General features: G+C 37.0%; 1 protein-coding gene across 1 annotated transcript; it reads right to left on the bottom strand.

Moving 5' to 3' along the window:
• Positions 1-26,373: 26,373 nt before the first annotated feature.
• Positions 26,374-64,274, bottom strand: LOC140151074 (melatonin receptor type 1B-B-like). The gene is made up of 4 exons (XM_072173274.1): positions 64,113-64,274; positions 42,178-42,303; positions 27,981-28,160; positions 26,374-27,283 (listed from the first exon to the last, which is right to left on the bottom strand). Exons 1-4 carry the CDS (start codon positions 64,240-64,242, stop codon positions 26,670-26,672), a joined length of 1,050 nt encoding a protein of 349 aa, XP_072029375.1. The 5' UTR covers positions 64,243-64,274; the 3' UTR covers positions 26,374-26,669.
• Positions 64,275-72,089: the final 7,815 nt, after the last annotated feature.

Genomic DNA, 72,089 nt, shown 5'->3' with positions numbered 1-72,089 from the left:
TTCATTCATTCATTTTTAGCTTCCTTCTTTCCTCTCGTATCCTCACGATTTTTATCATCTTGGCGGGTAATCTCTTAACCGAATCCAGTACCATGCATATAATCCACAACCCGACCCATCCATAGGCCTACCTTTTCAGTTTTGTCTTCCTTTCTTTTCTTTTCTATTTCTCTGGCACGGAAAGTTGGTCTGTGCATATTATGCACCCGTACGTGCGCGTCACATTGCTCAGTACGCCGACGTACTAACGCCAACCCCCTGCTGCCAGTTAGTTACGGTACGCGCTACCACTGAGTTTTGACAACAAAAAATCCCGGTTTAACCATATTTTTACTGATTTTGAGGCCAATTCTTGGTCTTGACCGTTTTCAACCAAATAAAGTGCAATGCGTTCCCCGTATATTCCGCAATCTCCCGTATGAATGTGGCTGTAAAACTAAACGACGATTCATTATAGGCCTAGAATAAATAATAAAATTCACGCGACATAGCCTTAATCTCTTGGCTGCCAACTTCGGTGCAGTGGCGGAAAATGGGGTGCGTAGCTCTGCGTAGGGGCGAAAATCTCGTAAGATCATTCTTAAAGTACGCGATGTTGTGCATCTAGATAGCCTGAATCATTTCTTGGCCACCTCGCAGTTGGCAGAAAACAGGGCAATGTTGCTCTGCGTATGGTTTTTTAATGGAAATACTTAGCTTAAATACGCGGTTCACACTGTCCTTATTACCCACAATGCCACTGCATGCGATTTTGCATAGCAACACGACAGTTTTTTATGTTATTCTCTTAGTTACCATCAATTTTGCAAAATGAACCTCAAATGGTTTAATGGCAATATGTACCCGATCAATGTACGAATAAATCAGAGCTGAAAGTGAAATCATCTCTGAGTCTATTCGCGCACAAGATTTAGCGACTTCCTTTTATTTATATAGATATGACGTGAAATTCTCGTCTACAGTTTGTCCACTCCGAAGTACAAAGTGACAACACGCGTGTATACAGCGCGTAAACAGCGCGCAGTGCTGCGTCTCTGCTGCAGGTATGCGTGCCTTCAAATTCGGCACGATTTTGCGTCCGCGTCGGTACTTCAGACTAGACTGATTGTATTGTGTTTTGTTTTATTTTATCATATAAACAGAATATTATACCGATGCAACTACAATTCCAATATTTGGAAATTTTGCTGTTCCGGACAGCACGACGGATTTTGAGATTGTACCATCCTTTGAGCCTGGCCAAGTGTCGATTCCCAATGGTCTACTGCGTGAGACTTTGCTCCTTACAATAAATGATGATGACGTATGTGAACCAACTGAAATGTTCAGAGTCTATCTAACCAATATAGTGGGCGGTGATATTGGAGAACAGTTTTGTACCACTGTTCATATTATTGACAATGATAGTAAGTAATTTTTTTAAGAATATTTTTAGGAGAAAATTAGGCAGTGTCAGGCATTAATCATTTCAATAAAACTCCAGAACCAAAAAGTACGTGCCCGTCGGGACCGGGTCCACAAGTACGCGCATTCACGTCGCCAATGTCCGGACTTACTTTGGAAATAGACTAAATCCTTTGTCGTCTACACTGTAGTGACGACTGAAAAAATATTTTCTCGACATCTCAGGTGTACTCGCAAAGGCTTATGGGATTGACTGTAAATGGTCAATTCTATTTGCCCTGCAATTGCATTGTGGTAGACTTCTCAGTCCCATCGTAGATTTGTCCTGATTTAATTTAATTCTGAGCCGATATTACCCATCAAGGTTTTATTTCATAATTTAGTTTTGAGTTTTTTACGTCATAATTAATTTAATATCATTTAAACAGGTGCTTATTTTGAGTTTGAAGAGGAGGAATATGTAGTTAATGAAGAGAGTGAATCGTTATCAATCAACGCTGTACGCTCCGGACGAGGAATCATGCAAGAAGCAATGGCTGGTAGGTTTTTTTAATAATTGTTAAAGGTGTTTAACGAGGTGCAAGTCGACTTTAAAAGTCGTATATAATATTCAATTTAGCACAGGTGATAACGGCATTGAATCAAGTGTTCCAACGGCGACCTCTATAGATTCCGAGAGACTGTTTGTTTATCCTCACCTATGCAAGATGTGCCAGTAATCTTGCGTGTACAGTACAATAGTATACATGTATTCCTACGTCTCAAGGTTGTGGCCAACAACTCTTCCTATACCTTTGTACAGGAGCAAACCGTTGTTAATCGGTGATGAAGCCACACTTTTATAGTAGCGTATAAACGAGCCCTACTTAACTGAAGCTCGAATACGCGTTACTCGTGAGCGGGTAAAATTCTCCATGCGCGCCTGCAACTTATTTTTTTATTTTGGAAGGGGCTACAAATTGCCGTTTATTAAGTATTTTCATTTCTGATATCAACAGAGAAATCGATTTTCTTGTTATAGTGAGTGCGCATTAGCGTCAATCCGACATGATTGTTATTGGTGTGGGGGGACACCCGGCCAAAATTGTTAAAAAGTGGCAGAAAAGAACAAAAATGTGCCTTTTGACGAAAGGTGGGGAGACACGTACCCCTTTTGACCGCCCCCCCCCCCGGATTGACGCCTATGGTGAGTGGAAATGACTAAATGACATTCCTCATGAAATACTCTTGTGAATTCAGACGATCTTTTTTCACTTGTTTTCGTTGTTGAATCATGCTTCGCCGTTTTTCATCACCGTTTAACAACTCGCTTCCGGCGCGGGCTAGTTGCTAGTTGCTACTCGTGAAGTAAACCACGCAGACGATGTTAAACGATAATGAACAACGATGAAACATGATTGAATCCCAAATTGAATAGCATAATAGCACTTAAAGTGTAAAGAAGGAATAACGATTTGAATAATAACGGCTACGACTACGAGTGCATTTGAGAAGTGAATTTGTCAAGGCATTCAAATTTTCAATCATATATTTTAATGATCTCATGTTCCTATGTAGACCCAACCAAAATGTGCAATTCTTCATCCGTGATGCAATCAAGCAGTGACCACACGACATCAATTTTAAAGTTATATGTACATTCTACCGCTGATGAATGAGTGACTTTTGCCCAATCACTTTCAAACACGGCAAAACGGTACTCTACCTCACTGAACAAAAACAACGCGTACGCCCTGCTTCTATCAAATAATATGTTCTTGTCCATAAAACAGGTTAGACATATCTTACTTTAGGGACAGCCAATTCTATAATATAATATATAATTCTAAACCAAATATTCCAACACCTTAACCAGACTTGTCCCATTAATAGGGGATGCTAAAACAGTTAATAAGCAATTTGGAATTTCTATTTACAGTTCTAGAAGTTCTCGACATTACAGCAACATCACTGGACTACGCCCATGATAAGATAACCCTTGTATTTTCACCTGAAAATACGACGACCAACGGCACCATTCAAATAAAGGAAGATTACATATACGAGGAGGATGAGACATTTCAGATCCTGTTTGAATCCATTCAACCGTCCATGTGCAGTTTTCCCGGCACACGCTCATCAGCAACAGTCATTGTAATTGACAACGATTGTAAGTGTTTCATCTCTTCTTTTTTCGCTATGTTGATAACAAGGTTCGAATATGAAATATGGATCGCTATGTCGAGTTTTACCCTAACCTAATCCTAACCACAAGCCTTATCGTAACCTTTTGTCTTCAATTATAGTCCTAATCCTAAACTTATCCCTAAACCGAACACTAGCTGACCTTATCTCATATTCAACTATTCGACATATTCATATTCGAGATAGCGAACCTGTTTATATTCGACAGAGTGAGCTTTTCTCGACATAACAAACCTTCAACATTGCTGGCGGACATTTTGCTAGCAGTTCATTGACCAGTAGCAAAATCAGTTGCCGTATTTTAAATGGTTTGCTTATTATTATCAATTTTGAGCTATAAAATAAAATGTTATTAATTCTTCAGGTGCTTGTGTTAGGAACACTTTTCTATTTTGTTTGAAATAAATTGAAAATGTTACCTTATACCATAATTCTAAAGCACGATGATGACCAAAATGGAATGATTTAAATGGAATTGTTGATATTCATCTTTTAGCGTACAAAAGTACAATAAGATTCTGAATCAGCAATTTGCAGAAGATCAGCCTTGTCATAATACTCCCTTGGTCGGAGAAGAACCTCTTGAAGAAAAGAAAATTACGATCGCATTCATGACCTCAGAAAGAGACTTAGAGCCGGGATATTTTTGTTTTACTTACAGCACGGTTTCGATGGGACGTCGATCGAGAGGAAAACGTAATCAGAGTTTCAGAAGGCCATGGTACCTACTCTGTTGACATTCTACGTGAAGGGTTTGTCCAACTCCGTGAAGTGAGTAAGTATTCACCTGGTATCTAAATCAAAGGATTATTGAACCAAAACCGTGCATCGCTGACAGAATTGCCAGTGGGCGTGTGTTTCGCTTTTATATGCAAAAACAAGCGAAAAGGGTGGTGATATTTAGATGTGGGGATGTTGGTAGGTGCGGTATGCTCCTGGCCAAGGGTGTGCATTGGTGCAGAGCTAATCAGTTTTGGTTTTGAAACCCATAGACCTACCGAATAACCTACCCAATGAACTTCAAGTTCAAAAAAATGTTTTCCTCTTTTATAAATACCAATAATTTTGTATAATCAAGTTGAATTTCGGTCTTTCAAATGACAAATTCTGTTGCAATGCCCGCGAAGCGCGCGAAATTTTTTTGTTGGAGTGGGCACCCAAATAAAGAGTAATTCTATGCACGGTGGGTAAAGGTTTCCACTTCTTTCCTATACAAAGTATTATCGTGTCGAAAGGGTATCCAGGCCTGGGTGCCCCCTTAGCCCGGGTGCGCATAGGAGTTACGCCACTGGTATGCTCAAGTATGTGTGGGGTGTGTGCGTGTGGTGTTGGGGTGGTAATGGGTGGAGTGGAGTGTTAAGTGTTATTGTGTGGTGGGATGCGCTTGTTGGGGTGTGTGGATGTAAGGGGGAGTGGTGTGTGTGTGCATTGACAGCGCATTTGTTTACCAATTTTATTCAGAATTTCTCTTTCGGTATACCCTCAGTTTGCCGATAGAATCACACAAATGGATTTTTTCTCGCTCACAGATATACTTGTTGGAGACGTCACTGCAGCGAATGGAATTGATTTCGCAATATCAGACGCATCGAAGCAGTTTGGTGTATCTGAGGATCGTAAAAGCATTACCGTCCAACTATTGGATGACAGTCTTGAAGAGGATGATGAGATCTTTACCCTCACCTTGGAAGATCCCCTTTATCCCAGTGGGAACAGAGCACATCCGTACATTTTAACATTCATAATCGAAGATAATGACGGTGAGATATAAATAAATAAATAGCTCACAAAAAGAAAGTTCGCACTTATTTAAATGATCAAACTTTATAACAACTGCTACAAGGATTAGTTTTTTGGTAAGTATTAGTGTTAAGGCTAGGTTATAGGTTTAGGTTGCTGTCATGATTAGGTTTAAGATTTAGAAATTGGGGTTATGGTTATGGTTAGGTTAGGATACATTACATTACATTACATTACATTAACCAACACTTAAGAAGCAAAAAACAAGAAAAACTAAACAAAGGAAATCTGAAACAGATGAGTTTTGAGAGCAGATTTTAAGGTTTCAACTGTTGGAGAATTGCGAATGTGATTTGGGAGAATATTCCAAGCTCTGGGGCCAGCCACTGAGAAGACCCTGTCGCCAGCACATTTATGTGTCTTAGGGACCTCAAGGTTCATGTTGTGACAAGAACGGGTGGTTACTGACCCAAGACGAGGTTTTTCACCACCAGACAGTCTTTCATGTACTGGGGACAGAGTCCATTCAGTGACTTATACACACACAGGAGAAGTTTGAACTTGATGCGGTCTTCAATACGGAGCCAATGCAAGTCAGTGAGCAAGGGTGTGATATGGCAAGATTTTGGTTGTTGGTAAATCAGCCGGGCACATTTGTTTTGGAGACGATCTGCAAACGATTCAAATCTTTTTGTTTGATACCATTTAACAGAAGATTGCAGTAGTCTAGACGGGAGATGATGAGAGATCTAACAATATTAGCACAAGTATCAAAATCTATGAATCTGCGAATCCTGTAAATATTGCGAATTTGCCAGTTAATGGATTGATATGCTGAGACAAGGTCAAATTTTGATCAAAAATGACACCCAGGTTGCGCACAGTAGACGATACAGATATAACAGTATCATCAAGGTTGAGGCTGAGATCTTGTAAGCGTTTAGCATGGTTTGGAGATGACATAACAAAGAACTCTGTCTTGTCAGGGTTGAGTTTCAATTTGTTATACACCATCCATTTGTTGATGTCTTTGACGCACTGAGAGAGCTTAAAGATGGCACAAGCTGTATCTCCAGGGATGCATGGGTCAACAGTGATATAAACCTGTATGTCATCTGCATAAAGGTGATACTGCAGATTATGTTGGCGAAGTATACGAACGACAACATGAGTATAGAAAACAAATCCTAAGGGACCTATAACTGAGCCCTGGGGTAGGCCGTACTTGAGAGCGATGTTGTCTGAAAACACCCCTGAAACAAATACACGGAAAGATATGTTGTCAAGGTATGTTCTGAACCAAGTTTGAATTGAACCAGCAATGCTAAATTCTTGATCTAATCTGTGCAGTAATATTTCAGAGTCCACGGTATCAAATGCCGCACTGAGATCTAACATAATAAGAAAGACAGCTTTCTGGTTATCTAGAGCACACAAGAAGTTGTTATGAACACATGCAAGCGCAGTTTCAGTGCTATGTTGGGCCTTATAGGCAGACTGCATAGGCTCAGCTAGCTGGTGATGATTCACATGATCCAGAACCTGGGTAGCAACGCACTTTTCAATTATTTTTGAAATGAAAGGCAGGTTGGCTACTGGCCTATAGTGTTTCAACTCATTCTTATTGAGGGAAGGTTTCTTCAACACAGGTGTTATGATGGCATTACAGAGATCAGATGGAAAGGTCCCAGATGACAGGGACATGTTAACAATTCTTCCAAGAACAGGAAGTAGCTCAGTGGAATGTTGTTTAACCAACCAAGTAGGTAACACATCTAAGGCATACGACTTGTTGGTACACTTAATTATAAGTACAGGGATTAGGCTTGATTATATTTTTTTGGGTTGGTCGTAAACATGGTAAATACACAAAAAAGATCACGATCACAGAAAGCCGTGTATCGTTAATTTTCCACAGGCCCGTTTAGGTGGAACACTGTCGATGAGATCATAGAGATTCCAGAGGATAGGACATTATTGGAATTTGAGGTCGGTTATAACGGAGTCGTAATTCTGCGTCAGCTAAGTAAGTACGGTACTAATAGGAAAATGCAAACGTTTCTCTTTGCCTTGATTTTTTACTCATGCATTTGTTTGAATAAGACAAACTCAACGGTCTTAAAAAGTACACTAAAGCTTGTGGTGCTCTATAAATTAGCACACGACATTGACCGTGTACCTACCCATCGTCTCGTCTTCCAAAACCCAATTATTTGGCGTATCTCGCATGTGGAATTCAAACAATCACGATAACTTAATGCCACTGGATAACCGAATTTTAAAATTGCAGTCAATTGTATTTGAATTCAGCGCGAAGATAATGGCGAGTTTTGTAATAGACATTGATCGCTGTAAAATGGAACGTTTGAATTCGGGTATTTTGCTTTCAAAACACTACTGTGTTGCTAATATTGAACGACATTAGACAAATTGGGTATCAAAATGCGCGTAAATAAACCATCGGTCTTTCTATATACGATGAATAATTCTGAAGCCATAGGCGTATTTAACGGCTGCATTACTTTTGGTGGAGACTTAATGAAGAGCTCATGCATAGCATTGAAGGTGATGATAGCTCAAGGATGCTTTCTTTAATTTGATATATAAGTGAGGCAAATAATGCAAAAATCAGCGTCTATCCGTAGCATACCGCGGAATCATGGCATGTTGCCTATGAGGATCGACGCTAATTCAGGTACCACGGGAGCAAACTCAAGAATAGCGCAAATAGCGCGAGCGTACACAAAAGAAACTTCGCGCGTAAGATGAGCGATGTCGCCAGGTCTGAACACTGTACCGAATTCGAGTACGCTTAGAGGGCATAGGTATGGAAAATTCCAATCTGTGTATTTATTAATCTAAGATCCGTAGCTGGTGCCATTGTCCGCCCATGGTGCCAGGGCGGACATGTGCATTGCACGTGTTCTTTTTTAGTAAGGCGTATTGTTGTACGCCCAATGTGTGCCCTCATTGTGTTGATATTTATGGGGTCTGCTATGGAAACGTTGAAAGGAGCGAAATAGAATTGCACTTGAATCTGTAGTTTCCATGCTTTGTATAATTACATAATTTGCTGATCACTTATATCTCAAATTAAAGAAAACATTCTTGCGCACATTATGTTCACCTTTTATTTATTATGCCGATTGCAGCTATTATACATTGATTTGCCTCAAGTTCAGTAGTGACGTGTGCTTATTTTGCTGGACGCAGTATCGAATGTTAATCGCGCAGAGCGTACACTCACGCATACAAGGGCGGCTTGTAAGCACACTTGCTGGCGCAGCCGCGAAAAGGCATTCACGTCACTACCGAACCAGAGGTGAACCAAAGTATATTATTTTAGAGAATAAACGATAGGAATTTTTGTTTTTACTATCCTCTACCGTGTGATAGACGACAGGCAGGTCCAATATTTTGAGGATAGTAAAAACAAAAGATTCCTTTCGTTTATTCTCATTCTTAGCCAGGTAGATATTATTTTGATAACTGGAAACTATTTGTAAAGCAAAAACTAAGTTACCGTCGTAAAAACTCCCCTTGTTATCAAATGAACGAAACTTGTTTATAACTTCACCTATTCTGTTGCGCGTATTGTTAGCGCGTGTGTGTATTCCGCACTAGTCTACGCATACAACGCGATACACACGCGCACCTCTACAAGCGTGTTACGCGTTATCAACGCTCATGATGACGTGGGGTCGTCTACGGCCTGATAGACGGCACCTGAAATCGTGCGATTGTCCAATCAGATTATGTGTCTACGAACTAGACCACTCCCACTGACTGAGAATGACATATTTCTTACACTTTGTTGCTTTGACAATATGTTTCACATATGTTTTCTCTTAATCCTCATTTATACACCAGCTGTCACATTTAACGGAATCACTGCTAAAGAAAATGATGATGCGGATCTCTCTTCCGCAAGCCGCTCATTTACCGCTCAGTCGAACACGGAGATTGTGACAGTGAATGTGGTTGACGATCCCATTGTAGAAGCTCCGGAGGTTTTTAGCTTGACGTTACAAGATTCGAATGGAGTTGGAGATAGGAGACCTGATCCGTATCGCCTATTGGTTGTAATCACGGATAATGACGGTATAATATTTGGTTCTTAACCTGTATTTTAAGCTTGATTTTCCGCTGAAAGCGATTAGAGTTTAATATCAAATAAACTTGGCCGTACATTTCTGTTTATTTTGGCTTAAGAAGTATTTATCCCCAAACGTGAGAGGATACATTTCAGGAACATTATTTCTACACGTAAATATTCAAATTCACCTAATATCTGAAGTAGGTCCTCGTATTCCTCTTTTCCTCATGCTTGCATTTAATATTTGCATTGTTTTGGCTGGACCGCAATGGTCTCAAAGACATGTCTTGTCTTAATTACATGCCCTAAAACCCCATCCACTACGAGTTGCAGCATTTTCCCTCTTGTATTACATGTTCACCCTGTTTCCCGCTTTCTTGAATGAGGAAAGTTGATTACGCTATACTGGTTATATACCGTTGAAATTAGTTTGTTTTTTAACGACAAATTGAATATTCGTCATCATCAATTTCGTTTGCATTATTCTTTTTTCTCTCAGCTGAATACGAGTGGGCTGTTCCAAATTACACTGTTTCTGAAGGTGCGGAGACAATCAACGTGTGTATGATCAGAGCAGGCAACACAACTACTACGAAAGTTGTCCGTAAGCATAAATTACTCGATATCATTCTCCATTCTTTTATGTTAACTTTTTATCTATTTTAAACATAGAACAAATTCATCAGACCTCATGAAATGCAGTTGCAGAGAAGATTGCCGCTCGGAAAATGAAAATGTGAAATGAAGGTTAATAAAATTGCTTTCACAGTCCCTCTACTGCTAGGATTGTAATATTAAATACATGGTCGTGGTCTTGAACCTCTTGTACTCCTTTACCGTCTCTTCTTCAATTTAAGTGAAAGGTAACTTAAATAGTATTTTTAACTTAAACTTTAATTTGTCAATTTATCTGAATCTTGTCATAGCAAATTATGATGTCACTTCCGCCATCTTGATGATGATTTCTTCAGATGGTGTCATTCATATGACACTCGTTAATTCTTTATATTATTGATAATATAAATGTGTTATAGATGTAGCAAAATATTCATATTAATAAGAAATTACACCCAGGCCCCAGCAGATCAATATACGTATATTGCGCACAAAAAGTATCCTAGCACTTCAAACAAAAGCAATGTCTTAAAGACGCTAAAACTAAATTGCCAAATAAAGTAGTTGATAGATGGAGCATTGTGTTCTGTGTACTTTGATACCTCATTCTGTACAATACGATTTTATTCCATTCAGCTATTACGCATTTGAATGACAAATAGTCGAGTTTCAAAAGTGACAAATTTAGATATTTCCCACTTCAAGGCGATTTCTGTTACCTTTTGTTACGGGTTCAATTATAGCCTAACGGGTAAACGCTCACTCCGCTGTGGTCAAGGGGGAAGCCCATGCAAATTTTATCACTTTTTTATTCAAATTGCTATAAGTTAGAAAAATAAGGTCATGTTGTATCGAATTAGGTATCAAAATACACAAAACAAAATTCTCCATCTATCGAATATTTTGTAATTTAGTTTTAGTGTCTTTAAGAAATGGTTTGTGGTTTAAGTGTTCGGATACCTTTTGTATGATGTGCAAGTTTTCGGAACGACATTGAATACTATTTGGGCAAGTCATCGTATCGTGCGCATATCTCCTAGATATCTTACGTGACTTAGGGCCTACACCATAATACTTCCAAATGATCCTGCTGTTTGTGGCTATTGTGTCCAGATGTATTCTTACTGCCTCACTTTGTTTTAGCCTGTTGTACGACACTCCAATAATAGTGCGTAACAATTGGTTACTGTCTTCTCTATTGTTCGGCTACGCTACAGAACTTAATATTCTTGCCAGTGCGGCAATCTACACGGCCAAAACCAAGATGATTTCCTACCTTTGACTGAATTTACTTTTCGTGGAACCACTGAACAATGTGTACCAATTACTATTGTCGATGATGATGAAGCTGAAGGAGATGAGACCTTTGCTTTAGTCATCAGTGAGTTACAACCTTTGCAGATTGGAGATACAAACACGGTGACCATAACAATTCAAGATGACGACAGTAAGTTGCTCCTTATTTTGTCTTATAGAACATTATAGCCTAGGATTTGTTTTAATCTTATGACCTTTGTTGGCATATGACTCCATGGAGTTCATTTTAGTAGTAGTCCAATGAGTTAATTGTAGTAGTAGTAGTAGTAGTAGTAGTAGTAGTAGTAGTAGTAGTAGTAGTAGTAGTAGTAGTAGTAGTGGTAGTGGTAGTGGTAGTGGTAGTGGTAGCGGTAGCAGTAGCAGTAGCAGTAGCAGTAGTAGTAGTAGTAGTAGTAGCATCAGCAGCAGTATCATGTTATTATTATAGATTTCTTGTCGAAACAATATTAAAATGTTCTGTTGATATTGTTTACATTGCTATAATATTTTTAAATCACTGACCATTTTAAACGTCAAACTGAACAGCTTTTTTAAAGCTGTTGAATCAATACAACTATTCATATGTTGTTAGTGACCACAGGTTTAATTTATTCCATGTTTTGAATGATTCAGACAAAGTGCAATGGGGAACTCCAAACTATATCATCTCCGAGTCGGACGACACACTTAACGTACAGGTTGTCAAGATTGGAGGCACTGATGTTACCATTGGTAAGTCTGAAGTGTTTCTATTTTCCATTGTTTTCATTTATCACATTCATGCTGGTTCATCAGAATGAAGGTAATCGCGCAGAGGTCAGTCTTCAACGGAACAAATATTGGTTTTAATCCCATTTCGTCCAATGTTGTTCTTTTTCGTCACCATGTGGCAGCATTGGCTTTCTGTCTCTGATGCTACTCCTCCAAAATTCAGATTTTTAGTCCTTCGCATCGCATTTTGAAAGTATCGACGCGCTTGCTATAACGTTAGTTATTGGCAAGGCAATGGCTAAACCTGTAGTTATAGGAAGTGTAATTTAAACGCGATCAGTGAACAGACCTATAAGCACTGTTCTCACAGCTAATTCTTGGCATTCATATAATTTTCAGACCAGATCAATGATGAATTTCGGAAAAACTCCTCCTCAGCACGACTTCCCACATTTCCTTGTAGTTTCACTGTTTATAGGCTTAAGAATAGTTAATAAAGCAAAGCACAGATACAGGGGTAGCTGTGTGCTCAACAATTTTCAATGATATTCCTTATAAATTATTAACCATTGTGATTCCTTGTTCCGTTATAATCTCTATAAGCTTTATTAATATTAACCCTAACTGAACACAAGGGATTTTTGCTATTGGAAGGGAAAGAAGAAACCAAAAAGGAGGAAAGATGAAGAAAGAAGTCACTTTGCACCCCCGGGATTCGAACCACGGACCCCTCACATGCCACGCAGGAGATCCCCAGCATGTAGCCACACAGGTGACGTTGGGCCGGCCAACGATTCCCTGGGCATGTGCAATGCGTGCTCGAGCAGCGATTTTCATAGTGAGATTCAGTGAGATCTAGTTCAGTAAGGGTTATTTTGGCCTATATCTAGGAAAAACGCGCTACATAAGTCAATACAATATTATTACCCAAATATAACATGCGTCATAATTCCAGGCGTAACCTCTACACCTGGCACTGCTACCAACAGTGACTTTGAACCAATTATTGACTTGACGGAAACCATACCTGCAGCGGAGTCTACTTATAGTATCTCGATAAAGATTACAGATGACGACATCGACGAAGAGGATGAGACCTTTACGCTATCACTGTCTCTTGTTGTTGGCTCGTCAGTCGCTACCATTGATGTAGCAACCGTTACGATTGTTGATAATGATGATAAGAGTTTTATTAGCGAGCCTATAACGGGTATGGAAAATATATATCTTTTATTCGATTATTTCTTGTATATATAGATATCATTTAAATCAATAAACTCATCTTTAGTTAAAAGGAGGAAGGTCTGATTCATCACATGATATTTCATGTGTAGTTAAACGACATTGACTCCCACTTCTCACCTATATTTAATCGCGGTCCCCTTTATTATACACAGAAGGCTTTGGATCAGACGCAATACGCAAGCGAACTGATGTAATAAATCGGATTAACTACCATAGCAATAGGTGAAAAATATTTTGAATATACCGCGCTGCACTACAAGCAGATTGAATTCATCACCTGTGTATGTCTGCAATCATAGATACTGGTCTTTTAAAAGATACCAATCTTACAAGTGCGAGTGATCAGCATGATATGGTTCAATGCAGAGGTATCACGTGACCGTACCAGTGGAGCGCGGTATATTCAAAAATTGTTTTCACCTATTGCTATGGTAGTTAATTACATCACTTCGTCAGCGTATGATGGTCAAAATGTCATTGCCATCCTATTCGCCGCATATTCCTACTGCCATAAAAAAATAAATATCACCCCATTCCCACCTAACCACACCCGGAAAAAACGCCATGTTTTTAAAAGTTTCCTGTAAGCGTATGTTGTAAATTGCATTTTTTTTTTTGTTGCTTAAAATAGGATTGAGTGCCACGGAAATAGCGGCTACTGTTATTGTAACCGTCGTTGTTGCAGCCATGATAGCCACCATCACAGCGTGTCTCCGTTTCAGACGTCGCCTGTTGCAACGCGCTCAGACACTGAAGGGCAGCAATGCGCAAACACCATCACAACTTCCGGTCCTCTATAGACCACCGGATAACTTCAACGACAACTTTAGTTTAGGAACAGCTTCTGATGCTTTGAATCTTTATGTAAGTCTATAAATCAGTACTATTATGAAATCTTATATTCCGGTCTAAACTATCATAGATGATTTGATCATGTTCTGATTATATATGTTATATCTTAAAAAGTATGAAATAAAGTTCATCAAAATATTAGCAGGCGCTCAACTTAATAGCGGGAATGTGCGACATGTAAATCAAATATTGCGACTTATTTAGTACGGCATCCAAAACTAGGGTTGTTATGGTTACTCACCAACGTCAGCCCCATTCAGTAAGTGTCATATATATTCAGTTATAGCCTTCTTTCGTCTATCCGTCCTTAATTGTAAGTTCAGGTAATTTTTGAGGGGGGGTTAGCAAAGATAAAAAATAGATTTTAAAAATGAATTGAATTGTTACACAGAAGCCGGTTTCTTAAGATTTATTGTATTTCTCCGCATCCTTATAGTAAAGGGACTTATGTTCACCTATTTTTTATGAGAAAAGCAAGGTTGCCAGAAAACAATTGCCTAATTTCATAAGATTGGTTGGATTTCAATAGTTTTGACAAGTGAAGACGTCTTTTAAATTATATAAGTCAACCTGGTTTCCCACCTAAACTGCCGTATATCTTAAACTGATCATAATACGGTAGTTTATACCTAAATAGTGATAGTGCTCTCTGTTGTTATTAATTAACTTTCGTGCGAATATGCAACGTTTTGAAGATATTTTGACACCCTAGAATATAGTAATTTAATTTAGAATTTAACTAGATAAGTTAATGTCCTCTATTACGTTTGGGGAGGTATCTGCAGTAAAAATAATAGTGCTCGATTCAAGGTTGCCCCGCAGTGCTACAAATAAACAATTAGCGCTCACAAAAATAGCGATCAAGCTTAAACTAATTAGCTCCCGATAGAGGAGAGTGTCTGAAGAATGAAGGAAATTAAGGGGTAAAAATAAAATAAAGTATGAACGTAAACGGGCTGTCTATATCGGAATATAACGTTCATTAGAAAAGGTTTTCGGACATCTCCCATTCACCGTGTGTAGTGAATTGACTACGTAAAAATTAGACACTCATCGGTATATCGGTGCACGTATCCACTACTTTCGAAAGTCGTATCAAAATATCACAATTACTATTGATTTGAATATGTTATCTTCATATTACGTGCAAAAAAATTAAAAAACTTACAAAACCGACATACGTACCTGATTTCAGTGTTTCGTTGTGATTCTAGGCCCGATGATGCCATTGACAATACATGGTACCGTGCGTTCAGCGCTGATATGTACTGAAAGCTGTGTGCTACCATTAATACTAAAGTCTATTCATTCAAATATCAAACTCACTCGATAATATGAACCTTAACGTATATTTGATCCAAATTTTCGGAAACCACCACTTTAAGCAAATTGATCATGCATGACTCATGGTCACTTGACGCAATTTATCTTCTGCTTGGCTGATCGATATTGCATAGCATGTACACATTCCAACAAAGGATTTGAACCGGTGTCCTTCACCGTAATCAGTAGCGCAGTACAGTCCATTCAATCAGATGTTGCCATTAACCTATTTGATGGTAGTGTCAGGCGGCTGACACTGAAAAATTTGCATGGAAAAATGACCCGTCTCCTCCGCAGCCAATCTGGTTCCACTCCATCGAAATCAAGCTGGTCACGGAGGAGACTACCCTCCTTTGTGTTTGTTCATTTGTGTATGGAGAGCCCTTTTTGGAGTCCGGAATGACTTAGGCTACGCTCTCAGCTAGAGTCCGACGCTGCATTGCACTAGAAATACCTTTTCTGTGAAATCGCTATAGAGCCAACCGGGAGCACGTATTCGTTTTGAAAATATAGCATTAAAATTAGTATCACCCTTGTGGCGCTCGTGCAGTGGAAAACCTTAAGTCTTTCATTAAAAGGAAATGAAAATTAAAAAAAACACGGATCTACTTGTGCACCAATAAAATTGGCACAGCAATTTGTCTCAAATATGAATGAATTTTAAGAAACATACGGGGTATGATGAACATTGACCTGACGCCATGATAGTAGGATCTATTAGTCGTTTTATATACAATGTATATACCGTATTGTCATAATACCAATATTTGTCATTATATATAATGAGTAATATCTAGCAACGTAAATGTGCAGTTCATATGCACAAACGAATACTGATCTTTATGATATTCAGGTTTTTGTACATCACATATAACATGTCACATAGGAGGTCATACGTGTTGACCTTCATCTATTGTATTTGTTCATCTGTGTATGGAGAGGATTAGCGCCATTAAACGCCATTAAAACGCCATCAGTATTAGGGCGTAGTTCAGTGAACTCACCGGATTGCTATTCCAAGTACTTTGATAATACAGATAATATGTATTAATGGGTCGAGGCGATTGCATTGAAAAACCTAATAAATTATTCATAACAGTTACGTAATCAATCGATAGTGCGGACACTTTTCATTTGCAAACCACCAAAATTCGTGATCTTTTAGCGTTGGAAAAGAAACCACGTGAATAGAGTGCCCTCTCAAGAATATCAACTCTCTGGTAGTGTATTGTTATGTGTGTGAGAGACGAACTGTCGCGGTAGATTGAAATCATGCTTTTGTTGAATGCATATTTGAGTAGTCCTCCATATTTACGGTATGATACGTCATATGCACAACCTCTATAGCCGTGCATGCACAGGTCATTGTGTACATTCTCATTTACATGATCATCCTCTCGTGGCAGTGTATGCGGTTATTCATGAATATTTGGCAAACAGGTGCTCCAATTGTATTGGCTGTGGACGGCGATATGTAAATTGGGTGATGATGTCACAGCTCATTATAGTTTGTCACTCGGTCTGTGGTAACTTGTTGTAATGTACTAAACTGCCGTATTATGATCAGTTTAAGATACTGTGCAAAGTTGGGTGACCGACCCCTTAGCTGTGTGTTCTATGGGGATTTAAAGTCATAATTATGACTTCAAACTTGCTCTGTTGTCTTACAACACAATGAATTTAGCTGAATCGAATTAGTTGTAAGTTGGGACATGTGTAAATCTTTTCTGAATCGTTATGACCAGAGGAATAGTTTGGCGTGGTTTGTGACCAAATCTGAGCAATTTTAAAATTTCAACCCTGTTATGAAATTTGATCCCTGCTTTTACCCGGAATTGACTGAATGGACAAACAATGATTGCTTTTCTCACATATGCTACCAAAGTACTTCAACCACCCAAGGTATTAGGACAACTCTTCTGACCTTTGCCAACCCTACACAAAAATTACCTGAGCGTACAACGTTGAGAGGGATGCGCATTAATTCAATAGACGGGGCCGTTTTAATCTTAGTTTACAGTAGAATCTTTACAATCTCTCCATGTGTTCTATCCATCTTCTTTCAGAACGACTGGTACCAAACGCAACAAGGGTCTGCCTTTCCTTGAAAGAACCGATGTCCACTGCAAGCAGCCGATATATTTACCTTAGCCAAATGGCATTTGGCTAAGGGTCTCTTTTTCTTAGATTCTGATTCTTTCTTTCTTTCTTTCTTCTACCAATCATATAATGAGCCATCGTAGCAATATGCATTTGTCAATTTTGACGAAATTTGGTTATCATGACCATTGGGGGGTGCCACAAATGTCACGTGAAAATGTCGGGCGCAAATGTCATGTCAAGGTCATTATAGCCCAAAACGTGTTTTTCACTTAAAATGCTACCCCTTCCCCATACTTCATAGCACCGTGACATCACTTGCACAGGTCATTTAGGGGTCATTTCCGGCATGTAACCAAATACCTTAAATCGGACATCGTAGCCATATGTTTTTTGCCATGTTGACCATAGTTGAGCACTAGGACCATTGGGTGGTGCCACAAATGTCACGTGATCATTTGCGGTCAAAGTTCTTCCACTTACAGTCAATGACCAAAACGTAATTTTCACTATAATTGACTAGGGGGGCCATATGACCACCCATGAATAGTCTACTGTAGTAGACCATTTACATTTATTATCCCTCTAATCCCACCATGGAAAATCCACCAATCCTGTTCTGATGCAACAGCTATCTATCCTTTTTTCTCTGGGCAGGGCAGTCACTGGGGATGCGGATGTGTTGTGTTTTAATGCATGGAATGGTATGAATTGTTTAAAAAAGGAATGCAAAGCAGTCTACCCCATGATAGATTTGCACACAAATATATCCTCCTACAACTCTAGGTCAAAAGTCATAAAAAGATCAACAACACTGGCTAAGGGCCGTGCTCTGTGAGCACAATGTCTAGTTTTCTTTTCTTTTTTGTAAAGAGATGATCATTAGAGTTTAATACACCCAATTCTATGCTATAGTACAATTTTTCCTGGCTAAATTAAAAACTTTATTATAGCGAAATTAAAAGTTCCCAAACATTTCATTATAGCATAGTTAGCATTTACTACAGACGAAATGGAAATCGGCTATGTCAGTAGTCATTTGATTTTAAAATCGAAAAATTTAATGCTACTTTTGACTCCGCGTTCCATTTTTTACAAAGAACCCGTTCTAGCTGAGCAAGATTGATTTCCCATTTACTTTGTTGTGACACTCTTTGTTCGCGTTCTACGATTTCTAATAGCTCATAATGTAGTGAATTACCCTAAAATGGCGGATTTAAGGAAACTGGATTTGATTTTTGTGGGGTAAAATTTCTGAATTTGAGCAACATTATTCTGATATTATCAAATTTATTGAAGTTTGAGGTAATATTTACTGAACCTAAATACCAATAAGTGTTCGTCAGAACTGAAATACACTTGTTATCTACCAGTGGGGGCGCTTTAAACAAAATATGGCTCTTAAAAGTGGTACGCAGTCAGAATGGCCCCCTGGGGCCAAATGTTATAAGCTGTACACAAAGAAACAGCGCGAGATCATTGGACAACCAGGAATCCCCGTAGTCGATTTTGTGTCGTAAGTTCATAACATTTGACCCCAGTGGGGCCATTAAAACTTTCTGAGTACGTACCACTTTTAAGAGCCATATTTTAAGCTCCTACCATGTTCAACAAATCGGTTTATTGCAAGTGTATTTCAGCTGTAATGAAAGCCAATTGCTGACATAGTTTAGGAAATATCACCTGAAACCTCTATAAATTTTATAATATGTTGCATAAACTCCGAAATTGTGTCCCACAGAAAGCTCAAAATGCAGCTTCCCTAAATCCGCCATTTTAGGCAAATTCGCTACATTATGAGCACGATAATGTAAACTTATGGAAAGCACATAATTCTCTGAAACAATTATTTTACACCATCTCCCGATACACCCCAATTAATATTTAGCCCGTGCGGTGTTCGCAGACTCCGTCCAGACCAGTCGTGGAATTTTGTGAAAAAATATTCCATACTTCATGTCAAGTCTGTATTATTGTGTAGGATATATAGGGTTGTTGAACTCGGGCCCATGATTCTAGAATAAGATGACTTCTTGGATATAGCAAACTATATATTTTGTGTCTCATTTTGTCAAGACGGATAATTTGAGATCATTTTCATTGCGATTGGAGCATTTTGAAAATGTTACCCATGTACAATTTTGTTTTTACCTTTGACCTATTTTGACCTATATCTGATTAATTAGGCATTCTAGAGATATATAACATTGACTTTTTTACTCCTTAGGACACAAAGAAAAATAATGTCTGTTGTTGTTGTTTTTAGGGGGTTTATGTCTGTTATTTTATACTTGCAGCATTTTAAAATTTTATCCCCTTGTGTGACATTTGACCTTTATAACTCAATTTGCTAAAAGGAGCCGTTTTGGCTCCCAGCTGATTCTGAATCTACACACCCCTGATTGTAGTACACAATTTCACGCATATACGGCAATTTGCCTCGACTTTAGTGACATTTTGTGGGTGAATCTACAAGCCCTTTGTTACTACATGTATTATATATTATACGTTGTGTAAAATCTTTCCTCTTGTCAAAATGAAGTATATTAAAGCAGTGTATATTTTTCTATCAATACTTTAAATGTACATATTTTACTTTAGGGTCAAAACGGTTTTTTATGATTAAAAAAAGGAAACGGTCAAATACTTGGTTTAATGGAAACGGGCAATTTATTTTTACTTGAAGCTCTTTTGGTTTGTTTTTATACACTTTGTTGCACTGTATATCCTTTTGAAGATATAAGTACAATTTTTTAAGCAATGTAACTCTTCATATAATTTCTTGCTTTATATCATATTTGATAATTTAGTTATAACGAAAAACATATTTAGCATTTATCTAACATGTACAAACAAAACGGAATCGACCATGTCACAGTTAGAGACTGGAATCTCTTCTTTTTGCAATTTTGCAAAGAGTAGCCATACGATGACTCCGAATTTAAGTTTGATCAAAAATCGGAAAGTTTAATGCTACTTTTTCACTAAGAAACCGTTCTAGCTGATCAATATTGATTTCCCATTTATTTGTTGCGAAACTTTCTGTTTGCTTCCTATATAAGATTTTAATAGTTCAGTCAACTATTACACTCAGTACGCCACTGACCAGCTTCTATTGTTATGCATAGTCGCGCTAAAAGTCGATCAATATATGTGATGCGATCAAGCAAAATCAGTCGGAACTCGCAAATATTGATTTTGAGATATAGCCAAACAAAGGAAATATTTCCATTTGTTTCCTATATCTTTGGAACTGGTTGTTCAATTTCAATGGGGCTTTCTGCAAATTCCAGCTTTGTGAATGCTTTTTTCTATCCTATAAAAAACTGAAAATTAAATTTTTGCGAGTTCCGACTGATTTTGCTTGATCGCATCACATATGTTGAAATCAGCACAATTCAGAGATTTTTGCTACGAAATTCATTTTTCTCGATCAAATATTAAGCAATAATTTTTCTTCAGTACTCTCTTAATGTAAAAGAGTGAAAATTCACTCTTTTAGAGTGAATTTTCACTCTTACAAAGAGTGACTCTAGGGACCAGTCCTTGAAGAGTGAAAATCACTCTTTGTAAAAAGTGAAACTATTTCACTATCAAAAGAGTGCTCTCTCACTCTTAAAAATACTGAAACCCACTCTCAAAAGAGTGGAAATGAAATGACTCTCACTCGAAAAAAGTGGCAATGTACGAGCTGTTGCACTTCTAGCTGAAAAACGGGCCTCTATTGTTTTTTGTCGAAACCTCAAGTGTTCTCTTCATCCAATTTCTATCAATACTTTAAGGGGTACTACACCCCTTGATAAATCTGTGACTATTTTTGCATTTTTCTCAAAAAATAATAACACACTGGTAACAAAAGTTATGTATATTATAGGGGCAAGAAATCCAGTTACTACACTGGAATTTCAGTGACTCAAGCGGTACGTTATTTATGATAAGAAAAGAGGTACCGCTAGAATGTACCTCATTTCAGTAACATATATAATAATGAACCACTTGTCTTGAATCACTGAAATTTCAGTGAAGTAATTGGATTCCTTGCCCTAAAATAGAATAGAAATAAAGGGTGCAGCATTATCCTTTACACGCAAATAATGTGTCCTCGGCAGTAAAAACGTTTAAATGATGAGTTCGGCTGCGCCTCGCCCTTTACGTTTTTACTGCCACCGACACATTATTTGCGTGAAAAGGATAATGCATTACCCGTTACTTCTTATCTGAAATAAAGAATATGAAATTACAGAGCAGCAAGGTAGCAGTATTGACTTGTTTGACTCGTGAGAAATAAATAAATTGAAAAAAAGAGTAAATGTTTTTCATTTTTGTGTGTTAAACTAACAACAATCCACAATTCCGCCGAGCAGAATTTAATACCAATATAGGCCATTATTTTTAAATACAAAGTTAGTTAGACTGTAATACACATGGGCAGAAATGCATGTAGAGAGGAATGGCTACCTACCTATTCAGCTTTGGAATTAATTATTACAAGAGTCAGGACGATGTCGTGATCAGATTATTGCGTCAATTACTGCTTTCGACTAGATTTAATAATTCAGAGGGAGAGGGATACTATTGATGGCTTCTATTTATGATAGCATAAGGAGGGTTTGGACATGCATAGCATGTTTGAGTATCAGTTATTTGTAGGCAAGTCAAATTAGGGAAAACGCGGAATAACCTAATGCATTTTACATGCATCCACACAAAAACTCCCCAAAAATCCAAGCAGTAGAACAGTGCCTAATTTGCATAAATCCAAAATGACCGCATATCCACGGATGAAATTTTAAAGGTATCTAAATTTGGTAAAATTGGATGTTATTCATTTCATAATTTTATTTTCCTATTAGTATGGTTTGAATAGTTGAATTTTGACTGCATGTACTTTGTGATTATAGATGTGTATTAGAGGTTGCGCAATAAGTTTAACCCTGGGGGGAATTTCTAAACGGCGTGCCAAATATGATAACTCCCCCGGCCTGCCAAAAATCGCTAATCCAATACCCCCACCCCATTACCTCTCGGCCTGACAAAAAAAATCTTTGCTCACTCCCCCCCCCTCCCGTTTTGCACGTGCCAAATTTTTGGCATCCCAATTTGCCAACCTTTATAGTTTAGATGTATATTGCGAGCGCAGCGTGCAGGAAAATGTGTATATGTAGCCAAAATTTGTTTGCCAAAAATTTCTTGCGCCCTAAATTAAAAACTTTTACCTCCCCCCCCACGGCTCAAAATTATTACACAGCCTACTTCCTAATTGATGTCTTAACTTTTTGACTTATGTAGATCCAAACAAAACGGGCGAAAACAAAATATCAGGCGCATTGATGCCTTATGTCAAGGCTATTGACCATACTGACTGATTTATAAAATAACTAGAAATAAGAGCATATATTTGATATAATATACATATAGCAATAGCATGTCCAGCGTGCATTTATTACTATCCATAATATTACATTTACATGTTATTAAGTGCGTTATTCTATTCACTTATTTAATTTTATCATTTTTTAGGCTATTGGAATCATGGTTACGAACGTACATTTACTTTGGATTACTTGTCAATTAATTCAAGCTTTCTGATATTCGGTTTACCTAGGAAGTTCATTTTCATGGGACGTGATAAGCAATTACAAATTAGCCTTACACAAGGTCTAGTCGAAAACTGACTAATTTCACTAACATGTGTATCTAATATATTGAACCTGTCTATGTTTTCTTCTCATTATAAAAGACGTTTTATTTTGTTTTGAAATCCCAAGGCATTTCAGGGAGCTCAAATAAGAACAAAATATTAATCCTGAGTAAGCAGTTGCACAACCGTATCTTCAAAACATTTTTCTGGAGATTATCTAAAGCTACAATATGATACTTACTCAACTTTTGGCTTCAGTTTTTAACCGTGTCCGATGTACCAAATCTATATCCGTTAAAACCAACATATCTAAACAACCAAAAATCACATTTTCATCAAATAACCTTTATTTTGTAGCCTAGTTTTAAGAGTATAATTATGGCACATTTCCATATCCTAGCACGTAATATATATAACAGAGATGGAGGTAGAACTTTTTGAATGACCCTCGTAGATATAAACTGAGCTCAAAAAGAAACTTATAATTATTCACAAGATCAACAGGTTTACTCCAAAACTCTACTCTAAACACATGTCAATCAAAATTAACCAAAATTACACACAGGATTGCTTCAATACTCTATACTCAAAACACATGTCAATAACCAAGCAGTTATCCAACCGACATAACAGCAAAATGCACTGACATAGAACAGCTTCCTGGACCACATTCACAGCCCAATGACTGGCACCAAACACAAGAAATCTGTGAGAATGAGTACAAGATCGTTACACAGGTGATAAGTCCCAAAAGGTAAGTGCAATATTGTGGAACAAGACCTGTTTCTTGACGAAAGGGCATGAAAAGCAGAAAGCAGCACCCTTTCATCATCTGTGCCAAGATCTTGTATGCATACTCATATATTTCTTGTGATGGGTGCCAAATATTGGGCTGTGAAAGTGGTCCAGGAAGCTGTTCCGTATCAGTGCTTTTTGCTGTTGTGTCAGTTGGGCAACTGCTTGGTTATTGACATGTGTTTTGAGTGGAGTATTGAAGCGATCCTATGTGTAATTTTGGTTCATTTTGATTGACAGGTTTTAAGATATAACCTTGTGATTCACAAGTTATGAAAAATTATAAGTTTCTTTTTGAGCTCAGTTTATGTCGTCGGTTACAACACATAGTGGCGTAGAGCGATGTTTCCAAATTTTCCGTTTCACATAGTGACGTATGAGTTTAGAGCTAGCTACTACAGCTGTAGCTACATCCTATAAAAGCATAACATGCTCAATCTGATGCTATTGACAGACGTGTTGATACTACGCTTTATTCCATACAGTACACGTATTGTATGGCCATACTACGGGCTGTGTGTATTGTAACGTACAAAAAGTAGCCTGGGTTCGGAACAGTAATCTCAGATCGTGCACTGTCTATATTAATGTTATTCCTTTTTACACAGCCGTGACGTTAGTCACGGCTGTGTCTTTTTTCTTACAGGTTCTTTCTTTCTTTCTGCCGACCACTACATTTGCTCTAGCACTCACATGCTTTCACCGATTAGGACCTAACTTGGTCACAATCATCATTGACCATGCCCCTACATGTCACATGAAACTCGCGGGGTCAAAGGTCACGCTGGGGTCATAGGGGTCAAAAACGTGATTTCAACTCAAAATGCTTCTTCTCCTACAGATTACGTATGACGGTGACCCCACTTGCACACATGCATTACTATTACCCAGTGTCTATGGGGTCCTCACAGATTTGGGGTCAAAGGTCATTAAGGGGTCACTTACGGTATAAAACGAAAAACCTTCAAAAAATTTTATTTGCTAAGAAAAACATAGGACAGTAACGGTATGTTCACACATAAATTGTAATTACCCTGTGTATATGTGGTATTTTTGTATTTAGGGTCAAAGGTCATTAAGGGCCACTTCCGGTACAAAACGAAATACCTTTAAAATGCTTCTTCTCCCACAAATTACGTAGGACAGTAACACCACTTGCATACATGCATTGTTATTATCCAGTGTCTATGGGGTCCTCACAGATTTGGGGTCAAAGGTCATTAAGGGTCACTTCCGGTATAAAACGAAAAACCGTCAAAAATGTTATTTGCTAAGAAAAACATAGGACAGTAACGGTATGTTCACACATGAATTGTGGATACCCAATTCATATGTGGTATTTTTTTATTTGGGGTCAAACGTCATTAAGGGGTCACTTCCGGTATAAAACGAAAAACCGTCAAAATTTTTTATTTGCTAAGAAAAACATAGGACAGTAACGGTATGTTCACACATGAATTGTGGGTACTCAATTCATATGTGGTATTTTTTTATTTGGGGTCAAATGTCATTAAGGGGTCACTTCCGGTCTGAGACGAAAAACCTTCAAAATGCCCTTCTGCCACAAGTAACATAGCAAAGTGGTGCCACATGCACCCATGCATTGACATTAGCCTATGTCTATGGCCGTTTTCATATATTTTGGGGTCATAAGGTCATTAGGGGTAACAACACGGCTGTGTTCGTGGGTTAGACCACAGCTTAGTCTAGTTAATTCTATTTTTCTATTGATGCAGTTTAATAGTTTGAACCCAGCAAACACAAAACGTTTTCGACATCATTCGCAAAAGGTTATAAAAGGTTGTCAGAAAACATTTAAATGTCGGGTTATATAAAGGGTACATTAATGGTATAAAACGTTTTCATAACATTAAATAACATTTGTTGGTAATTTACTGCACAGCAAACACAAATGTTTTATAGAAAACATTTAAATGTCGGGTTATATAAAGGGTATAAAAACGTTTTAATATCATTCCAAAAACATTTTTGAAAACTTGGTACAAATCATTCTAAACAGAATGTTATTTTGGGGTTGAAAAATATTTTGCAAAAAATGTTTGCCCAAAATATTTACAATAACGTTTTTAAAATGTTTTCACGACCTTTATATAACCCGACATTTAAATGTTATTAAAACGTTTTGTAAAAAACATTATAAGAACATTTCTATGTTTGCAAAAATAGTTTACAATGAAATTTTTCGAAAACATTTTTAAAATATTGTTGTAGTGTGTTTTCATACAAAACGTTTAAAACGATTTCATGACCTTTATATAACCCGACATTTTAATGTTATTAAAACGTTTTTACCTAAACCAAAACCCAAAATATAGCTTATTTAAAACGTTTTAAAAACGTTTTTGTGTTTGCTGGGAACCTTTTACGTCAATTTTAAATAGAATCGGGCCACTGATAGATAACAGTGGAGGAATATCGACTCTGTTATAAGTAACACATCCATCAAACACCTTTTTCTCGGAAACGTATTTTGTCCTTGGGTTGCGACCGACGATGTGTATTTTACAGTTATCTATTTCCACATTTGTGGGTCATTTACGAAGGGCACTGTTACCAAAAAAGGTGTTGCAACCCGGATCTGAAAACCGGTACATTAGAGGTATTTACGCATAACTTTGTACTCGTAAGTTTAAAGTGTCAAGCACTTTAACGCTGATTCAAAGCAACGTTACTAACTGAAGTTTCAATAGTTGCCAACGAATCCGATTTACTTTTATAATCCCCTGTTTGCCTGGTGCGACAAATTCTACAGCAAGAACAAAAGAACATCGACAAAAGGTGCCAGTAACCTTCACGAAAATTCTTATTGGTCGCCGCATACAGAATGCTGTTGATGGAACTATTTAAATGTGCAAGAATCACTGCAACTACATAGACACCTCGTGACCAGGTAGCATTCTTATCAAAGACTACAATAATAGCGTAAGGAGACCACATTATCAGGAATACCACCAAAATGGTCAGGATCGATTTCAGCAAGCGCAAATCTGACGAATCGATTACACGCGTCTTCTTGTCATCATCTTTGTTGGTGATATTTCTCAACTCTCGCTTGGTTGCCATGGCAAACTTTAAAATGTTGGTATAACTGAAGGTTATTGCAGCCAGAGGTATACCAAAGCCGGTGACGATGAAGAAGAACGTATAACTGTAAGCTTTTGTGTAGTCGTAGGTGCAAAGCATGATCTTAGGATCGAACCCGTGATCACCCCATCCCAAAAGATTTGGAAGATCTATCAGGAAACATGTCGTCCAAAGACCTAAAAAGGAAAGTAAAGTAAACAGGATACTATTAATACATTGCGGATCCGAACTACCACCAATGGATCAAGATCGATCTCGAACTTTTTGGTCGAAAGTATGAGCAGATCCATGTTACGTTCTTGTTCTGTATAACAAACAACGAGTTGTACAGGTTTTCCATATCATAGGCGTCAATCCTGGTGCCCCTCCCTCCCCTACTTTGGGGGAACTTAGTATTTTTTTTCTGCCACTTTTTGACAATTTAGGCCAAATGACCCCCCCATATTCGCTGTGTACTGGGGCTTTCTGACAGTGTTGGTCTATGACATTTTTCATAAAAATAATTTCCTCTAACTTGTATCAATAAGATTCAAAATTACATGATGTACCATTCTGACAGCAGTGGAGTGGAAATCTCATAATGGGCTACTATGCCAGTTGAAATCCATACACCTCTTAAGATATCGACGGAATCAGAAGCAAACCTAAATCTTCCAAACAGGGAGTATGAATTTTAAAATGGGGTTACCTGAATGGGTACGGTGACTCCAATATTGAAATCTTAACCCTCTGTGTGAACAATTAAGGTCATGTATTCCATAGGGGGTGTATGGATTTCAACTGGAATAACCCAATATTACTAACCCTCTTCGTTAACATTTTTTGCAATGTTGGTGTCATTTTGAATCGTTCGTAAAGAATCAGCAAAATTACCTGCAATCATGAAAATCACAGTTTTCTTGTTGTAGACACTCGGATAGAAGAATCGATGACAGATACAGATGTATCGATTAACGCTGATTGATGCAATAGACCACATTGAGCAGGAACAACTGGTTATACAAATCACCCCTATTGCTGTACATAGTGCTGAGTGGTAATAGAAATACCAACCTAAGGCAATAAATGACAAAAAACAACATGTCTGACCCGCTACCACAAAATGAGCGCAAAGTCGCAAGTTGGTAGTTTCGAAACGTCCTGGCTGCTGTGTTGGTGTTCTTTATGTCACACGCACCTGTTTAAGCCATAAGTATGCTTATATCTCCATTCACGAAGGACATACAGGTACGCGGCAAACAAAGAACATCAACTCAGTAAGTCAGGATGTCTCGAAACTACTAACTTGCGACTTTATATTAATTTCGTTGTAGCAGGTCACATATATATATCTTCCTGTTAAGGTATGGTGGTCTTTTTTTCTCTTTTTCTTGAAATAATGTTGTAGTGTTTCACATGCCACGTCCATTCAAAGATTTTATCACTCAATATCAGTTCGGAGGCACTCGTAATTCACGGACGTCTCTGATTTCAAAGACGGGTCAGTGATTTCACATACGGGGGTCTGTGACATCATATACGTCGAGCGTTGTTGACAGCTGGGCACTCGATGCAGCACATCGGAACGAAACTGAGTGTATTATAATAAGCTTTCCTATGTTTAGCAAATATCTACTGTGCAAACATTATATCTATCTGTGCAAATTCTGACAAATGGTCCCAGAACACACTTAGATTGCAATGGCCAAAATCAAATGTTTTGAAGTAAAAAAATCCCAAGAGTACCCGAGCCTGCGCTCTAATTCATCAATTGGATAGTAAATTTAGCAGGTACTCAACTTGGTCTAGCTACAACCCTGATAGCCTACTCACAAAATTATTCCCACTGCGCGGGCATGTTCTCCAAAATTACTAACATCGTTTGCGACTGGGTTTTGAAACTAGAGAGTATGTGATTTATGAGACGTCTATGAAATATGATACTGTTATGTGACATGACGCTTCAAGAGTATTTGATATCAGAGACGTCCGTGAATTATGAGTGCCCCCGAACTGATATAAGCAAACAATACAAGACGCTGGTTGTTCTTCCTCGTGTGTACATCATCCCGTGAAGATATTCTCGCATGAACAGATTTTGACTAAAATTACTTTCTTTGTGATTACACAGACAAAAAATACCTTTCCCTCACACACATATCAAAAGCAAAATTTTACAATTTATCTTTTCATATGGAAATTTATCTTTTCATACTTCAATTTACCTTCATATGGAAAGGTTTTTATACAAAAACGATTCTCTTATAAACCATCATGCTCACAGTTTCCACCTCGATACACCTCGATACACCTGAGCACACATTTTCGACGAAGAGCTTCCAAGCAGAGAACAACAAGCAGTGAATATCTCCACCACAGTCTTTGATTACACTGCACTGTTGAGTGCATAGCAATGTGAGAGTTGTGGAGCTTCTAGCTGAAAACTGGGCCTCTTTGATTGGTTTTTGTCGAAACCTCAAGTGTTCCCTTCATCCAATCAGAATGTTTTTTATATCAAACGAAAGCTAACACTTCCCCTAATAAAATTCCTTTAAAAAAGGAATGGGGCACCCAATGTGAGTCGTGATGTGGTAAATTTCATGGTGTTTAGATTTGGTATTATTATCTCTTGCAAACCCGGTGACACCTCATTATAGATTTATGACCTGTCGATAGGTTGTAAGAGGGGATAGCTTTTTCCAGGCACGAATTGGGCCATATATAAAGAAATAACGCAATAAAAACCTAAATGCAAAATGAGATCCTGTAGGTTTTTAAAAAATATTGTTTTCCAGAGTCAAGACGCAGGTATCATTATTAAGTCTCATATCACTTATTTATTGTCAAATAAGTGCAGAGTAGGTTAGATATGAATATTAAATGTTAGATCAAAGTAGCTCAAAGTACATGTACTATACACCTGATCCGTGAACTTGCCTTTTTTAAAGACAAATTCTTGTTTCTAGTATTGGTGGTATTAACCAATAATACCGATATTTCCCACCCGGTAGTTGTGCCACACACAAAAATTGCATTCAAAGAACTTGTCATTACAAAATTATGTAACATGATCTTCATCCATGGTGTTGTCTTTTTTAAATGTAGTTCTTGTTTCTGTTGAAAAGACAATATTGATGTCTAAGATCTTAATTATATCATTCATAAGCATTTAAATTCAGGATATAATATTATCTATAAGACTTCCCCTATGGACAATGGATCTATTCCTGATCAAACATATCCCATGCTGTGCTGGTATCCAGCAGGTCTGCAAATGTATATCATTGGAATTAACACCTGATAACGACTATTGACTATTAATATTATTTAAAACTTCGAACAGTGCGGTGATGATTTCATTGCCGTCTTGTTGTTAGTAAGAAGAAAATTTGGCCCAGCATTAATTCAAAGAAAATATCACATTTTCATCAAAATGTACCAACTTTTAATGTGTTTGGTATCAATCTGGACTGGAATTGAATCATTTGCCAGATTCCGTTGATTACAGCAAAATTCATCCACAAATAAAAATCATATTATTGGGTCACCTGTAGTTTGACAATAACCACTATATGGATTTTATGGTAATTAACAAACAAAGGCCATTGGTTTAACCCCAATACATTATTCATTTTTTTGCCATTTTGCATAAAGAATCAGGAAATTACCTGCAAATGAAAAAGCATACTTATATTGTCCATACACTAGCGTCACTAGACTGAGCAATGGCCAATTCTCTTTAAATTGCAAATCTTGTGCAAAAAGTTACTATTTTCGTCTGTTTTGTCATACGGTTGTAAATTCAATTAACTATGACTTTGCTAAAAGAGCGCTTACAAATTGATATGTAATCCAATTCTAAGTTCCAAAACGGTAAACAATTACAGGTGATACAGAACATGATCAAAATAAGAAAAATTGTCTAATGTGACATGCGAGCATCACTTGACTTGAGATGCTTAATTGTTTGGTTTGGTTTGTTTTTGTTTGTTTGTATTATTTGTGTGTATATGTGTTTGCCGGCAAACATGGACGTTTTTTATGAAACTTTACTTTCTAACCGTAGACGTCACTGCAACCGAGCACCGTCCCTGTTTTGTTTAGTTTAGTTTCCCTTTTGTGAATATAAAAATCAGGTTGATATGTTAAAATTAGATTAAAATTATAAAAAAAATGTGTATAATTAGTTTATGATTTGTCGGTAAATACCTGTAGCGATGTGTGTGGTGTGGAACGTGTTTGTTTGTCTCAGAAACCTTTTATTTAACCAATTTGACAGTTTGAAAAACTATTATATATACAACAATCGTGTTTTTAATTAAAAAATCTCACTTTATTATTGCATTAACCTTGATTTTGATAACCAATTAAAATGAATGTAAGTTTGGATGAATGCATTTCAAAGACGCAGCTTTATTTTAATTACCCATCATGAAATAGCATTATTAATTTGACTCTTATTTAGCAATTAGGAGGCAAACGTGCAGCCGTCAAGTCATTGACTGTAATCTTAGTTTAATAAACTATTACTTTTTTAAGCTCTTTGAGATACTATGTGTGTGTGTGTGTGAAACAAAATACCAAGGATACAACTTCTGCAAAATTGAATGATTGTCTTTTCTAAAGGTTGATATAAAACATTTGATTATAGCTGATTAAACCTCGAAACGTTGACGTTCAACTACCTAGCAATATTGTCAATGTCATTTGATGTTCAAATAGTCATTGAATACTTATTTTGTGTAGTTGAGTTTACATCACTAACGATTGTCTATTGATGGCATTTTATACCACTAATTGAGTAAATGTAGCGATCACTAAAACGAGAAAAATCACTGAATAGGGGACATAATAGTAATATAGCGATTAATACCATACCAAATTGCTATTTTTTACAATTCCTCTCACACACCCAGCCCCACACACCCCGACACATGCCCCAACACACCAATAATAAAATGAGTTATGACCAGGAAGAATATGAAAGTCGAAAGTGAACATACAACTGTCAAAATAAAAAAGTTTAATGCAAAATGAAAGTCTTCCATACGTCGTTAATTCTTTCTGTATGCCTTTCTCCTTTTCTTCTGTCAATTTCTTCAGCTAGTCATTTAAAACTGATTAGCTTTCTACGTTGTTTACTTCTTCCTCCACTTTTGTATTGTACATGCATTGTTATCCTTCGGTTTCTTCTCCTCCTCCTCCTTTTCCTCCATCACCTCTATCAACACATCATTTGGTCAAGGCTAACGCTAAAACTATAAAGGCCCCAGGGTCCAAATGTTGCATACTTATGGGTCCTACGCTGTGGATATGCCTTTTTCCACCTTGGCCCCAGAGGTCAAATGTCGCGGGCCTCAGTGGCCCAAATGTAAAAATACAAAGCATGCCGTTTCTAATCAAATAAAGCAGCCTCAGGTCCCTGAGTTGGTACACTGGGGTATTCTATATTAGCCAGTATACATGAGCCCCGTATATCATATATTATGGGCTCTTGGTCCCAAATAAAGGGCAATAGATTGACAAGGCTAGCTCTGAAACTTCAAAGGCTCTATGACTCATATGTAAATATAAAATTTCGGGGGCACAGATTTAAAAAAATTGCAGTTACATCATACAATGCGTAGCGCGCAAAAAATTGGTATTTTACACTATTTTCGCCCATTATCGGGATAGAACGGGCTTTATCTTTGCAATATGGGCGCATAGCGCGCAAAAAAATTGTATTTTACACTGTTTTGGCCCATGATCGGGATGAATTTTGGTAGAAAAGGGGCTCCTTGCCCACTTTTCTTTTCCTTTGCCCTCATGATTTTCTCTTTCATTTTTCGTCAGAGGGGTACTTTTTTCTTTCATTTTTTGTCAGGGGGCACTCTACCCACCTGCCCCCATACCCCCCTGCGCTGGCTACGCTACTGGTATCGCTGTCACCTAAAGACCCCATATTTTGCTATGAGCTTATGGTATGTGACCCAAAGATCCCTTAATTTTCCTTTCGACCCTTATTTGTCCATTTGAACAACAACGAGTCATCTATCACTTTTTTTACCTCTTTTGAAATCATTTGAGCCATTTGAAGCCATTTAGAACAAACACCAAAGAGAAGATCAGGCAAACTGAGTGTTAAGATACTGAATGACTGAATGACCCACCATCAAGCCATGTTTAGCCCCGTTTACCATGAAAGCGAACAACAGTTCAGAAATGATGCGATGAACCGAAATGCCTCAAGTGATACCACATCTGAATCCTTGTGAGTAACATACAAAATAGATGAAATAAGATCGTTCAACTTGTTCAACCCGCACCTTCCGAGATTCTGTTGAGCTTGTTATTTTATTATTTGTAAATGAATCGTAGTTTATTACGAAACATACGAATCACATACATGTTCCTTTCATCAAATTCAAAAGTAATTTTCATAAAATGAAAGCAAACGGAAAGGTAGATTCCTTGATGTGACTACACTACAAGATTCGTATTGCGGTGATCTGCACAGGTATACCGTCGCTTAGGTACCTGAATGGTGCCCACAAACTTTCCTACATAGTACCGATGCTGTTCCTGCACAGGACCCAGCAGCAGTGTAACTGGTACTACACTGGTAGTCCCTGGTATTACAGCCAAGTACCTTGGCGACGGGGTACCTGTGCAGGCGGTCCCAATAGGAATCTTGTAATGTACATTTCTACCCAAAATCTGTATTCTACACCAGAAACATGTTGATATACAGCATATTGACAGGCATCGTCGCCTGTTACTCTTTAGCATGCTATGCTTATTATCCTGGTTCGAAAGCTTGGGTGAACTATTTTTCATTATTTTTACTTAGGTCTTCGACGGCGCTGTACCGTCTTTCAAACACACCCCTCAACATTAGAACGATAAATATTCACTCATTGATTTTAAATTTCGGTAATGTATTTATATCTTTTCCCATGTCTTGATGTACTATTTTATAAGAGTCAAATAAAAACCCTGTTTGGGGCATGGGAAACAAAAAAAGATAAATATTGTAGCCATTAGAGAGTCCAATTCGCGCAATTAACCTGTGTCGTGCACATGTCAACTGTGAGATCGTTTGTCATAACGTTCTTGTGTGTATTTTTGAGAAAATCAATTTCAAATTATTGCATAATTCGGTAATGTAATTTGTGTCAATGCATATTAGCGGCTTACAAATCTGAACAATATACACCCTGTTAAGTGATATTTACTTTTATATTGTCCATCAACTTTCCAAATTCTGTGCAAGTAATTGCTGAAATATTCTTCTGTATTGCCATTAGTGTCATTAAAAACAGATTTAATTCATTTGTTTTAGGATAACTAGCCTTGACCGCTCAAGAGTCGCTCTTTAATATCGTCATTTGTCAGCACCACTGAGAACTGTTTTTGCATGACTTGTGTGACAAACATTTCACTTATTATAGCATAGGCTTTCAACATTATGACAAGTATTTTCACGTACGCCTGGTAATTAATTATATTGATGGACTTTTCCCGCCATGGCGGTCTAACCTTGAATTTACACTTAATTTAGGTGTAATTTGTCTATAAGTCACAGAAAAGCACACAATATTGCTTTATATACCCCCCTCCCCCTCATTGTGTTGTCTCATATCCTTGGTCAAATCCAGCTTGCAATAAATATAAATGTGCTGATATTAACTCATGGTGGTTTCTTTAATGTTTACGTGTAAATGGATAGCATTGCACCTGGCACCACTTTCCATAACTTTAGATTACATACATGTAGGACCAAAAATTGTATTAGACCAAATCATAGATCCAAACTCAATATCCTACAATTGGTCTTAGATTACATGCATGTGGGTGTGGCACCAAAAATAGTGCCCTCATAAGTTATACCTTTTATATCTTGTTTGGAAGATTTTTAAGTTAATAATTTTGGTATAGGTCTACATGAATTTAATTCGTAATTTTTGATAATTCATTGACACTACTTCATAAAGTACTATGTTAACTGTAAAGTATGTTAAATACAAAATAATAGGCCTATGATAAATTAACAATAATATGACTTAAGTAACTTAGTAATTGAGGCATAGGCCTACATGAATTTTCACTGAAAATTAATTTTACTGTTCTAACCAAGTCAAGTCTAAAGCAATAGAGGGTATACAATACAATGTCACTCATGACAGAGTCAACCTCATCATATTCATAGAGGTTATCCGTGTTCTATAAGCTGCATATCCTATCAGCGACTGCTATACTTTGTTTACGACTTTCAAAAGAAGTACCTGCATGTGCAACCATGCCTGTTTCAAAATAGCCCGCCAAAGTCACGCAAATAATGCCGAGGTCGTGCATTGAATTGGTTTGAATGAGGAATACTACGGGAACCAGCGCCTTTTGTTGGAAGTCACACATGAGTGAAGTGGATAACCTCTATTGAAATAAAATGTTGAAATCCGTATCAGGTACCACGGGCCAATTCGCATGATAATACAGGTAAAAACAGGTGATAGGTATGAGTGGTTTTGGAATCGAACTACACACCTGTGCCTCTATCACCTTAAAGCTGTCCCATGTCTCATGTCCGTGAATAAACCAACCGAGCTCAACCGTAACGGTATAACAATTGATATTGTTGGGCCCATAGAAATCAGTTCCAATGTCTTAATTTGGACACACCTCAGTGACCCGAATACATTAATGTCAATATTAGCGAGTTGTGATTTACTTTGCAGAGTTTTTAAACTACGTTTTAAAATACTGCAGCATTCTGTGTGTGGTAGCATGTACAGTGTGGCGTAACATGTGACGGGTGTGTGGGCGGGTTGCTTGTTTTAAGGTGCGCTTATCTTTTAATATTGATTTGTGGCATATTAAAAATTGATCCGTTGTCCTATACAAAAAAACAATTTGGGGCTGAATCCCAATTAGGTGGCAGCTGGGGCATGTGTAAAAATTTGGTTTTGAAATATTGTACAAATTTCACGTTAAAACGTCATCAATTATGCCTTCCGAAAAATATACATTTTCCTAATTTTTGCCCTTGCCTTGTGGTATTATTTTCGTAGGGTGATTGAGGTTAAATGTTTGAGAGAATGAAACATTCATGTAATATGAAGGTATATGCTGAAATGTATCATTTTTATTGTTTTTCTTTCTTTCTTTTTGTTCACAATTAATGATAAGACACCCAAAATATCCAAGATAGTGTCAGTAAGTTATGGTGTACAGGTCGATAGTCTTAAGGTCATTAGTCCAAAAACCCAGTAATTTTGTTCTATACCCTAAACCTAACCCCAACCATAACCCTAAACTTTGCCCTAACCTATAACCTAAGCTTTAATCCTAAACCTAAACCTAGCCCTATAACCCTAAACCTTACCTAACCCTGACTCTCTGAATCCTGAACTATAACTCATGTACATCACCCATGCACACATTCCACTCCGCAACCCTTAATACACACACACGCCTACCTCACATACCCCACATCAACAAATCTACACTCCGTCGACTTCAAACACACTCCTATCCCCAAATACCCTCACTCTGCTCTAACTCTACTAATAACTCATCACTAAAAACTCACAAATAATTATACATGATGAAATACGGAATTTTACTGTCGTTATAAACTAACATCTTTGTCCTTCCCACTCACTGATTTAGATCTGGGCGATTTATAGTTCAATAGATCTTCAAAGCGATATTTAAAAAAAAAACTTTCCCACTGTTCCTTTCCCCAGCCCCATATCACAATAAGTGTATAGAATAAGCCGGTCCCTGCGCGATGAGTCGCAATGCGAAGCGACTATTTCTGATCACTTTTTTTTAGTATCACTAGCAGGTACTAAGTTCAGTCACATTAAGCGTACTTCGACAACCTACAATGAGAACCCTTGAAATGATGAAATCTAGGATAGATAACAGTCCAGTCAATATCACACTGACACTTGGTGCCAATTATGAAGTATTGCGAGGAACATTTACCAGCAAAATATGGAATATATCTAATAGAAGATATCAATCGCAAATATGAATATAACCACAGTGCAAGGGCTTCTTACGTGTCCAATTTCGTAGGGAGAAGTTGAAAAGGTAGCTTGTAATCAAGGAATTCATGCTCAAAATGTCCGTAACATGAATTCTGTAGATATGACATATATGAGCAGAACTCGCCACTAAACTGAAAGATTTGAACAGGAAGTAGGTAGTGAATGCACGCAAATTTGTTTTTCCTCGCTGCCACCATTACTATAGAAGTCTTTTTCGTTTTAAAAGTGGAAAAATTCGTTTCCGAGCTTACAAAATCACATCAAATTGTCTGCCTAGACGAAATATATTAAGGCATATGTTGAGTTCCGAAGTCCCAAATAAGCATCATAATTCTTTCTTGGGAGTGTTCAACATATTATAGTCAAATGATGGGGAGATCGGCACAAGGGAAAGTTCTCGGCTGAGTGAAAAAAAGTGCGTGAGCCGAAACGCACCATTATATATACAGGCCTATTTACATAATTTCCTATGACCTTACACAAGTGACCATGCTCAAATATAAAACTAAAGAGTTTTGTCATTGATGTGCACCATCAATTTTGAACCTGTGATCAATATTGCTAGGCAAAAATTCACAGCAAACATGGCAAATTCCTCTCATTTCTGGGAAATTTCAAAAAAAATTCTATCAACCCTTAACGGGTGGGGTATGAACGTTTGGACAGTATTTATTGTGGGACATTAGAACACATCAGACATATCGAATTGCATTACGAAAAATACGAAGAATGTCCTTCTGATATCAAATAATTTTGATTTTTTGAAATTCGCAATGTAATACACATTTTATGGCAAGTGATTAAAAATTGATATTTTTATAAACACCTCAAAAGAAATAAGTCCCTCTCTGAACATGTCGTCATAACATCGTAAGGTTTCGTTTTGTACCAACAAAACTAACTTTGAAATAATTATATGACTGTTTACTAAGTGCTTTGTGAAAATGAGAGATTTCCATGACTTCAGGGCTGAATGAGCCTAAATTGAAGACAAAAAGTGCCCTTTCCAAAAGTCACAAAGTAGTCACGTCACGTCACGTCACGTCGCGTCGCGTCACGTCACGTCACGTTGATATCTTCTTAAAAGTTACAAACAAGTCATACGGATTCAGTTCACGATTTCGTTTAGTTTTTCCCGGGGTGTTTCCGCATCGAACCCGTCATTATCCCAGGCCCACAGTGAAATGGTTATCGGCGTGGCGATTGCTGACGGCCGCACACCACCAAATAAGCCCCATCGAAATGCACGTAAAAGGGCAAACAGATTCGCGATTTTACCTTCCATGAATTTCCAGATACGATCATTTATTTAAAAAATGACTTTTTTCTATGGCAAAATATTTACTTGTATTTGTATGAAAAAATATTCCTTATTAATTTTACTTGGCCTATACAAATGTTGGTCCTACCAGCTTTAAACCACGATGAGTAGGTCAAAGGTCAAATTAGGGTCATGGTCACACAACATTAATGGGGGTGGTCAGTGATTATTGTGACCAAGCCTGGTCAAAATCCGATGTAGTATACGGGTGCTAGACTCATTTTGAAATGTTGCCAAAAAGAAGAAAAATGACCTTTGACCCCTTATTTGTGTACATCCTATATGAAGCATGAGTAGGGGATTCTTCTAAAATATTTTGGTGGAAATCGGCTTAATCGTCTAGAAGCCTTAGTATTTTTGTGTTCAAAAAATCACATTTTCAACTATATAATCAAGGTCAAAGGTCAAATTGGGGTACAAACCATAAATGGGAGTGGTCAGTGGTCATTCTGACCAAGTTTGGTTAAAATCCAACTTAGTATGTGGATGTTATAGCGATTTGAAATGTTGCCAGAAGAAAGAAATGCGGGTGAAAGAAAGCATTTGGCAACATTTGTTGCCAAATGCAAAAAGGAGCAAAAGACAACCGAGACGAGAGCAAATATCCCTACTGCGAATTATATGACCAGCTATTTACACCGCCATCAAAGAAGACCAAATAATACCGCATCATATACCTCACAGATTCTGCAAAAATGGCTAACGTGTTTTATAAGTCTGAAACACGCGAATGAGGTAGCTTATTTTGTTTTGATAGGCCATTTTCACGTGTGTTTCAGTGGGAGCATTATTTAGTGGTGTGCGCACTGTACGTAGCCTCCGTCGCAGGCTACTCGGGGGTGTGGCACACTCATAGTTTGAGAAAAGCGAAAACGCACCGCCTGCAAAAGAGGCTACACTAAACTAGGATACGGGCTGTGGTTTAAAAGTAGTTCCAGCAATCCCGATTATTTTATTCATTGAAGCTTTGCTGTGCTTTGCGGCATTGATGAAAAGCTGGAATTCCATGGACTATTCACGGACTATTTATCACGTAGGGAGATAAGGGTAATTGTGGAGTTAATAATTTATTATGAACTTTTGATAACATTTCAACGTGACGCGACGTGACGTGACGCGACGTGACGCGACGTGACGTGACGTGACGTGACGTGACGTGACGCGACGCGTGTGTTAGATAAAAGCCAAATCAACAGTGGCCTATGGTCACCCAGTAAGCGAACACAGTAGATAAGCAAAACTATTCTTTTTCTGGTTCTACTCAGCTACACAAACAATTGCTACCATTTTTGCCAAAATCGGACCATGATTGGTGGGCACCGGATCTGATTGGGGGGCACAAGCCGTTTTTCGGCAATTTTCCTATTTTTAAAATTTCAGATCGATTGGGGGTACCCACCCCGGTGCCCCTATGACGCTACGCCACTGAAAAGGAATATGCCTAACTATCCTCTGGAATATTTTCCTTGTCATTAATTTAGTCTGAAATGATCAACCACGTCTCTGGGTTTCAACATTAGAGAGATTGCGATGTTCCATACGCAGCACGTGGACCGTACGTTTTAACGTTTTTACGTACGTTAATACGGTGTTAAATATTGCTAGTCTCGGTTCCAAACGAAGGAGAACAAGATCGGCTGGAACAAAGATTATAATATATGATCTAGGTCGGTAGAGGGCATAGTGATTGAAATGTTAATGGTAACCCATACTGCAGTTACTGTCCGTTTTCCTATACACAATACACAGTGCTCTCACCATTGACGCGTGACCTCTACAAATGATGCATGTTGGAAGAATGGGCACTTGACTAGTTAACATCACTGTGTGAAAAATAACCAGCCAATATTTATTTTATTCTCCAAACTTCTAGCAAATATATTTCTCTAACATGACCTAAAATTACAGCTAGGTTAGATGTTCAGAAGGGGTCGCACTTTCGTAGAATATGAGTGAGGGCAAAGCATAGCTAGCTCATAGCTAGCCAACTCCCCGTGTTAATTGAATGGAGATTTGACCGAAAATATTGAGCTATATTGGTAACGGACCGCTCCGTTCTGAAGGATGCCACACAAAAACGGTACAAGCTACATTTAAACTATTCTAAATAGGTTCTAGAAAATATAGCTTTGTAACATGTCCTAAATTTTTAGCTAATTTAGATGTTTGGAGAGGGTCGCACTTTTGTGTTTTAGGAAGGATATGTAAACGACAGATAACACCAAAAATATGAAGAAATTATTTCCAAACCGTGTTAAGTCAACAATCATTATGTTGCTCATTTTGAAGAATGCTGTTTAACAAAAAGCAGGTCATTGTCTCATTTCGTGAACAAAGGTACACATACCATTGTTTCCTTTCGTTTCCTTTAGGATCGGTTACCCAACTGAAGCTATAATCCCAGCTTTATTGCGATGTCGCACATGTAAAACAGACACTTGTGCACAACCAGAGAAGATCTGATTTAATCAGTTGAGCTGCTTCAATGAGTGTTATCTTGGTTTAATAGCTTTTAATGGGGTTTAAGTCCTGCAAAGGTCGAGATGAATTCTACTGTAGACATGCCTGCATCATGCGTAGGCTACCGAGTCTCTGCCTAATTCAAACAGCACGCTTTTGATTTTGACTAAAATTTTGACTTAACATGCTGCTTAAACTTAATTGTATTTTTTTTTTTTAGTTACCCAAAACATATATTTTTGGTAGATTAAGGATCACTACATGACTTTACTTTCAAAATGAGACTTTTTCATCCTGAAAATTAGGCGCGTTGCATGAACCTCGACATATTTCTATGTAACACCTGCGTTTTATACGACGTTGGTGTCCAAAATGTGAAATCGCGATGTCATTTTTTATACGCAAAGTATCACACACATTTCAATGGGCAATCTCTGCGTATGGAATTCGCGTATAAATTTAGTCAATTTTTAACACATCGCTGTACAAACAAAAAGGATCATAATAATAATTAGACTTTCCTTCGTATGTTCATTATCATTGACTGTCTTTAACATATTGTGAAGTAGACGAATTTTGTACATTTTCAACGATGTATCTACGTTGATGTCGCACGTGGAAAATCTTCAAAACTGACTAAATACGTGACCTCGCTTCGATACAGGAGAGTGGAATAAATCGGCGTACGTCCGATACCTATATACGTTTAGCAATCGCAATCAAAAGTTATCATTACTTTGAAGATGGCCACCGGTGGCCATTTTAGCAGTCTCCTAGAGTTATAATCCACACTTTTTTTCTATATGAAATACCAACATCCCCCTCAAACCTTCCTCTGCTCTCTATGATCACGTAAAGCCTGAATAATATATAATAACCCTGTTATATTGAACATCTGTATGAACATATAACCAAAATTAACAAAAACATTGATTGAGAATTAAACAAATACGCCAAAAAATATTCTTTTTCTTCTGTGTTTCAAAAATGAAAGACGGGTGGAGGAAAATGTGTTTTTCCTGCAATTGGGAAAAAAGCCTTTAAGCCGGCAGGGTTTTTGTTTATTTATTTTCATTATTACTATTGGGTTTTTGTTTGTTTTTTTTGTTTTTTTTTTTGTTTGTTTGTTTGTTTTTTGTTTGTTTTTTTGCTTTTCTTTTGTCTTACTGGAGAGAAATTCGAGAGAAACTAAAAATGGAGCATGATGTTTGCTGCTTTACATGCATACAATAAGAGAAGAGAGATAGAAATACATCAACAACATGTGTCTTACCTTTTGTAATTAAACCAACTATTCCAAAGGAATTGATAAAAGCAGACACGCATAGATCTGCCGTTGCCAGATTAGCAATGAAAATGTTGCCAAGATTGCGTAACTTCTTATGGACAAACACCGATCCTGTAAGAATAAATAAGTAAATTAATTAGATAAATTAATTAGTTATTTGATCGATTGAATTAATAAAATAGAATACCTTATGAAATAAATGAGTTATTCAACAAAACGTATAATAAATCGAGTAGTTGTAAAAATAAGTTCCTAAGTATAAATTCCTCTTAGAACACGGGGTAAACTGTTATGGGAGTAAAATTTGGTTGGTTAAACTTTGCCCAACATTGGGTATAAATCCGCAAGTTGGGTAAAAGTGACGTTACCCCGTGGTTAGGTAAACATGTTGTCTCTCGGTTTACCTAATAGTTGTGTAAACAGTTTAACATCACAGAATATATATTTCTATTTTTTGTTGATATATATAACGAAACGACGCCATATAAAAGTGTTGACTGTTGAAATGGGTAAACACAATATATTACCCAACAAATGGACAAAAAGTACCCAATAATATAGTAAAATAAGAACCCAATACCCCATTTGGTAAAATAATATTACCCAAAAATGAGTAAGTTTTTACCATAATTCTGGGTAACCATTACCCAGGAGTTGGATAACATCTTTACCCAGACATTGGCTAAAAGCAAATCAATAATAGCTCACCGATGTAATTAATAACCGATATGAGTTTTCTTTCAAAATCTCCGGGCTAAACCTATTGTCACTGTATTGTTGAAGGTCGAGTCTTTCTATGTCTATATAGAATAGTAAACTCATGGACAGTAAGATTAGATCACATTCTTCCGGTGCATATTGAAATTAATTGATTTTATTCTAGATACATGTGGTGATCTGATGGTGTAGATTCTTTTGATATTCTCAAATCCTAGAATACGTGCCGTTATTTTTGGTCTATGTTAAAACCTATTGTTGGACTTGTAGTTAAATACATGTGTTGAAAGAATATGCTAATCTCTTGTCAGTGGAATGAACTTCCAATCAGTGTATTAAAAAGAAAAACTGACAAAAAAAATCAAATTTCCTTGAGTTGGAAACGAGGATAATAAGTATGCGCAGATTGCAAAAATCTAATGATAACGCTGCATTCGTGGTGGGGATGAAGCGTATCTTTTTATCGTACATGGTGGTGTGTTTTGCCTGAGTCGCTCTGCCTATCTCGAATACAATCACCATGCTTGTCTGTTGAAGAACTAGTGGATTCGCCTTACTATCACGGTAATTTTTGACACGTAGATATAGGGATGATGACGCTTTGCGGCACTTGTTCCACATCGCGTAGTGAGTTGGAGGGGTAGGGTGTGGGGGTGTATGGGTGGGGTGTGTATGTTACATGTATGTATGTAGGGGTGTATATATGACGCTCATGATACGATGCCGTCTGTGAGTAAGGCGCTCATGACACGAAACGTGCGTGTACAAGATGAGATGCCATTGAAACGCATCCAGGGGCGTAACATGAGCCTCGGGGGCCCATGGACAAGGAGCAGTGCGAGCCCTTTTAACATTTCCTTTATCAGCCATAATACCTAACCCATGTAGTCCTACGTCCATCTCTCATGCTCTCCACATTCAATTCAAAGAAGAAGGTCTGTATTACTATGGATATTTTTTCAAAGTAAATAATACCATCGCACAAGATTCATTCCTCTAACACATCTGAAGCCAGTGGCATAGATTTCTTTTTGATATGCTGATTGGGTTGGAGAATAATTCTTGAAGTATAGTGAATCTAGCACCTTTTGGTGCCAGAGTAGGTTTATGGTACACATGCGCGAAGCGCGCTAACATCTTCGCCATTTTGAAGCTAAAATGGTGAAATATGGTGCAAAAGTGCAGGCGTCAACATTTATTAAAATATTTGGGGGGATTTATCCCAATCTCCCCGGGATTTACGCATATGTCTAAAACAATTTTTAGCTTTTTATTACTTGGTACTAAAAAACAAACATGTCACAACATTAAGGCCTATACTTTCATACAGTAAATTAACTGAACAGAAGACATAATCAGGAAAATTTAATAGCATTTATAATTGTATTGAACCTCAACTGCACTATGAAAAACCGCCCAACCGCTTTAATGTTTAGTTTCGTTAATTTAGTAGTCAATATAATTGACAATACGTACACTGCACTTAATTAGAGCTACATGTTTAAAGTATGGTGAGTGTCATAATATCAGTCATCACATTATGTAGTTACTGTCCGTTTTTCCTATTCAGTGCACACACAGCGCTCCAATTGATGATTGACCTCTAGCTCACTCACTGTACTGTATGTATAGGCAATGGACTAGTTAGTGACCTGGGGGAAATCCTTCCCCCAATATTATAATGTTCATCCTTAACATACTACAATTTGAAGTAAAAAATGTCACGGGAAAGCTGTTGTCGAGCTGTTTTCCCGAAGAGAGTCTTCCAAAATTTCATAACAGTCGAACTTGTAATTTCAATGGCAAATTGTGCTCAACAGCTGACTCGCGATAGCTCCAACTTCGAACGAGCACACTCGTGTGATCGGTTTGATCAATTTTCGCCATAGAAGCTGTAAATAAACTTCAATTCTTTCCCTCTATGGTCATCTAAAAATGATTAAAATGCGATTTTGGGAAAATTGTTGTCGAGCCCTCCCAAATATGGAGTTCTGACTGCCCGATAGGGAGCTAAAAGTTCGAAAAACTTTTTCCAAACCGTGTTAAGTCTAAAATCACATGTTTCTCATTTACTTGTGTGATACGATCATAATTACTGACAAGTTTGACATGAGTTGTACCAATCAACATGGCTGGATAACAATATGCACCCCAGCAAACACAAAAAAATAAGTTATATTTTGGCTTTTGGTTTAGGTAAAAACGTTTTAATAACATTAAAATGTCGGGTTATATAAAGGTCATGATAACGTTTTAAAACGTTTTCTATGAAAACACACTACAACAATATTTTTAAATGTTTTCACAAAATGTTATTGTAAACTATTTTTGCAAATATTTTTGCCAAATATTGTGTCAATACTTAAATAACATTATGTTAAAATATTTGAACCCAGCAAACACAGAAATGTTCTTAAAATGTTTTTTTCAAAACCTATTAATAACATTTAAATGTCGGGTTATATAAAGGTTATGAAAACGTTTTTAAAACGTTATTGAAAATATTTTGGGCAAATATTTTTCGCAAAATATTTGTTCAACCCCAAAATAACATTCTGTTTAGAATGTTTTATATCAAGTTTTCAAGAATGTTTTTGGAACGTTATTAAAACGTTTTTATACCCTTTACATAACCCGACATTTAAACGTTTTCTGTAAAACATTTTTGTTTGCTGAGCAATAGATTATCAAAAAATGTTTTTTAAGATTATGAAAACGTTTTATACTCTTAATATACCCTTTATATAACCCGACATTTAAACGTTTTCTGACAACCTTTTATAACCTTTTGCGAATGACGTCGAAAACGTTTTGTGTTTGCTGGGACACTATTGTTCTCATCTCGGAAACAAAGGCCAATCAGAAACATATGTTTATGGATTTAACCAGGGCTATGAGACACATCCCTGATTTAACATAGTTGCGCTGTTTTCAATGAGATTTATCTTGGTTTAATGGGGTTTAAGTCCTGCAAAGGTCGTGGTGAATTCTGCTGTAGACATGACTGCATAATGAAGGCTCTGCTTTCATTAACATCTGAACTTGAAGCCCAGGTATAATCATTAAAGCCAGGGCCCACGCTTTCTTTCTTTCTTTCGTTCGTTCCTACTCTTTTTCCTCTTATTTCATTTTGGGGCCCATGGACTTCGTCCACCCTACCACCCCTCCATCCACCCCACCCCACCCCCCCACCCCACCCCCCGCTTGCTACGCCTCTGATCGCATCCCAGGAGTGCGCAATCCCGCATTGATTCGGGTCCCTCTTCCCGTGTAGTCCCGAAATTTATTTATTTATTTATTTAATTTGCTGCTGTATTTGTACAACTATAATAAAAGACAGAGATACAAATACTAAATCGCGTCTGACGTCAGTTTCGGCGCCCCCTAATGCGCCCAGGGTACTCCCTCTCCCTTGTCCCCCTTCCCCCGCCCCTTCAGACCCCCATAGTTACGCCAATCAGATGACATTATTATGGTTGTTGTTCCTTCTGTATTTTTGCTTATGGGTTTTTGTAAAGGCAATGTTGCTTTGGCGAATAGCGCTCTAAGAAACATAAGGTGTATATGGGGGGGGGGGTTAATGGTGGTATTAACCCCGGACACCGACAACAAAGAAAGATATACACCAAAGACCAAAGTGCGAGCGGGCTGACCGCGGAATGGTTTTATGGATCAATATACTGAATAGAAACATTTACAACACAAAAACCTTAACTACTGATTTATCTTAATTAATGAATCATTTGGTCGCCGTATAACACAGGCAAAGTTATGTGCAATGTTTTACACAAGAGCACCTTTAATAATCAACTATCGCCGTGGTACACATACGAATTACCTATATATTTCAAAATGTTATGCGCTGATGGGACACAAGCGCAGACTATTGCCATAATACACGGGCGACTGTGTAACCATTTTCAGCAAATCACAAAATTTGTCCCAACCCCTATTTCCTCCCGAACGGGGCCCTAAAAACATGCACCTTCCACCCCTATACATTGTGAACCGAACGAGGGTGGGAAGGGCGGGTTTTTGATTTGAAGAAATGACCGTCCCAAACCATTCCGCAGGCAGCTTGTGACGATAAGAACCAGAAAGCACGCCCTCATCGTCGACGCCGGGGCTAATATGAATTAACGAAAACAAGTTTCGTTAATTCTACTTATGTACGTTAAATATATTTTAGAAGACATATCTTAAATACTTAAGACTGGGGGTCTGGATCAATTCAGCAATGTGCGGACAAAGCCAAAAATAAAGGTTCATGGAATTTGCCTAAATCTTGTGATAGGAAAGGTATTTGGGTCTAATGATTTTGTAACTTGATCAAAAATTCGAAAATTTCTTGTTGCCATGGTAACGGTTCTTTGAAGATTGCCACAGGGAAAGTTCATTTTTTCAATTTTACAGTTCGAAAAAGACACATTTTTCTAGCTAGCACTAATGAAATTGCTAGAAGTATGGAACAATTTAAATTGCTGCTTATAAATACCTATGTATTAGACGTTACAAAAATAGTATTGCCAGTTTTCTCACCCACCTAGAATATTGTGTAATATGCAATGCAAAATCCTCTTTTTGCAATTTTTTCATTAGTAAAAGTGGTATAACTTTGAAATTCAATAACTCTCAAGAAGAAGTTTGCTGATTAAAGTCAGGGGTTGGATGAGAATGACTATGAATGGGGATGATCAACCAACCAATAAAAAATTGGGGTCTTTACCCCATAACGAAGTTTTACTTTGAAGAAAGTTCGCTATTTTCGATAAAAATGAGCTAATTACATAGCACTTTCACAGTATAAAAAATCCTTTATTGGCTTGTGATTTGCAAATAACATACCCAGAATAGTTCATTGACCCATCATAACCATTGGTTATCATCTATTTAAGTAATTTTCACTTAGTAAACTGCCAGTGACCCCTCCCCCAGCCATATGGTTTAATGCATGAAAAATGTGCAAAGTTGGGCGCAAAATTGTTACCATGGGCATTAATTTCTTGGTGGTGGTTATCTGTCTTTTACAATCTCTACTCTTCCTAAACAATGGATAAATCGATTATAACTATTGAAACCAAATAAAACACATTATATTTCAGTTGGTCACTACTCTGGAGTAGGCTAGGGTTTTCCATGTATAATAATCATTTCTACTTCTTATTTAGGCCTATATTCACTACTGGACTCATTGATTGACTTTATCTGAAATACCTCACCAATAATCTAAATATGGTTTAAACATAATAAGAATGTGATAATCTCATGGATTTATAATATTAAAGTCCTTTTTACCAGTTGTTTCTACCTTATCTGGGGTTTATAGCAACAACAGCAACTGACATACCAAGTAACATTTTTCTTTGTTTTATACAATCTAGTTCTAAGACTGCATGATACTGAAAACAAATCTCAAATGTAAGAAAGATCAAACATTGTACAAAACAATAGAAAAATGTTTATAAAAACATGGGGGACTGGACAATGCACTTGAATTATTGTTTTTAAAATGCAATGTCACATTTTTTTAAAAAGTTAAATGTGGACATGGTGAAGCCATTGCCAACCCATCATAAAGTGATGCTCAAGTCTTTACTTTGTGTAGATTGTTGTTAGAATTATAAACGGAGTCGCTCATGTGTGGGATTTTCTAATGAGATCATGAACAGTGCCTGACAGATGTCTGTGAGAGTTTTGATGCTGACACTGCTAAGTTTGTCATCTTGTACTCTAAATAATCTATTTGTCCCCAAATTTAAGTAATAGGAGTAATGGGATGATAAAGTTCTGGTTTCTGCACCGTTTGCTTTAGGCACTCTTGATATACCATTGTATCTGCAGGATCTGCAAGTTCATCATTGATCTCTCGGGAAAAAACTACTTGTGTGTTGTGGGGTCAGATACCCGTCTCATATGTAGGCCTGCTAAACATGCTAAATGCCCTCTTGTTGCTATTTTACATCCGCCAAAAACGCATTTGCTTAGCAACAGCAGAAGGGTCTCTCTATTCCCAGCCCGGATTCCCAGTGACCTCTCCATGCTCATACCCATCAATAATAAATTCTTTCTGCTTCTTGGAAATTGGGTTTGTTTGTTTCTTGCTGACTATAGGTTAAATACCACTAATTATGTATTACAATTATGCTAAATGCCCTCTTGTTGCTATTTTACATCCGCCAAAAAACGCATTTGCTTAGCGACAGCAGAAGGGTCTCTCTATTCCCAGCCCGGATTCCCAGTGACCTCTCCATGCTCATACCCATCAATAATAAATTCTTTCTGCTTCTTGGAAATTGGGTTTGTTTGTTTCTTGCTGACTATAGGTTAAATACCACTAATTATGTATTACACGGGGTTCAATGGCAAAATGGCTAATTTCGGGTGGACGTTTCTCATATTCAGAACTCTCACAGTTAAATGCCACTAATATCAGGTGAAACTATATGATTTAGATGCCAAATGATCAAAAACTCAACATAGGTTGACCTTAGACTTTTCTTGTTTTAACGCACTGAACCGTAAACACCTCAAAAATGGCAGTGCGCACTCGAAGCTGAAAGTTACAATATGGTAGGGCGAATATTTACTAAAAACCGTAGCCGTGCGCATGAATTTTGGTACTATTACAACAAAAATGTCATATAATCAAACCCTATAAAGTACTTTTTTGGCTATATTACTTGGTCAATTTCAGCGATTTTAAAGCAGTCTTTTCAGATGCCATGCAAACAAATAGTTACTCGTCGTATTTCCATGTATCGCCCAGGCCTATTAGTGGAATATAACCTTTAGGGCCAATTCATGACCTAATCATATCTCTGATTCAGAAAGAATGCATTGCTGTCCGTTTGTATTTCCTCTTATCTTGGCTGGAAGGCTTTTTAATTTTGATGTTTGTAATTTTGTCATATTTTCCTGACTGAATGTGAGCTACTAGCGTCAATGCTTTATGTATGTCGATGTACATGTTTCCTTGGGTAACTGAATAGCGTTTGCAATACCTCTTGAATCCACCGTAGCTAGTAGATTCATCTACTGAAGATAAAGCTTCACATACTTCCTATTGCTGATTGGTGTTCTCGTAGAATTGGTGAACACTGTTGATTGTACTGGGTTAGTACTACATTACGTTTTGTTACCTGGAGAGGTTTGATCATTTCTCACCTCCTTTTTCAAACAAATCGACGGTAATAACTCTTGTAGTGAGGGATCAAGATTTAACCACAAATTGCCTCAGGCAAAACTCACTTCCTCGGAACTAAATACCACACAAGGTCATTTTTATGTAACTCGTTGACCATTTGTGTTATATATACTGCCAATAGCTATATGATATCCTTGTGATCTGGTCAACTCATTGACATGTACCAACCTCAGGAGGGAATTCAATTTTTGATCAATTCTCTCCAGGTAGTGAAACGCAATGTAGTAGCTGCCTGATGTTAAAAGCAGCACATAGTTCATGATGTTGATGATTTTCAAATGTTTCGTGGTTAACATTTTCTGATGTTGAATTCCCTGAAGATCCATCTGCTGGAGATGAAACTTTACATGCTTCCTGATGTTGAGGGCTAAGCTTAAAACTTCCAAACGGCGTGCCAAACAGAATTGCTTGCCCCTTCCGGCCTGCCAACAAATCTTTGCCCCCCCGCACATGACATATGTTTGAGTTCCCAATTTGCAAACCTTATAATAATGGTCTAAATATACATGTATAACGCAAGCGTAGTGAGCAAAGAATTTGGCATATTTGAACATTTCTGCCCTTATCAGAGCGTGTCTGTAGTATAGTCTGCCCCGTAAATGTGCTCCAATGTCCATTGCCACCACCTAGCTTGCAGTGGCAAACAAAAACCTGGGCAAATCATTATTGCACAGCCCCTGATTGGTGTTCTCGTAGAGCTGGTGAACTCTGTTGTTTGTACCGGGTATCTACAACCCTGGACAAAAGGGTTGGAATGAAATTAGTACGGTATTGCAAATGAGCCCCGTTCCCCCCGATCAATGTTGAATCCTGACATTTTGTTCATGTGCGCTCAGTAGTACCCAACATTGATTGGTGGGGCAGGGGAGGTATTGGGGTGAGGGTAATGTTTAGACTTGACACTCAAGAAAGTGCCATTTTATCACTCTAGAAATAACGAAAATATGGCCATTACAAGGTGCACATTCTATTTTTCATTCCAACCTATTTTGTCTAGCATTGTATTTGAAAAGAAAAAAAAAAATCATCTAATTTTGGTTTTTTTTTTATAAAATAAAAAGTAAATAAGATATGGACCTGCAATTTGGAGGCTAAGCAGCTCTTATCATTATCCTTTACCACAAAAAGTAACAATAGCTAATCCGTCATATTTAGGGACTATTCACTAAAATTCCTAATATCCTATTTTTGGCCCTGTTTAGAAACACAATTGATCACTTTAAATGCCAAAAAAATAAGTCTACAAACTTGTAAAACATTATTTATTCGGTATAATTAAATACTAAGGAAAAATAAAATATCGGGATCAAAATAAAAAATGGACCATGCAGGATTCGAACCCGCGCTGTCAAATCTGCTCGTTTAACAGGTACGCGCTCTACCAATGGAGCTATTTAATGTAACTCGATTTGTTTGCGATAATTTAGACCATATCAATGTATGAGTTTTACGGTATGCAGACACACAATAAGATTTTAATACTATGTCCCTATACTGTTTACAGGCTTGCATACCGTGCATTTTTCTATTTATGTCAAGTTTTGGAATCTAATTTGTGAAGAAAAGGTCTGAATACCGTGGTTCTCTATTCAATAAGCCAATTATTGTTGCATAAAACAAGTGGATTAGTTTAAAACACTTTTTATTCATTTATAAAGAATCTCTAGTACAAAAGTGCACGTAGAATTACAACGCCTCAATAGCTCAGTGGATAAGGCGACTGGCAGTTAACGGAAGGGCTTGGGTTCAATTCCCGGCATTTTTAAAATTTCTTTTGTTTTAATTTGCTTTTGCCTATGAATAAAAATTAAATTAAATGCTTCGTTTTTGTACTGAACATTTGATTTTAATTTTCCTTTCTACAGACTTACAATAAGAACAATATAGCTATAAAACCTGTAAAATATACTACACATGTTAACTATCTACTGAAGACGAAATAATGATTTTCTATGTATTTTGTATATTTTTTAACTTCAAAAAACATCTATTTCAGTTTTTCATGTTCTGTTTCTAAGAGTATACTTTCATGAATTACATTTATGATATTTCATTTACATGTAAAGGGTAAAATGAACATTTCTTGGACGTACAACACTTATAATGCAATATATGACGTTATATGAGCTACTTTAGTTGAATTGCATGAACTTCAAATTAAAGGCTGCATGTACATAAATTGACCGCTCCCTTACACTAGTGACACTAAAACAATTTTGGTTTTGTCATTGAGGAAAAGACAATTATTTTTTTTATTTTGATGTAAATTTTCATGTAAATCGGACAAAGAATAAAAAAACTATAGCTATAAAACATGTGTCATTATGTAATTTCGGGTAGCCTTAGAGACAACCCTGGACAAAAGGGTTGGAATGAAATTAGTACGGTATTGCAAATGAGCCCCCGTTCCCCCCCGATCAATGTTGAATCCTGACATTTTGTTCATGTGCGCTCAGTAGTACCCAACATTGATTGGTGGGGCAGGGGGAGGTATTGGGGGAGAGGGTAATGTTTAGACTTGACACTCAAGAAAGTGCCATTTTATCACTCTAGAAATAACGAAAATATGGCCATTACAAGGTGCACATTCTATTTTTCATTCCAACCTATTTTGTCTAGCATTGTATTTGAAAAGTTGAAAAAAAATCATCTAATTTTGGTTTTTGGCCATAAAATAAAAAAGTAAATAAGATATGGACCTGCAATTTGGAGGCTAAGCAGCTCTTATCATTATCCTTTACCACAAAAAGTAACAATAGCTAATCCGTCATATTTAGGGACTATTCACTAAAATTCCTAATATCCTATTTTTGGCCCTGTTTAGAAACACAATTGATCACTTTAAATGCCAAAAAAATAAGTCTACAAACTTGTAAAACATTATTTATTCGGTATAATTAAATACTAAGGAAAAATAAAATATCGGGATCAAAATAAAAATGGACCATGCAGGATTCGAACCCGCGCTGTCAAATCTGCTCGTTTAACAGGTACGCGCTCTACCAATGGAGCTATTTAATGTAACTCGATTTGTTTGCGATAATTTAGACCATATCAATGTATGAGTTTTACGGTATGCAGACACAATAAAGATTTTAATACTATGTCCCTATACTGTTTACAGGCTTGCATACCGTGCATTTTTCTATTTATGTCAAGTTTTGGAATCTAATTTGTGAAGAAAAGGTCTGAATACCGTGGTTCTCTATTCAATAAGCCAATTATTGTTGCATAAAACAAGTGGATTAGTTTAAAACACTTTTTATTCATTTATAAAGAATCTCTAGTACAAAAGTGCACGTAGAATTACAACGCCTCAATAGCTCAGTGGATAAGGCGACTGGCAGTTAACGGAAGGGCTTGGGTTCAATTCCCGGCATTTTTTAAATTTCTTTTGTTTTAATTTGCTTTTGCCTATGAATAAAAATTAAATTAAATGCTTCGTTTTTGTACTGAACATTTGATTTTAATTTTCCTTTCTACAGACTTACAATAAGAACAATATAGCTATAAAACCTGTAAAATATACTACACATGTTAACTATCTACTGAAGACGAAATAATGATTTTCTATGTATTTTGTATATTTTTTAACTTCAAAAAACATCTATTTCAGTTTTTCATGTTCTGTTTCTAAGAGTATACTTTCATGAATTACATTTATGATATTTCATTTACATGTAAAGGGTAAAATGAACATTTCTTGGACGTACAACACTTATAATGCAATATATGACGTTATATGAGCTACTTTAGTTGAATTGCATGAACTTCAAATTAAAGGCTGCATGTACATAAATTGACCGCTCCCTTACACTAGTGACACTAAAACAATTTTGGTTTTGTCATTGAGGAAAAGACAATTATTTTTTTTATTTTGATGTAAATTTTCATGTAAATCGGACAAAGAATAAAAAACTATAGCTATAAAACATGTGTCATTATGTAATTTCAGGTAGCCTTAGAGACAACCCTGGACAAAAGGGTTGGAATGAAATTAGTACGGTATTGCAAATGAGCCCCGTTCCCCCGATCAATGTTGAATCCTGACATTTTGTTCATGTGCGCTCAGTAGTACCCAACATTGATTGGTGGGGCAGGGGAGGTATTGGGGTGAGGGTAATGTTTAGACTTGACACTCAAGAAAGTGCCATTTTATCACTCTAGAAATAACGAAAATATGGCCATTACAAGGTGCACATTCTATTTTTCATTCCAACCTATTTTGTCTAGCATTGTAGCTGTCTGATGCTAAAAGCAGTGGCAAACTTACAAAAACCTGGGCAAATCAGATATGTCTTTTACCGGTATATTGACACTACCCTGTGAGCTCCTCTGCGACGGCTAGGAACCATGGTATAGGTTCATTTGACCTGCCAAACATTGCTCCCCCCCCCCCCTTTTTGGGGTTGCCAAAAATTCTTGGATACCCCCCCCCCATATTTACCCTTCCTACAGGGCTTATCATTATTGCACAGCCCCTGATTGGTGTTCTCGTAAAGTTGGTGAACTTTGTTGTTTGTACTGGGTAGCTAGCTGTCTGATGCTAAAAGCAACCTGTCTTCCAAGCGCTGCCCTCTATCTGTATTTGAATAGCGCTGCGATCTGACTAATCTGCTTAACATGCTTAAAAGGCCTGTATGTATAATATAAGCTTGTTTGTACCATTTAAAACTGAGACTCAAATTTAAGAAGTCACTTAATCTTTTCATCAATAGAAATATATTCAATAATTATTTCATTACGGTTATTTAAACACAATCCTTTTAAGCGAAACTTGTCTTTTTTGCCATAAATTCCCCTTAAAAATACACATTTTTTTCAAAAACTTGGTACTTTTAAAAAGCCAGAACTTCTTTAGAAGTTGAGACCCCAATTTTTTGAAACTATATATCTGTCAGCAAGGGTTCACTCTAGCTATGCCACCATACAATTACAAAATATCAACTTCTTCTTTACAGTTACACCCCTTCAATGTTGGGGTAAAAAATGACATTTACAATTTTGGCCCAAAATGTGTTTTTTCTACTTAAAATTAAAGGATCTTTTAAAAGAGTGACAAGCTCTTTTTTTATTTGCAAGGACTACCAAAGCATGCCCCTATTTGAAGAAAAAAATTAAAAAATTATATCACATCTTATATATTTGTGGCATTCGACCAAACTTTGCCCTTTTTCAAAAATGAAAATTGTAAATTTTGGTCATTTTCGACTAATATTTGTTTTGTCCGTTACCATGCCAACAGGCCAAATGCAACTTTGTTAATGTCATTTTTAAAATGTCCCCCCTAAACCCTTTCCATGCTAAAAGAATCAAGGATTTCTATTTTTTTGAGTTTGTCCACATATTTAAAATTTTGCTTGACGGTTAACAATTATTGCCGCCATTATTATTGCGTCAATATTTTCTTACCTTCATTACCTATCGATTGCTAGAATATAATGCGCTTACTAGAAGACGGATAAGAATATTGAACGCTTTTAAAATCAGTAATCCATGTAAAAGCATAAACAAATTTAGTGAGCAATAAGTCAATCAAATTTTCATTACGTATTTTTTCACATATAAATTGGCAAAAAGGAAGACAACGGCAGGGTAGTTTCCATTTAGCTACACATCGTGGTCTCCCTACTTAACTGCCGTATAGTCAGTCTACAAATGATCTTAAACTGATCATATACAGCAGTTTAAGATATCCTGAATAGCGTTAAACGTTAATAAAACGTTAAAACGAGCGGTTAAACGTTAATAAAACGTTAATATTTGACACAGTAGAATACAGAAACAAGTATTTTCATAACTAAAATAGCGGGATGAGGTATGGACTGGGCAGGGGCTATTTTAGGCAAAAAAAGTCACTGCACGTTGGCAAGCAGAGGTGGCGGAAGTATTAAATTTAGAGGTGCAAGCCTATTTTGTGCCGGTTTCATCTCGTTTTTCCGGTACAAGCCCGTAAACAACGCCTTCACTGTTTTTGGCTTCAACTCAAGGCTGGAAACCTGTTTCTGGTTTCTGCCCACTCTTTAATTCGCGGACCGATTTTCTCGATAATTGTGCAAATGCAACTTTGGCAATGGCGATTCAAATTCATGCATTGACCTTTTTCCCTCTATCCCACAATGCACTATTCCAGGGGGTATGACGTAGTTCGTCAACCTCAGATAGTGTGCATCCGATGGTCTTTGCCAGGCCTTTGCAATTGCTTTGTCTTAATATGGGCATACTGATTCCATATATGCGGATAATCGTAAAGGCCATCGATGTTACTAATTATGCAATTATTGAATACACGAGTGATACAGTTACGGAGCGATGCAGAACATCTGTGTAAGAGATTTGTTTACATTTTATTTTCATCTCCGAAAAAAGTGAAACGGAAAGCCGACAAAATCATTAGTTTTTCGCCATTAGGTCTATAAAATGTATACAAAGTTGGGTTTCAATAACAGGAAACTTTTTTTGGCGACGACACCATGTCTCTAAGGCATAGAAATGTTGTTTTGCCCCCCCAAAAAAAAAAAAAGGTATTAGTGGATCGTGCGCCATTATCGTTATTTTCGGGGATTCCTTTTTTTGGTAAAGGCACCAGCCGAAATGTCCGTATTCCAGAATGTAATGAACATAACTCTGTACTCCCCCGGGGAGATGAAGTATTTTGCGACACTTATACCCCCCTGGAATCGTGCATGATGGGAAAGAGGGAAAAGGGTCTATACACCTATCCGACTTCGCCATTACTGCGGTGTCCCCGATGTAAAACTGCGGTGTCCCGAGGTCGGGGTTCCATCCATTATTTATTGTGTGCTATACAGAATTGTACCCGGGAATTGTACACAACAGTGATATTCAATACACAATCATGAGTATTGAATTACGAATTAAATCTCCCGCTCTGGTACATCTGTGTTGCCGTCAATAGAGGGCCAAATACAGTAAACGCTTCTCGGATTGGTGTATAGGCTTTACACTTTTATTTAAGCAATAACAGGCCACTCTCTCTGGTTGGTAGTCCAAAGAGCAGCCCCAAATACCTCAAAACAGTTTTTGTATTATTAATCACCAGGGTTACACGAATGGCGCGTTGATTTAGCGGTGTGCTCTTTACAATGGGTTTAAAAATTTGTACACTTGTGATGATTCTGGCTTCAAACCGGAACATAATAAGATGTTGAAGCATTAACATTTATATTTTGGTTCAACTCAAGTTCGGTATTGACGTACGTGCGTATTTCGCTTGCCGCAATGTTGAATCGCGCGCGTAAAGTTAAACGCCCAGGGTGTACACGCACATGGGCGATTTGTCGGCACGCTTGCGGCGCAACCGCGAAAGGACATTCACCTCACTACCAAACATGAGGTGAACCAAATTATAGAGGAGAGGACGAGCATAATTTGTGCCGATTCAATTGGGACAATTTCAATTTCAGACTATTTCAGCTCAAAATGAAGGTGACGACTGGTATTTGATGGACCAGCAGTGTGCGCAAAGCGTGCAAAAGCACCCTGGTTACAAATTTGAAGCTATCCAGACAAAGGAGGTATCAACATTTTCATTTGAAATAATCTGTATTATTTCCTGTTGCCATTTCAGTTTTACAATTTGCTGCATATATTTTGAGTAATGATCTTGTAATGAGGGAGGGAAATTCCCTTTTTGTGGTGTGTTCAGATGGCCACAATGCTCAAAAGAAGATTTTCATTTTGTTGTAATTCTCACAAAAGCATTCCTGAGAACGAATGCGTGTTATATCTTGAAAAAATACCAAAACATGTAGATATGATCATATAAACCCCTACAGATGGGTCGCTTTGTTTGTTTGTTTCCATGGTGATGGTATGCGACTAATTTATTCATCTTTATCATATAATTTCTTCTCTTTATCTCTCTCTTTAAGATGCAATATATTTGCAGATATTTGGACACGGTACAAATATTGTCAAAGGGTAATTATTTAAAAACTTGTTCCTTCAAAACATTACGGCAAAAATATTAGATATTTGCATCACTGTTTATGGACTCTTCAGAAGTAGCCTACCTCAATGAATTCACAGGTACTACCAGAAATGAACACAGGGTCATCATGGAAATTTTTCCCGATGGTGATGAAAACTCAAATGAAATTTAACAATGTGCAGTTGCTGTAAATGGTAATGAAGTCCTTGATATTCAACAGCAACGAAATGGTCCTAAGAGTTCAAGGATGGAATGAGCGTCCTTGAAGATCATCCAAGGTCCAAAAGACTTGCTGACGTCGCCACTAATGATATACATGCTGGTAAGGTGGCATTGATAATAAATACAGAACTAAACAAGAAAGATGAGATAGTCACAAAATATGATATCTCTGATGAAAGTGTCTTCAACATAAAACCATTAACATTTGGGTATTCCAGGGCGTCTTCTACATGGAAGTCCCAGAATCTTCATGCACAAAATTGATATCAGTTGACATAATCAGGTCCATACCCTCTATACACTTAAAATGGGGACAAAGGTGATAAGAAATACATTAATCACTGGAATTATGAGTCCATTCAGTGGAAGCACCTGGATTTTATTGACATAGAAGGTTTCAAGAAAAATTGCGACGGGCGCATAAAGGTATGCAGTGACCAAGTTCAAGAGTGAGATAGTAAGAATTTAGCTAGTCCTCTTTCAAGTACCTTGTTCTATACGAACTTATTGACCGCCCCTCGTACTTTTGTAGGTCCTGTGGTTCTTGAGATATGTTGTAAAGAGGGCTGAAACAACAACACTTTTGTTAAACGTAGATAACTCATTAACAACAATAAATCAAGCAAGTTTTCAAAGTATATGATTTGTAGAATGAACTTTTGCAAAACTTCAAATTGTTATTATTTTTCCATTATTTATTGATTTAGATAATGAAAATTGAATTTTTTTGGCTGCTTCGACCAACAATACCTCGTCTAACCTTAAGGCCATACAAATGGCAATAGAAAATTAATAATCTGTAAATCTTCCCCTTTCAGATGCACTATAACAATCATGTTTCCGATGTTTCACATTGATTGGCTTGACACACTTTCTGACACATCGCGTTGTTCTATCCATAAATATTATCAATAGCTACACATTAGGCTATATGTCAAGTAGAAACACGATTATTTGATAAAAAAATTCTCTATCTATAATAGTACCACAAAACGTTAATGCAAAAAAGGTAGGTGAACAGTATTGATTATGGTGTGTTAAATATGCAACGATAAAACGTGGATAAAGTATTTAATTATTTGACTAACCCAACCAGGTCGTTCCTCCATGTAATATGCACCCATTTTTAATTATCAAAGTGTAATTTGTGGCAGTACGCACAGTGATAACCCACTTTGCTTTTGGGTGTACATTTTAAGATTTATCTTTGTAAATTTTCCTTGCGCAATAGTTTTTAAAACATTTTAAACAGGTTATATTTTGGGTTTTGGTCAGTGGTAAAAAAGTTTTAATAACATATTCGGATTATACAAAGGTCATGAAAACGTTTTGTTTGAAAACACACTAAAGAGATATTGTGTCGACATTTAAATAACAATATTTTAGAATATTTGCAGTAAGTTATCAAAACATGTTTTTGAATGTTATAAAAATGTTTCATACCCTATATATACCCTTAATTCGACACTTTATCGTTTTCTGGCAACCTTTTCTAACCTTTTGCGAATAATGTCAAAATCGTTTTGTGTAAGCAGGGAATATAGCTGTAATAAAGAACCTAATTGAATCTTTATATACATGTATGATAAGTTTATGCATGCTTGAATCTATTGCTAGCATTTATAAATACAACGTATAATTCCTATCCCAAACGCTCATACGAACCCAACCACTACAAAGAGACAGTGTAAAATATATTTAAAAAGTCGCGTCGGAGCCATTTCAGATCATAAACATAACATCCAACCTTATCGAAAACCCTAAATGATTAAAGGGGAATATTGGAATGTCATCTTTCCCTGGGTAAGATCAGACAGCAAGCCAGGCCATGGCTAGACGGTAACATGAGTAGGTTTATTTCACCTTGAAGGCATGGATAGTCTTGCAAATATGGACTAACTTTCCCCTAGGTCATCTAATATGCCTGAATTAGTAGGACCACAACTGGTATCTACTGGTTTATACTCTTATGTCCACATCTATTATTTTTATGTGGGCCTTTAAGAGAAGTTTTCGAAGGCTATTTAGAGAATAAACGATAGGAATTTTTATTTTTACTATCCTGTCCCGTGTGATAGGCCAGTCCAATATTTTGAAAAGTGGATGCCGACACTACGATAAAAATATTGGACCTGCCTATCGTCTATCATAGGTATCGTTTATTCTCGTTCTTAGTCAGTTAAATATTATATTAATAACTGTAAACTATTTTTTAAGCAAAAATAAGTTAGCGTCATAAAAAATCCTCTTAATATACAAATATTGAATCTTTATGAGTTCAATGGTAAGAATATTTTCATGAGGTGAAATATGGACTGTTCCATTCAAAGAGGCTTTGCCGAGTTCAATGGAACAGTTCATATTCAACGACTGAAACATTCTTTCCATTGAATGAATAAGAACATTCAATTTTTGTTTTATATAGCCTAACTTATAAATAAGTTCCCTTGCTTCCACTTAATTTTGTAAATCACCAGGAAAACAAAATAAATTAAAAGATATCCAAATTCATATTTATTTTAGAAGCAACGCCCGCACCTATAATTGGCGAGTCGTGGTGGAAACCTCGCGTTATTAGCTCGCGCGTCTGGCAGCGTGACTATGGTAGCTCCGCGTCCGTGCAATGATATACAAATATTGACTGCTATGAGGGGCATGGTTAAAATTATAGGCCCAAGGTGATCTCAAAACCATGACTATGCCCAGAGGCATAGCCGAGGGGCATAGTCATGGTTTTGAGATCACCGCGGGCCTATAATTTAACCATTCCCCGAATAAAAAGCAGTCAATATTTGTTTTTATGTACCAAATCTTAAGATTCTTGTCATCTGGTTGGTTAAAAGCATCGATTTTGGGAAGAGAAATTAATATATTAACGCGTGCGTAATAGTTACTTTTGCGGGCATAGTCAAAACAGATGACGGGAATCTTTAGATGAGGTATATAATATACAAATATTGACTGCTATGAGGGGCACAGTTAAAATTAAAGGCCCGAGGTGATGTCAAAACCATGACTTTGCCCGAAGCGAAGCTGAGGGCATAGTCATGGTTTTTACATCACCGAGGGCCTATAATTTTAAACTGTGCCCCGAATATTTTAATATTCAGTCAATATTTGTTTTATATACCGAATAATATAGATTCTTCTCATTTGATTGGTTAACAGATTTCCTGAGCTGACAAAGCCTACAAGCTTTTAACTGCATAGGCCTTCAATGCACAGTGCATGCAAGAGCAAGGGTGCAGAATTTGGACCGACATCTACCGATAACATATCTAAAACCCTACCGTTTCTGTGCTAACGTCACACAATGCCAAGTCTTCAGGTCGTAGTAATTTGTCTAAAAAGTGACATTTGGCAGGTATAAATCCTTGACATGTAAATAGCTTGTAAACAAATCACTGCTGCACTCACTACGGCGGTGAAAGGTCGTCGTCTGCAAGGAGAGGTCAAATTCATCGCGAACTGTGACCGCCATAGTCTCTTTTACAACACTGTAATCAACGCCGGCCGTATAGTGGGTGCGTAATGTATACGAGCGATCTGTGTATTCGGGGTTGCGAATATCCAATTATTTAGCGGGCACATTTGAATCTATGCCCGGGGCACAGCTGTTGCTTATGACGTCATCTTGATAGAAAAAGGGGGCACAGCTATTTTAATGACTCCACTTTTAACCAATCAGATCAGAGGAATCTATATATGAGGTATATATAAAAAAAATATTGCACGAACGCGGAGTGCAATAGTCATTTTGCAGCTGGCCGCTAAAAATAGCAGAAATAGTATTGAAAAGATTCATCAGGAATACAGTTATCAGATATCAGATATCAAAGTTTTCATAGTACAAATTCCAAGAAAAAACTCACGTTTTCCATACAGTTTCGGCAATCCTATCTGTTGCCTTTCTCAATGGTATATGCCAATAGATCCCTTGTTGAATGGTATTTACATTGAGGAAGATGAAGTGTTCGTATCGCATGATGTGGTATCGCTATTTACTAATGTGCCCATCCCCAAAGCGCTTGAAATTGTGAGGCAGAGATTAACTGATGATAAAACCCTTGCGTCTCGCACTATCCTCTCAGTTGATGACATTATGAATTTGCTCGAGTTCATTCTTACAACCACTTATATGACATATCGGGGTCAGTTATACAGTCAAAAATTTGGAGCGGCTATGGGCAGCCCAGTTTCCCCGATTATTGCTAACATTGTCATGGAACACTTAGAACAGATAGCGTTAGTAACGGCTCCTCTTAATTGTAAACCGAGACTGTTCAAAAGATATGTTGACGACATTTTAGAAATTGTCAAGAAAGACACTCAACTTCAGTTAACCGAGCATTTGAATAAAGTGGATGATACGGGCAACCTAAAATTCACTTATGAAACGGAGGAAAGCGGGTCAATACCATTTTTGGACACGCTCATAGTGCGTAAACCAGATGGTAGTGTCAAACTTCTGGTCTATAGAAAAGCGACGCACACAGATCAGTATCTGAATTTCAATTCCGCCCACCCATTACATCATAAACTAGGAGTTGTGAGAACTTTGTTGGACAGAAAAGATAAAATTGTAACAGAACAGGAGGACAAGAAAATAGAAGAAGACCACATACAGAAAGCTCTTAACAATTGTGGCTACCCTAATTGGGCCATTGATACGGTTAAGAAGGAAAAAGAACAACCTAAGAAAAAGACCGCTAGCAAATCAATTGAGGACAAAACTAGGGCAATGGTTACGCTCCCTTATATTGAGGGGGTAACTGAAAGTGTTCAGCGAATTTTACGCACCCACAACATCGCGTCTTCTGTTAAACCACATACCAGTTTAAGGCGGCTCTTAGTACATCCGAAGGACAAGGTAGACATGGACGACAAAACCGGCGTCATTTATGAAATCCCTTGTCATAATTGCCCAAAAATGTATGTAGGCGAAACGGGTCGCCGGTTCGGTACTCGAAAAAAGAGCACAGAGTTGAATCGGAAAAAATGATGGCCCAAAATTATACCAGGGCTACTCGGAAAGATTCGCAGTCAATTGAAATGAAATCCTCAATTGCTGAACATGCCAGTAAAGAAAACCATCTTATTAACTGGGACAATCCAAAAATTCTAGCTACGGACGACACGAGAAACACCAGATGGATAAGGGAATCTATCTGGATCCGGAGGAAATCACGACCAAGCATGAAAGAGAGCCTAATGAACGGCGATGAGGGGGCCTTCCAACTGAGTCACGTCTATGACCAATTGATCCTGAGGGCGTCATCATCTTCCGATGACGTCATACCATCCAACAAGGGATCTATTGGCATATACCATTGAGAAAGGCAACAGATAGGATTGCCGAAACTGTATGGAAAACGTGAGTTTTTTCTTGGAATTTGTACTATGAAAACTTTGATAGCAGAAATAGTAGTTGGCCAATCAAATGACAAGAAACTTTGTATAAGTTAAATATTATAAAATGAACGAAACTTGTTTACAACTTATTCTGTTGCGCGTACTGCTAGTTACGCACAAGTCTACTCATACAACACGATACATACTCGCACCTCTACAAGCGTGTTACGCGTTATCAACACTCATGATGACGTGGGGTCGTGTACGGCCTGATATCATTAAAAATTATACCTTCGGATTGTCTGTTTGTACGTAAAGCCAACCAATGCAGCCTATTCTACAGATTAGCTTTGTGGGTGTTGATGAATAATCAGTTTATTTTAGATAATCTTGAAAACATTTACGTACAGATTTTACTTATCGAAAATGGTTCGAAATTAAAATAAAACCGAAAGAGAATCAAATACTTACCAATCACCAAGATATTTCCAACTGTTCCAACAAAAAGCATGAGAATAGTACAAACAAGAAAAAATGTATTGATGCCGTAATCATCTGCCCATGGTGAGAAGGGAGTAGATTGGATTCCCTCCGATATCATCACCTCATCATTGGTAAACCTAGTGGATGTTTCCGATGTGTTTGACATTTTGGTAAAGTTCTAGTGCCTAAGCTGTTTATTTTTCGTTTTATAAATGTAACCAGAATTGGGAGTAGCTAACTCACGCAAAGACGATGATGGCGGAATGATTTAACAGCATACAGAGGCGCTACTTGGGCAAAGGATGCGCAAGACAAACTGGTAGAAATTGAAGATACTTGAAGATGGCTTAATAATAATAATTATTATTTATTTCTTATATAGCGCATTACAATATAATATCTCAAAGCGCTTTACAATAATTATGATAATAACATACACATTTATACAGGGAAAGCAAATATATAAAATACCATGGTTAGAAAAACTATGCACATTATAAAACCCAATTAAGAACAAGATTAAAACCTTTACCAAAACACTGCTTAAAAATAAGCCAACATTGCACATTGAAACGAGCACAAGTACAGTGAAACAAACCAAAAATAAACAATATGTGCAAGGTAAATCTTAAGTAATCATTTAAAAATACAACATAGTTACACAGAAAAATACAGTATCGAAATGCAGGGAACCAAACTTCGGGAGCAAAGACAATTACAAATCGAAAAGCAACTCAGGATCATAAATAAAGACCAAAAGGCTCTTATGAATCATTAAAAGCAATTTTGAACAAATGTGTTTTGAGCTGACTTTTGAAGTGTGCAAGAGATGAAGATGATTTAATGTGAACCGGCAGTTTGTTCCACAGAGGAGGCGCAGCAATACAGAAAGCCCGCTCGCCATAACATCGAGTTTTACCTCTTGCTGGTACTACGGAGAAGGTTTTGTGATGCAGAGCACAGAGATCGGCCAGGATTGTATGTGATTAAAAGATCGGCAATATAAGATGGAGCAAGACCATTTACAGCTTTAAAAGTGATAAGCAATATTTTGAACTCAATACGGTACACAACATGGAGCCATCGCGATATTTGGCCCTTGACACCAATCTAGGTGCAGAATGTTGTATTCGCTGCAGCTTAGCAATGTCACACTGAGGAAGACAATGATTATGAGCACCCCCCCCCCCCCCGAAATTACCGAATGGCTCGCCAAAAATCGCTTGCCCCGGCCTGCCAAAAATCGCTTCCCCTCTCCCCGCCCCGCCAAAAATTCTTTGTCCCCCCCCCTTACACATGCCAAATTTTTGGGATCCCAATTTGCACACCTTAAATGGTCTAGGTATATGTTGCGAGTGCAACGAGCAGGAAAATTTGCATATTAAAGCGTTTCCGTACTGTTTTCCTAAGCCTTTTAAGAGCGTTTTATTAAAAAGGCACCCCGTGAATGTGTGCCAAAAATCGCTTCCACAATCCCCCCATCGGCTCGCCAAAATGTCTTCCCCCACCGGGCTCGTAATTATTGCACAGCCCCTAAACGAAGGTTCCTGCGTTTTATTCAAAATCACGGATTTAGGCAAAACTACAGCACCTAAAGTCTTGATGATTAGAGGATATGTTAGTTTAAAAAGTACATCGTCTATACGACAGAAATTTGAAAAATATTGAGGGCGTCCTCCTCAGCAAATGTTACAATGCGCAGGCCTGACAATGCGTGCGCGATAGGGGAAATTATGTTATGCTTCGGGTTTTATCGGTATCAGTTTGGAAAGGTCTATAGAATTAGAGAATAAACGATAGGATTTTTTTTAGTAGTGGATGCCGCCGCAGCCGGTATCCACTACGATAAAATATTGGACCTGCCTGTCGTCTACCACACGGTAGAGGATAGTAAAAACAAAAATTGTTTATTCTCATTTTTAGTAAGTTAAATATTATCCATAATAAATTACCGAGTTGGAAAACAAAAAGTCATTTCCAAAATTCTTTGACAAATCTGATGATACCCTTGTTTACCCCACTATTGTATTTCACTTTGATGTTCTCTTAAAGGGTTCCAAAAGAATGTACAATATTCTAGTTTTAAGAAAACCAATTGTTCGTAAATATGTATCATAGGCCAAAGAAACTGTTTGTTATTACTTTTGTTTTGTTTTGTTTTGTTTATATATTGGTTATGATAATGATTACTAATTATTTTGTATAGTTAATTAACATGTTTTAGAAATGTATATGTTTTCCTATGTTTGCAACCTTGATGATTTATGAGTAATAATCACGATGGTCAGTCAACTTTGGTTCTCATGACTTACCTGACATAATTATGACATTCTTTTAGTAATTAAGAAATTCTTTAAGTGATTATGAACAACCACAATCTAGGCCATCGCCCTGATGACGTCCAGAGAACAAATGTTACTTTCATCCTTTTCCGAGTACAAAATTGTATATCATTCATAAGGTGGTTTTGCATGATTTCTTAAAGGAAGCTACCGCCCATCATCTTCTTAAGATTAATAGTACAAGCAAGGTTAATGTATCATGGTAAAACAATTAAGATGAGTTCTAGGAAAGTGATGGTTTCCTACATGATGATTGGATGGTCAAGTTGTATGTAAGTGATGTGGGTTAAGAAATATGTTTTCAGAGTCAGTTAAGTTTTGGAAGTTGAAGAAGAAGGATCTCAAATAAATATCATACTCAAGAATAAGGAATATTAACTTTGTATTTTCATCGTATATATCATCAAGTCTCTACCTGAGTTAGTTCCCCAGACCAACATCAACAGACCTCGTAAAGCCCGGTTATATTTGGTGGAGATCCGGCGTTCATACTTTTTATGATAACACGTTCTCAGGAAACATGTGTTTATACAGTGGAACTATGACGACAATAAAGAGATATGAAATATCAGTCAGACTGAGCTTTGATAATCTGTTATCAAGCAAATAATGGACATTGACGGACAAGTGCACACTATGAAAGAAAAACTGAAAATGGACGGCATCATGTAGACAACTATATAATCTGAATAACATTTCACCAGATGGGACTGTGATTTTTTTTTATGCCACCAAGGAAAATGGAAGAACCAATTTCCCTCGGATTTGGATTGGAAAAGTTGCAGCAAATTCTACAATCCCTTGAATTACCTAACATGGAATCACCTGTTTGGACTTTAAGGAGCTTTGAAGGAACCCTCCATTTGGATGTACGATGGTGTAACAGGCAACCAGCTGTAGTAGGCCTACATGGCCCGGAGAGCAATTCTAACAGTACAAGTAAGTCGCTGGAAACCAGCAACTCAAAAGCTACCGTTAAATTGAAGAAGAAAAAGAAATCCCCGTCCACCAGACGACGAAATAAGGAAAGACTATTAAAGTGGCTGGCCGCTAAAAACTCGGAAGTCAATACCGTCTTGACGCGCCAACCACATAACCCTTCGTTTGTGACTGACAAACATACAAGAAAACAGTCCAAAACTTTTGTAGCAGATGGTAATTGTGGGGATACAGTGTTGCAGTGCCAGTTACTCAATGAACCAGAGTTAATTAATCAAGATTTACCAGTAGATCAAAGTGAAGATGTTCCCAATGCATCTAACGTGACATGTCCTACGCTTGTACCCATATGTAGTCAAATTTATTCACTCGGACATTCACCCAACAGCGAACAATCAGGGGACAAGGACAAGGACAGAGACGCCCTTATCCAACGAGGCCGAGAACTTTTAAGCAAATTTCAAAAGCGACGTCGGCGACATCAGGGTAAAGGTTAAACAACCTTTGTATTGGTGAAACTGTTTACTGTGATTTCATTTCGTGTATCAAACTACACATGTGTATGTTGCTATTCTGATGATTTTTACAATGTCTCTCGAATATGTTTTTAGACAAACATTTTATGGAGTTGATAATATGTCTTTGGTATTCAATATAATACTATGTTTGGAATATTATATGATAAGTTCATAGTTATGGTTAACTTTCTGATCAGTAGCTGCACATCCAATATGAATCTGTAAAAGCACGTACAAAGAAAGCAACAACAAAAAATGCGATGAATTTCTATAAAAAAAGTAGTGATGAATTTCTATAGGTCTAAATAGTTAAAGGCCAGTTTTCACTTGACAGGTAATCTATGGATCCGGATGTATCCCGGCTATCGAAGCCAAATAACATATCATAATCCTGTCGCAATGTGAGAAACAGAAGTCTGAAAGAATTGAAGTATGATATAATATATGAAAAGAAATGAAGAAATATATCGTCAAAATGTAACTGAAGCTGATTCTAAATGAAATAATGATGATATTTTTTGTTCAATGATAACTTCTCCCCAGAGTGGAGAAAGTGCAAATATCGAACAACTTGGAAATTAGATTATAAAAGCGTTTTGTACATGTTTTGCAGCCAAAGTATTGTTTAATAGCGAATGCCAAAAACGGATTCTATGCCAATTAGCATATAAACTATATAAAAATGTTAATTATAAAAGTGCTGACACAAAAAAGTTCTGATTGAAAATTTCCCCATGCCTCATTATGCTTGCTTTAAATAGTTGATGTAATCTATGCATGTTTATGGGTTGTAAACGTAACAACCCATAGTGGAAAACTCAATCAGTCCTTGTTTATGTAAATAATTATAAACAACCAGTAGAAGTTGTTATTTTATGTATTATAATTTGCGAGGGTATACATAAGCGATGACTTTTTTTTTATAATGAGCCGAGTCAAGTAATCATATAAGAAATTTTATGAAAGTGTAGTATTCAGAGGAACATGTAAAATTATAATGAAAATATTATACTGTGTATTAATGAGCACGATATATTGAAGATATCAAATATTAAAATGGTTCAATCAAAGGTGGTGAACCCATGAAGTTATATAAATATAAGTAAAAAGTAACAAACAGCCAGATTGTTATTTTTAAATGCTATGCAATAACCAGCCTTAATATGTTTAAGATGACAAGGTTGTATCTGATTTGATCAACCCATTGTTAAAAGGATGTTGGTATGTAAAGTAGACTAAAGATGACATGATTATTATAGTAAATCTGTCCTGCTCAATTGGGCATATTACATTATTTGTATAAGGTGGTAGAGTATTGTAATTCTTTTTGTGAAGTCAAAGGATGACTTCACCCATTAACAAAGTTATTAACCAAAACAAGTTTTTATAAGTAGTTAACCCAAATATAATGTCTTAAAAGTACAGCAAAGCACTTTATTAGTAGGGTCAAACAAAGTCAACCATTGTTTGACCTTGCTAGGGTATGATCAGATCACAACTTTCACAAATCTACGTCAACAATTTTCTCTGTATTACATTACATTATGTTTTCTTCAATTCATAATAGAAGTTATGCTATACTTCCTGATACCAGTGCTTCAGAGTTTGGCAACGCCAATGGACATTATTTTATAACGAATTTGAACATATGAATATCCTAAAGAATGTGGACATTCTTTTCCGGAGCGGAGGCATATATCATAGGCCAAAGAAACTGTTTGTTATTACTTATGTTTTGTTTTGTTTTGTTTATATATTGGTTATGATAATGATTACTAATTATTTTGTATAGTTAATTAACATGTTTTAGAAATGTATATGTTTTCCTATGTTTGCAACCTTGATGATTTATGAGTAATAATCACGATGGTCAGTCAACTTTGGTTCTCATGACTTACCTGACATAATTATGACATTCTTTTAGTAATTAAGAAATTCTTTAAGTGATTATGAACAACCACAATCTAGGCCATCGCCCTGATGACGTCCAGAGAACAAATGTTACTTTCATCCTTTTCCGAGTACAAAATTGTATATCATTCATAAGGTGGTTTTGCATGATTTCTTAAAGGAAGCTACCGCCCATCATCTTCTTAAGATTAATAGTACAAGCAAGGTTAATGTATCATGGTAAAACAATTAAGATGAGTTCTAGGAAAGTGATGGTTTCCTACATGATGATTGGATGGTCAAGTTGTATGTAAGTGATGTGGGTTAAGAAATATGTTTTCAGAGTCAGATAAGTTTTGGAAGTTGAAGAAGAAGGATCTCAAATAAATATCATACTCAAGAATAAGGAATATTAACTTTGTATTTTCATCGTATATATCATCAAGTCTCTACCTGAGTTAGTTCCCCAGACCAACATCAACAGACCTCGTAAAGCCCGGTTATATATGTACAAATATGCAAAGATACAATTGAATTTTCATTCGATCCTTCAAGATGGCATGTTATTTTAAATACACCCTTTAAATGTCAAATCAGTACTAAACTCAGATGATTTCAGCTCAGAATAATTCACAGAATATATAAAATGAAAATAAAAGAAAATACCCCTTCGATCCATATTTTAAAGAACGAATGTGCGTATGATCAAAGTGGAAAATTTTGGGATTGGCAATGGTTGCCAAATGAAACATTCAAACACTATTTCGTGAGCAAAAACATCAATTAAGGTTTTACTTTTATCGAGCTCTTTGGGTTTAATAGTGTTAAACTGTTGATTCATTGACTGCTTTAACACACTTTCTGACGCCTTTCCTATTCATAAATATTATCAATATTTACAAAGTATGTCACGCCCGGGGGGTCACTCCCATTGTGGCCTGTACACCATCCGCGATAATAAAAACGCGTAAAAGGGTAGTTTTACGTGGGTAGGCACGATACGCGTGTATCGTGTTTAGGTGTCAAAAACATGAAAAATTGGAAAAAGGGTAGCAAAATTGCAACTGATAATACGCCGAAATGAAATTTAGGGTATGAAATTTGATGCAAGGAATAAAATCACTGTTTAGGTCGTGAAAATAGGCGCGTGTTACCTGTTTAGGGTATCGTTTTAGCCCAGGGTTAAATCCTTGTTTAGGGTGCTTTTCAAAAGTTGATTATCGCGGATGGTGTACAGGCCACAATGGGAGTGACCCCCGGGATGTCAAGTAGAAACACGATTGCTTTGATCAAATTTTCTCTTTGTGTAATATATAGTAACGGAAAATCTCACAAAACGTCAATGCAAGAAAGTAGGTGAAAAGTGTTGTTCGAAATATTCTCTAACGCAAAGCTTGCTTTGCGGGGGCATCCGTGAGCAATTTACATTGTCCAGTGAAAGAAAAGAGGGTTACAGGCTTTTATCCTGATTGGATTACAAGTGAGTATATTAAAGTAACTTTCTAAAGATAGAGACCTTTTTTTTTAGAAAAGCTCACCAAACTAATGACTCTCAGGATTGGAAAATGGCTAGACAATTTCGCAATCAAGTAAATAAACTAAATAAGACTTTGAAAAAAACCTACTGTACAGATGCAATTAATAGCAATGTAAACGATTCCAAAAATCTTTGGGGTACTATAAGAAAATTAATTCCAAAAAATGTTTCCAATGTTCAAACTAATGATGGCATTCCGTGTAATGATAAAGAAACTGCTAATCAGTTTAATGCTTATTTAGCTTTTGTTTACGTCTATCAGAAATACCTTGGCTGATAAATTTAAGTGTACTAATTTTAGTAACAATAATTCTGATGTGAGTTATGAGCATGATGATTTTGAGTTTGATTTTGTAGAACCTGAATTTGTTTTTAAACAGATTTCTCTAGTAATAAGTCTACATGTATTTGTAATGTTAATACTAAACTTTTGAAACTTGCTGCGCCGATTATTTGTCATCACCTTGCATATATTTGTAATTTTTCTATATATACATCCACTTTTCCTAATGAATGAAAAAAGCAAATGTTACACCTATATACAAGGAGGCTGACAGAAGTGATATCAACAACTTAACCTATTATTTCTAAGATCTTAGAACGTGCTGTACATGACCAACTGTATAATTATCTCACATTTAACAATATTTTGAATCCATGTCAATCAGGCTTTAGACGTAATCATAGTACTAATACTACTCTATCAGATGTGATAGATCATATATTAAATAACATGAAT

Source organism: Amphiura filiformis, chromosome 4, assembly GCF_039555335.1.
Source record: "Amphiura filiformis chromosome 4, Afil_fr2py, whole genome shotgun sequence".
Classification (NCBI taxonomy): Eukaryota; Metazoa; Echinodermata; class Ophiuroidea; order Amphilepidida; family Amphiuridae; genus Amphiura; species Amphiura filiformis.
Note: the sequence above shows the minus strand (reverse complement) of the source record. Positions and strands in the feature narration are given on the sequence as shown.

Coding starts and splice junctions, on each gene's coding strand:
- LOC140151074 (XM_072173274.1), bottom strand. CDS start 64,242: ATGATATCGGAGGGAATCCAATCTACTCCCTTCTCACCATGGGCAGAT. Junction 28,161..42,177: donor AGTTGGTTTAATTACAAAAG/GTAAGACACATG, acceptor TTATTGCCTTAG/GTTGGTATTTCTATTACCAC. Junction 27,284..27,980: donor TGTGATTTTCATGATTGCAG/GTAATTTTGCTG, acceptor TTTCCTTTTTAG/GTCTTTGGACGACATGTTTC.